The 71,057-nt window shown below is 51.4% G+C and overlaps 1 protein-coding gene across 2 annotated transcripts; it reads right to left on the bottom strand.

Moving 5' to 3' along the window:
• Positions 1-15,361: 15,361 nt before the first annotated feature.
• Positions 15,362-59,306, bottom strand: WSCD1 (WSC domain containing 1). Of its 2 annotated transcripts, none has more exons than XM_019743841.2 (9): positions 59,195-59,306; positions 48,075-48,777; positions 41,638-41,752; positions 39,799-39,983; positions 35,465-35,586; positions 22,232-22,391; positions 21,067-21,231; positions 17,893-18,093; positions 15,362-16,468 (listed from the first exon to the last, which is right to left on the bottom strand). In XM_019743841.2, exons 2-9 carry the CDS (start codon positions 48,499-48,501, stop codon positions 16,116-16,118), a joined length of 1,728 nt encoding a protein of 575 aa, XP_019599400.2. In that variant the 5' UTR covers positions 48,502-48,777; positions 59,195-59,306; the 3' UTR covers positions 15,362-16,115. The 2 variants fall into 2 exon arrangements, with proteins under 2 accessions (XP_019599400.2, XP_019599399.2); XM_019743840.2 differs by lacking the exon at positions 59,195-59,306 and adding an exon at positions 57,829-58,116.
• Between the last annotated feature and the right edge of the window lie 11,751 nt (positions 59,307-71,057).

Raw genomic sequence — 71,057 nt, 5'->3', positions numbered from 1 at the left:
GTCCCCATGTCTCCAGAACCCTCCCTATGTGGGGCAGAGGGGGAGAACGGAGGACAGGGACACCCCAGGACTTGCACCCCTGCTTCTGAGCATCAGGCAGGGCTGGCTGGTTGCCAGCAGGCAGGTGGGCCAGGCCTGTGCATTCACTCCTGACTAAGCCCCAGGGGAATGTGGCCTCGCTCTGATCTAAGCATGTCTGCCAGGCACTCACCAGCACCCATGGCTTCTCTGGGACTGAAACATAGGTTATTCCTCCCATATTCCTGTACCAATAACCTCCATTCTGCCAGCACCTATGGTTCCACACAAGCAAAACCACAGCTGCAACTTGGCATAGCCAGCTCCCCATCTGCCCTTACTCTCGTTTCCTATATCCCACTTGGCTTTCTTCTACTCTCCAAACATTCCCTGCCTGTGCTGCTCTGACACGATGTAGCAGCCTTCGGACCAGTGTTCATGTGACGGGGTATGGATGAGCCAGAGCCACCCACGCTGCTGGCCTGGGCGCAGCTCCATGGTCCTGCCCTTCTGGGGCTTGTCAGAGCTTTGTCCTGGACCCAAAAGGAGGAGGTGTTCTTTTCTATTTCCCCTGGGAGAGTACTTGGAATGACACCCACTGGTGTGGTTTCTATAGTAAGCGTGTTGATGGGGTTTTCCTGAGTGGGAGGAGGGCAACCCTAGCATGATGGAAGAGAATGCTCACTGTCGTCGCTTGGATTCTAGAAAATGCCTTGCTTTAGTCAATGGAGTGGATAATTTGTCTATATTTGTGTGACTTTCCCTTGTTATTCATTTGCTCAATACAGTTGTGGGGGCAGAGCCCCAGAGAGAAGTTTCCAGGCTCTCGGCCTCACATAGACAGGTGCCTGGCTCAGGTAGTAAATGGCCAACTGTGATTGCATGGCCATCAGCTGTAGCTAGTTGGCCGTCAGCTGTAACCAGTGAGCCATTGGCCACTAATATAACTGCTGTGGCTACGCTAGGAGAGAAGAAGAGAAGAAAATGGGGGCTAGCAAGAAGATTGTGGCTGGGCTGGCAAGCGCGGATTGCAGTTAGGATGGCTGGTTGCGGACAGTGTGGATCCAGCCTCCAGTGAGAGTGTAGTGCGGCCGGCGAGAATATACTAAGTATGACTCCCCTACCTATGGCTCCGTGGGTGTTCCTTTTTGGCCTCACCATATCCTGCGTTCTTGTATGGGGAGCGGGACCAGAGACCCCGCAGGCCGTCCCGCACGACAACAGTGCATGATTATTCATTTAACAAATGTTTAATAAGTACCTAGTGAAGCCAAGGGTCAGAGTGGTTAACTTGGGAACTGGGCTCCCTGGGATTCAAATCCCAGCTTGGCCATGTCTACACAATGTCTCTGACCCCCATTTCCTTATCTGTTAAATAAGAGTAAATACGGGAACTCTTGTGAGACTGTTCTGAGGGATTCAATAAAATCATATTTTAAACCCTCCATAAATGTTAGCTACTACTGCTGTTGTTGTTATTGTCATTGTTACTATTACTTTGAGCCAGGTGTCAAGTGGGGTGCTGGAGGAGCAGAGATAAAGAGCACAGCCTCTGTTCTACAGACATTCACGGTCCCACTGCAAATGCTGAGATGAAAAGCACCAATGATGGTTAGAAGTGGAATGATGGAAATGGAACTGTGGGGATTCCAGAGGACAGACCCATTAATTCTGCTTCAGGGAACAGAGAAGTGGGTCCATTCAAATTGGGCCTTGAAGGATATTTAAAGCTTTAATAGTCCAAGAGAGGGAAGGAAGACATTCCAGAAGATGGAAGAGCCTGAGCGTGGGCAAAGGACAGAGTGCCTGAGCGTAAATTGAAGATGACAGCCATGAAGAGGATGGTTCCATGGTGAGATTGCAGAAGGCCTTGAATGCCGAGCCAAATGGGGCATTTGGGTTTTAGTCTATTGGCTGTGGGGAGTGATTCCAGCATCTTAAGCAAGGGAGCAACGGGATCTAATTATTGCCAAGGGTACAACTTGCCATTATAAAAATAAATACGTTTACCCGAGACTCTGACAAAATTGGCAGGAATAAACAGCCAGATTTGCAATTCTTTGCCTGTGTGAGTTTGCTTCCTGCCATAGGCAAAGGGGCCAAGAATAATGATGTCATGTGGCTGTGGGATGCCTCACGTCCAGAGCAGGCAGCCAGCTGGCACTTACCAGGGACCATGAGGCAGGGGAGGTGAAGAAGAAGGCATTTAGACCCACGCTGGACTTCCTCCAACCTGCATAGCCTCAGCGGGCTTCTAAAGATCTGACGAACTTATAGATGGGAAACTGAGGCAAAGTGGGACCGATAATAAGGCAAATTGGAGGCAGATGGACCTAAGTCTGAAACCTCATTCCACCATTTAACTAGTTCTGTGGCCTTGGTTGGAGACAAATTGTATAACTTTCCTGAGGCTCAGTTTTCCTCATCTGTATAATGGGTAAATGGTGGCTATTTCACAGGGTTGTGGTGAGGACTCAGGGCAAATGTTGGACGTTTTGGGCATACTGTCAGGCATGCAGTAAGTGCTCATCAAATGGTAGTTAGGAGTGCCTTCAGAGACTTTGAAAAGGCTCAGCACACTGACTTTCCTCCCTCCTACCACCTCTTCCTCCCTCAGTCCTCATCTGCCCTGGCTACGATCCACCCCAGGACTGGCTAGAGAGGAACAGGAATGAAGAAAGCAGCTCCCGGCCTTGGGGAACTTTATAGTCAGAGAAAACCAAACCATATCATGCATTTTTCACCACTTCTCTCCTAAGAGGATAAAATACACATCATACATCTTTTTTTCCAGGACCTTTGAAATTTTTGCTATAAACAGTAAAACACATCAATGAATTTCCCCATGAATATTTATTGAAGTAGCACTTTTAATACAAAGCCATTTGAAAAGTGAAACTCCACGGAAAATGCATTTTGTGCAGCCATTGATCTTAAAATATTTACTATGAATATGCTCATCCTAGAAATATTACACACTATTTTTTATTATTTGTTCTGGATGAAATTGCAGGGATTTGGCCTAGGTGATTTTTACAAGCTAAACAGTATTGGCAAGATGATCTTCTGGACTCCATTCAGCTTTTTTCTTCCAGCCCCTGATTTGTCAGTTTCTGGAAACTGTTCCATAGAGGTCTCTGAGATTCACAACAGCTAGTGAAGGCGGACTAGACACAGCTGTACCAGGTGAGCTCTGAAAACAGATAATCAGAGAATCATGGACACAAGATAGAAGGAGCTTAGAGGTCACCTTGGCCAATGCCCTCACTTACACATGAAGCTGCTGTTAAAGATTTCTCAGCCCACACACTGGATTGGCGCAAGTTGAAGAGTGGTAATTCCAAGGTCCGTGAAGATGCAGGGGAAAAAGCATTTCACACATTGCTGGTAGGAATATGAATTGCTACAGACTTTTTGGAGAGCAGGCCACCAATATCGATTCAAATTAAAATGTCACATACCATTTGACTCAGCAATTTTACTTTGGGGACTCTGTCCCATACAACTAACAGCTCTCATATATAAATGTATATGTAGAGTGATGCTTGTTATAGTATAGTTTGTAGTGCCCCTAATTAGAAAGAGATTGGATGGCCATCAAAAGGCAAATGTGGGCACAAATTGCTCCCGGATTCTGTAGATTGGTGGTCTCTGAGTAATTTTGATTGCTCATTTAATGATAGCATGCACCTCCAAAACATGGATATTTATTTTCATGTATGAATATCTTAAGCATAGGATAAACAAACACAAAATAGAAAATTTAAAGAGATTACATAAAAATCAATGGAGATAAAACTTTGAATAGTTTTTCCTTGTGCCAGTGGGGTGTATGCACACTGTTTTGGAGATCCTTACTAGAGAAAATTGTGCTACCTTCCTAAAAGAATGAAAATAGTGCAGGATTTAGTGGAAAATAGAAAGTCGGAAAGGTCTGTGCTTTGTCTGATTACATTTAGGCAAAAACAAATGATGGCCCTCCAAATTCTTGTATCTACATCCATAGACATGGGTGACGTAGATATGAAAATAGGTATAACTGTAGATACAGACAGACAGGCACGCTTTATGTATTTACAAGAGTATAGAGAATGGGGTGAATGACTAATACCAGGCTGTCTCTACTGGTCCTAGATCAGGGAGCTGGACTGGAAAGTGGGAAAAGGAGGCGGGGGAAGATACAAGACAATACCCAAATGGGAAACTATTCATGATATAACGCTAAATTAAAAAAAAAATCTACATATTACATTAGTTCTCATAGGCAAAAAGTAAATGAGCATATGGAAAGGAACTAGAAAACAACCCAGACAAATAAAAGTGTACAGTTGATTCGGCGCACATTTTCTGTCTTGAGAATTGAGTTGTCATCTTCACATTATTATGAACAGCTACCATCTCGGTCTCCCTCTGGAGTCTTTACTTGTAGGTTCTTCTTCTCTCAACACAATGATGGCGCTCTTTGGTCTCTGCAGAGGCCTTCTGTGTGCCCATGTCCATGCTCCATGGCCTCCACGTGTCCTCATTTCACACACCAAGCAGACAAGCTGCTGTCTCTCAGGCCCAAGTCCAAGGGACTAAAAGAGAGAAGCTGCTTGTCCCAGCTCAAGGCAAGGGGCCTCAGTGAACTCTGGCCCGGAAGGCAAGGTCATGAGGTCAAACCCACGTCCAGCTCCACTGCGATGCTTGAGTGATGGAGAAGAGGACTGTCTCCCACAGATGCACGGACAATTAGGGGCAGAGTCAGTTCTGGAGCCTCCCAGGACCCCAGGTCTGGTGAATTCCCCACTCCTCAGAGTTGTTTCCTTCTCTGCATCCATGGACTGGTGGCCTTGGGCAAGATGGGATCAGGGGAGGCAAGAGGTATCAAAATGGGGTGTTTCTGTGGGACAATGGCAGAGTAACGCACCAAGCAGAATGTGGCTTTTTAAAGGAGTGAGAAGAGATGAGGGTGTCTCTAGATTATTTCCATCTGTTGTTCTTCTGCAATCAACAATATTCATTAAACAGTTCACTGTCCAGATCTGAAGGTTTGCTGACATCCTGCTCTTCAAACATTCTCTTTCTGGCCGCATGACTTGGTCTGACCCTGAGCAGTATAACAAATCTCAGCTCACTGAGGGGAGGGGGGGGGGAGGGATGGAAGGAGAGAGGGGAGGGAGGGAGGGAGGGAGGGAGGAGGAGGGAGGGGGAGGGAGGGAGGGAGGGAGGGAGGGGGGAGAGAGAGAGAGAGAGAGAGAGAGAGAGAGAGAGAGAGAGAGAGAGAGAGAGAGAGAGAGAGACCTGGCAGAAGGTCCTGCTGGCACCTGTAGAGCTGTGGTTGGGGTAAGCCCTGCTCAGTGCTCTGAGAGTCAGGAGACCGAACCAGGTCCAGGATACTTCATTGATCAGAACTCGATGGTGTCAGAAACAGTTCCACTGCCCTTGGCTACTGGGCCGTTTGAGGGGAAAATTAAATTATAACCCTAACATCCTTTGAACAGCTAGAAATTTGTCATAGTAATTAAATGCTAATAAGGCGAGGGAGACTAAATGGATAGTTTCCTTAAAGATTACACTCAACCACCCAAGGTCAGGTGGAAATTATAAGTAATATAGTGGTATAGTCAGATCACTCCTGCTGAATAAATGTCACGGCGAAAGGAAGGAGTCATTCAGTTTTCTATATTTGAACATCTCATTAGAGTCTTTGTCATTCAAAGACGTATTGGGTGGCAGGAAGGTGACATTTAAGGTCTCTCACAGAAAGCCAAGCCTTTAATTATCTGATGGAGGTTAATGTGGCTGAGGAACAGGGGAAGCCTCGGCGTCACAGGGAATAATGCAGTATGCTAAAAGCACGTTTCACAGTGAGCCGTGGGGTGAGCCATCCCACCAAGATGTCTTGCCAGACTTTCCCTGCCTGCTAGTTCCATGCCAGACAGAATGTGGGCACCAGAACAGTTCTCCTCGGTATAAAGAAGTGATGGCCATAGTTATAAGGGATGAAACTGCAGGAAACGAACCCCCACCCTCAACAGTAATGCAGGCAGGAGTCCAGCCAGCCCACAGGTCCGCAGAAACGTTGCTGAGGGCGCTGAAGGCTGTGACGCAGCTCCATGCAGGGGAGAGGCCAAGTGGAAGCAGCATCAGGGTGGGCTGGGAGGGGCTGGTTCAACTGTAGGAGGTCCTCAGCTGGAGGATGGGAGGCAGCTACGACACTGGCTCCCCGTGACCCCACCTTCTGGTGTGATCCCCTCCCCTGGATGTGGGCTGGACCTAGTGCCTTGCTTCTTACACATATAATACAGGAAAGTGATGGGATATGACTTCTAAGATTAGGTTATAAAAAATGGACTTCTATCTTGCTCACACTCTCTTTAGCTCATCTCACTTTCTCCCTCTGGTGTGACAAGCTGTCATGTTGTGACAAGCTGTCATGTTGTGAGATGCCTTATGGAGAGGCCCACATGGCAAAGAACTGAGGTCCTCAATCCAGCAGTCCGTGAGGAACTGAATCTTGCCAATGACACTGGGAGCAAACTTGGAAGTTGAGTCCCTCCCCGTTGAACCTTCAGATGAGACTACAGCCCAGTCAACTTCTTGATTGCAGCCTCATGAGAGTCCTTGAGCCAGAATCCAGTTAAGGCTGTGCCTTTAACTTATGCCAAAGTTTTGGGATGATTTCTTACATGGTGACAGATAACTATTATATTGAGCTTTAGATTCTATGATGCTGCTGGGGTGGGAGGTTCCAGGCTGCCTAGTAGACAGGCCCTCCTTACTCTGTCTCTGTATTTCTCACCCTTGCTCCATCCCATGGAAAGAAAAGGTCCAACTGCTCCTAAACCTCAGGAGTGGGGCTGGGCAAGAAACCTTTATTATTTTCTGCCTAAGTCGGAGTGTGGGAGTGGGTCCAGGGGAAGACATCCTCCAACCTTCCCTCTCCTTACACTTACCCAAACATCTATCCCTCCTCTATTGTTCTTAAGGGGAAAGGGTGGGGGGGTGTTCTGTGTGAGACCTTGGGACCTAAAATAGAAAGGAGGTTTTTACTTAGAAGAAAAAACCTTTGGCTATAGTAATGATTGTCTTTAGGGAATCAGCGGCAGGACTGGAGGAGGTAGAGAAGCCCTTCTGCCCCAAGGTAAATGAGAAGGGTGCCATCTGCAGTGGAGGCTGCTGTGTGGAGCACCGGTGGGGCTCACACCATTAGACTATCTTCCTGAACATCCATGAAGAGGGCTTTGGATGAAAATTCTGCCAATTTGTCTCTTGTTCTTCTCCAAGAGTCAGGAACAGACGGTTGAACAAGAACTTGTAAAGTAGCTCAAAACACGTCTCCAGGGGAATTTGGTGGCTGCCATATTTGTTCGTTTTTTTTGTTTTTTGTTTTTTGTTGCTGTTTTTTTACCTGTAGCACTGAACTGTTACAGGTCAACTCAGTCCCCAAGTTTCTTAATAAGCGGCTGATAGAAAAATTCAACCAAGTTGTCTTCAGCAATATCCCCTTAACTCACAGATAAGAAAAGCAAGGTATTATTTTTGAGGAAGATGTTATTTTCCTGGAAAACTTTAAAAGCCAGGTGATTCAGGATTTTCATGCATTCCTCTTTCCAGGCTAGTAATATTTCCTGTGCCTCCTATATATCAGGTCCTGTGGTAGGAGCTGAGGTTACAAAGATAAATACAAAACATGATATTGTCTCTGCCTCCACTGGCTTCAAAGCTGGTAAATACGTAAATATAGCTTTTTAAGTGACTAAAACATGTTAGCAAATTATTTATCAATTTTTTTAAAAAAATGAAGAATGGAAGGAATAAACAAAAATTATATTAAGGGTATTTTATTTTTCCCAGGGCACCATTCGTTTTGGGGGAGCCCTGATAAAGATTGGCTTCTCAAATGAAGTTCCATCTGTCATGAATGTGTTTTGGGGTGGTCTGATTAGCAGGTCATTAGTTGAGGTGTCAAACCTTCCAGGATGGTTGACCCCTGTACAATTCTCCTCTCATTTTATGAAGGCACAATCGCCAAAATTTTGATGGAAACCAAAACCATGAAAAAGACAGCAAAATCAACAAATGCAAAACTCACATCCAAGGCAATATAATTAATAAAGCAATCAGTAGAGAACATTTGCATATGTATATTTAATATCCCAGAGAGATATGAAAAGGTATCATCTGTGAAACAAGTTCTAATCACTTGGAGGTCTCAGATAGAAAAAAAACATAATTGTAGAAATCAACAGGTTGGTTGAACAGAAGAATGTACACATGAAGAGCAAATTGTAATTTTTGACTATGAAAGTGAAGAATTCTCCCAGAACCCAGCACAATAGGATTTAGAGGTGGACAGTATGGAAAAAGAGCTGAGATGTGGAAACTGGATTCTTTTTTTTGGTTGTGGGGGGAAGGGAACAGGACTTTATTGGGGAACAGTATGTACTTTATTGGGGAACAGTGTGTACAGGACTTTTTTCCAAGTCAAGTTGTTGTCCTTTCAATCTGTTGTGGAGGGCGCAGCTCAGCTCCAGGTCCAGTTGCCGTTGTTAGTTGCAGGGGACGCAGCCCACCATCCCTTGCGGGAATCAAGGAGTCGAACCGGCAACCTTGTGGTTGAGAACCCGACCTCCAACCAGCTGAGCCATCTGGCACTGGCCCATGTGGGAATCGAATTGGCAGCGTTAGGAGCACGGAGCTTCAACTGCCTGAGCCACGGGCCGGCCCAGAAACCAGATTCTTGAGTTTCAATGTCAGTGTAAAGGAATGCGAGAATGAAGGATTAGAGAAGGAAAGAGATGGCAATAGTCAACAAATCCAGGCATTGAAAGGCCCACTATGTCCTGAGCAGGATAATAAAAAATGAGTATAGACGTGGCCACTATGCATTAGGGATGTTCCTAATGATTCTGTTAATGTCAAGGCAGTGGATTGGGGACCTAAACTCATTATTATAACATGGATATAGCCTGGTCCTTCTGGATGATTCTTCAAAATATCCACTACATTCAGTGCAATCCAGTGGTCAGCAGTGCTGTATAGACCATAAGGAATGTACTGATTTCTGAATTTCTCCCATACTGGTGTTGTGAGGGACAGACCCAAAGGTGGTCCCCAGTGATCCCCATGTCGTGGCGTTCATGGTCTTATGTCATCATCTACCCTTGAGTGTGGGTGGGATCTGTGATTTGCTTCTGTCTAGACTATGGCAAAGGTGAGGGGATGGCATTCCTGTGATGATGTAATGCATGTCAGACTCTCTAGCTCTGCAGCCAGCCTTGAAGAAGCCGACAGCCTTGTTGTGAACGGCCTATGAGAGGCCCATTCATCAAGAACTCTGGGTGGGCTGGAGGGACAGAGAGCCTCAGTCCTATAACCACAAGTGACAATTGTGCCAACCATCTGAGTGAGCTGGGACATGGACACTTCCCCAGTCAAACCTCCAGATGAGAATGCAGCCTGGTTAACACCTTGATTGCAGCCCAGTAATATCCTGAAGCAGAGGACCCACCGAGGCTATGCCCAAACTCCTGACCTACAGAAGCTGCAGAATGACGAATCCAGGTGATTTTGGTGAACTGTGAGCTCAACGTTTGGTATGTCCCATGTTACAATTTGAATGGCTGAAGGCTGCGTCAAAAGGGAAGTACCTATGCCTGGTACCACTGCTCTGCTCTGCTCTCTCAGGCTTCCTCCCAGACACACTAAGTGTGTGCCCTGCCTTCCAAAGTAGGAACGGATTACTGTCATCTGAGTGTAGTAGCTCTGACTGTGGGAGGAAGAGTTAGCCAAGTGAGTTGACACCAAAGTCAGGTGATAAGGCTCTTGTCACTTGTAATGCTCAGGTAGGCTGGCATGGAACTTACGGGGGCAGTTGTCTGTCAGCAGCTGCAGCTCACACCTGCATGCACACGTACTCCTAAACGCATGCACACTGATGGTCTCAGGCCCCCCAAAGATGCTTATCTATTAATATCTTGGGGCAACAGGGCCTTTCTGCTGCCTGGCATGCTTGTGACTTGATGAAAACTCTGGGCTTCCATCTTATGGCAGGCTATGGTCCATCTCTAACCTCACTCCTGTGGAAAGGTCTGTACCCTCTGAGCAAGTTTTCGAGTACTGAGGGTGCCTGGTAAGTGGTCCTTAAAATTGAACCCAGCTGCCCATCAAAAAGTATTCTGGCAAAGAATTAGCAGTGAAATTAATGGAGTCGCTTCCAAATGAGCTGAATGAGTCCACCTGCCTCGCTTCCAGCAATGTCTTAAAGTGTTATAGGGATGCAGTACAGGGGCGACCTGGTGGTTTCATGGAAGGGCTCTCATTCTCGTCCCAGCTCCACCCTCATTCTTATTCCTGCAGCAGGACCTCGTGGGAAACCCTTCCCTGTTCTGAGTCTCATTTTTCTCGTCTGTAAAGGGTTTGAACTTCGGGCAAATATTTTCAGAAAATACATTTCTCTTCCCTCTACATGAAAATCCTCATGTCTACACCCTTGAGGCACAAGTGGGATGATGTCTGTGGAACCTGTCAGAACACTATTTACTGTCATGGATCCTCACTGGCCACACCATCAAAGCCATGTACCTGTCACTGCTGATGTCTGAACCTGAAAAACAAATGTCTCAAGTACTGAAGATGCCCTGGGAAGTTAATTCATTCAGCTCACGCTTATGAGTACAGCATCAACTGGAATTGTTTTCATTTTTGTTTGATATCAAGATTCCTCATTTTATAGAAGCAATTATGCCTATTACTCAGGGTGGATCTGCTCATATTTCCCATGTCAGAAACCCAGATGTCTGCAAAGTTTTTGCACGGAAGAGTTCTCAGGAGAGGCCCCAAATCTATCTTCAGTCACAAAATGGAGCACTAGAGACAAATATACTCACATTGATTTCCTGGGATCTGGCTTCCTCTACGTATTGCATAGACTCCATCCAGGCATGCGGTATTAGAGTCAGATATTCCAAGGAGAGTTTGAAGGTAGGGGTCACATATAACCCTCTCTTTCCTTCTAATTTCTAGCACCCAGCAGGGTTACATAGGGGAGGATAGAAGAAGGAAACTCTCAGTGGCATCACCCCACCTCTCTGCCAATGGCAGCAATTCTGCTCTGCCCCAAGCTTGCATGTCCCATTCAGCAAAACTAAAGCTGTGTGACTAACTATAGCTAGCCTTCTCAGAAGGCAGTTTAGTGCTCAACAGCTGTTATCAAACATGTCCCTCAAAGGAGGTCCCACCCCCAATTCAAATAGCTTCTCAAAGCATTCCTTCCAAGACTACATAGTATTATTCTTCATGAAAGGAGTATGGTAAATACAACAGGGTCATACTTTTACAATCATTAAAGATTGATATCCTGGTCCTCTCACCTATCAAGTGGACATAATAACAAAGCACTGGTTAAGGATTAAATGAGATAACTGACGGTTTGGGCTGGGCAATAAAGAGGAACGATTTTCTAAAGCTACATAGGTGACCTCATTGTGTACTGATTAAAAATGCTTCTTGTCCTGGCTGACTGAGTACAGCTTCCTATTGAGCACCTCACACCCAGCCCCATTCCTGTAAAAAAGCAACTTTCTAATCCTGTCGGCTCATCCGGATCTGAGTTTCAGTCTTCATGTACATCAGGACCTCAGGACCTCAAGGCCTTCTAATCCAAGCCCTTTGTGCCCTGCTGTGGGCTCTAAGTAACAAAAACCCAACTCAACCCAACTTAAACAATAAAGGGAATTTATTGGCTCATGTAACAAAACCATCCAGAGGTAGGGCCAATCACAGGCAAAGCTTGATCCTGTACTTAAACAATGTCACCAAGGACCTGACTTCTTTCTGTCTCTTGACTCTCCCTTTAGTAGTGTCAGCTTCAGGGTGAGAGTACTTCCCCTCCATGGTCCCCAGACGGCCACCACCAAAATCCAAGATTATCTACTTCCTCTTTTATATCTAGCGGAGTGGATAGAGTCTCTACCAAACATTTCCAGAGAAAGTTTTGAAATTTCCTCTGGCTGCATTGCCTTAGCTCACATGACCATACCTGAACCCATCACTGTAGCCAGAGAGATAGAATGTGTTGTTGGCTTAGTCCGGGTCTTGGGTTCACCCCTGGAAGTAGTGATAACTCAGTTAGATCATAAAATCCCCAAACAGTAATCAGGGGCTGCTGGGAAAGAAAATCGGGGGATGGGCTTTGGGGATGCAACCAACAATATCTACCACATTCCTCATTTTATGGGTGGAAAATTTGAGGCCAGAGAGGGAAAAGGCCTTCCCAAAATCACAGCAGAAAAACTGGGACCACAACCCAGCCCTTTATTCTGCAGACTCTGTATTATTTCCACTCTACTTTTGCTTGTTCAGGCCAACTCGCCTAGTACTGAGTGGTCATTAATGTGGGTTCGGACCAATCAATTTCTCCCTAAACCTGAATGCACCGGAGGTATCACATTTCAAACACATCCAACATGTTTCCAGTCAAAAGAAAACAAACCTATGCCCCAAGAATTCTTGCAGCCACAAAATCAACCCCAGCACTTCCATCTCCTCTCTTAGGGCCCCCTAAGAACCACGTAGCTCCTGCTACTTTTAAGGGGGAAAATGCATTCTGGTGTGCAAACATTATTGCATATTCATGCATTCAAAATCTAATTTTAGCTGCAAGAGACTTCATCATAAGATACATAATTAAGCTTTCTTCCCAGGGTTTGGAAGCCTGTCTATTCTCTCTCATTTACACATCACTGGCATTACCAGAATGTGTTTTGGCTTCTTAAAATTTTATATTTTCGGCTTTCCAAATTGATCCACAACAGGAGATGAAATCCATGGAAATTACATGTTTTAACACACAGGTTTGTGTAACTCTATAGCCTTGCTTTTGAAGTTGGAATCTGTACAGTTTCGCTGTTCTAATGGCTTTCTGAGGCATGTGTCACATTTCTTCCCTAAATGCAGATCCACTTTTCCTCCTTGGCTGGTTGGGACAGTGTCCTCTTTATGGAGAAGCTGTGAGCTATAGACAAGACCTAACTTGGAAAGAGAAAAAAGGACTTTCCCAAAAGGACAGATGGATCCCCCTTCCTGCATTCTGCTCTCCTGCAGGGGCAGGCCCAGGTGACGGCTGCTGACAGCCGCAGCAGGTAGGGCCTTTCCATCTCCCTGCTCATCCAACATCCGGGAGCAGCTGCCAAGTACCAGGTGCCTTCCCATGGGCACTGATTCAACGCCCACTGGATACACCCAGACCCCTTCATTCTTTTCATTTGCATGCCTGGCTAAGGTGCACAGGAAACTGAAAGGCCACTGGATCAGGCGGCACTCCACCTGGAAAAGGAGGTCTCTAGGTACCTGGCAGCAGGGGATGTACCCGCCCATCTCCCAGGAGAAACAGCCTGTGCTGTTGCTCTCCTGACTCTCAGGGTTGGTGGGGGAAGCTCAGGAGGCCATGCCCCAGCTGGGGTTCTGGTCAGTCCTCCAGCCACCTCTGCCCTGCTCCTCCTCCACGGCTTCTTAGTCTTCTACCTGAAGATTGTCTGGGTGGCTAGGGACTGAGGGCCACAGCCAGGGAGCCAATCTCTGGTGGCAGCCAGCTTCCATCATCTCCATGGGTTGGTGCTGCTGTCTCCCTTGAGACCCTAGGTTTGCTCTGGAATGCAGGTGTCCCCTGGCCCCCTTCCAAGGCAGTGTGGAAACTCCTCGTGGGTCTCAACTATTCCTACAGCTCAAGAGACACAGCCTCATTGGAGGCCTTCGCAGACTTGACCTTGGAGCCTCACTGAGCCAATGCACGTTTATAAAGACCCTGGTGTTTCCAGCTCTGAGCTGAGCCAGGTGATGCTTTGGGAGGGTCTAGAACAGCCTCAGCATCAGTGTGGGTTTGGGGGAACCTCAGGAAGGACTTGGAGGCCACCAGGAGTGCAGCTGCTCAAGCCCACTTATTGGCAAAACTGAACGCTGGGGAGGCTTCCCTCTGAGGAAGGGCAGTTCCACTGGGACCTCTAGCCCTGCCTGCCCTCACTGGGGGATGGCTCTCAGCTCCCCATTGCCAGCCAGGGAACAGAGGTCAGGGCATCCCTATAGCCAGATTTCCCAAATCCCCACCCATTTCGTCCTTGTGATGGACCTTGGATCAGACTAAGGGGAGGTCAGACAAAGGGGCCCCACTGGGATTACCCCAGTTCTGGAGCTCAGGGGTTACCTGAGGTCAGGCCCACCAATCTTCCTCCCCCTCACAAAGCTTGGTGTGCAACTGATGTCTCCGTAACCCTCCCTATGTCTTGGCCGCCCTGGGCCATGCTCCCTGGTCCATTCCCACTTCTAGACCTGAGCCCCCAGGTCTCCATACGACATGCAGTAAAGGGTGAACCAGGAAGGTAATTAACATCAGCGCCTCTGCCCCTCCCAGGCTGGGCACTGAGTCGATGTAAGGACAGAGTCCTTTTCTGTGTCCCCACCTTTGTCCTCACCCACCCACTCCCTTCCTCTTGCTACACAGACCGGAAGAGAGACACACACATGCTCCACACTCCATTCACCTGTTTTGTCAAACACACCAGGGTTTTCCAAGCCTCTGAGCCTTTGCACATGCTGTTCCCTTTGGCTTCACTATCCTTTCCCTCTGCTTTGCTGGGCTATTCCTACAGACTCCTCAAGACCAGGTAAAAGCCGGAAGGCCCAGGCACACGGGCTCACCACTGTGGGCCGGCACAGCACACATGCTCCTGTTTCTGGGTTTCTCGCTCCTATCTGTGACCACCCTGGGCTGGCTTCACTAGAGCTGGGGGTGGGGGAAGGGGGCCTTCCGTATATAGGACTTCTCCTTCTTCTGGAGGCCACACAGCAGGAGTCAGCAGCTGTGAGTGCCCTGCCCTTCTTGTTCAGGAAACGGATGAACAAGTGGGACAGATGACAGCCCCGCAGAAACAGAGACAGAGGGTATGACAGAGAGGCCCAGGGACAGGAAGTGGTGGGGTGAACAACAGAGAGGGCTCGGCCACCGCCACCTGGGGTCAGGCAGAAGCTGCAGCCATTGCCGTTGGTCCAAGGGAGGAGTTGAGGGGCCATGTAGCTCCCCTTCCTCGTGACCTGAGGGTGGGACCCCATGGAGAGCAGGAGCTTGTCAAGGTAAGTAGGACAACCAGTTGCAGTGAGCCCCAAGACCTGTCCTTCCTGGGTTTCCCAACGTCCCACACACAGCCCTTCCTGCTGACGTATGGGACCCTCGGGTCTAGGACTCCCTGTGACCCAGCTCCCTCCCTGCCCCACTGGGCCCTTGCCCTCACACCCTGTATCTGAGGAACGGCATGAAAGCCCAGCTTTCCCGGGACAGTTGGAGGAAGCAGCCAGGCAAGGAGGCTCCACTCCAAAAAGCATTCATGTTAGAAGGGGTGCCAGGGGGTGAACAGAACTTTCGATGGGTCCTGAGGTTGGTGTGTGTTTTAGGGGCGCTCCACTCTGCCCACAGTGCGGCCCGCCCATCCTCAGAGAAGGGGAGGCAGGGCTGCAGAGCTCATGGCGCCCGGTTGTCACACCACACACATTTATGGGATGTCAGACGGGTGGTCGGGGCCGCATGGCCCACAGCGACAGGGCAGAACCCACCTCCATGCCCAGAGCAGGAAGGCCGCCCCGCCAGTATCCTGCAGTCAAGGGCCCTGGCCAGTAAGTCCATGGCTGGGGCTGGAAACAGGGAGCCCGGGCCCTTTGAGAGCCCTGGTGCATGTGTGTGTCTGTGTGTGACAGACAGACAGACAGACGGACAGCCTCTGGGAACGCATAACCTGGGATCTGTGTGTGACGGTGTTTGCAAGTCTGAGTATCCAGCACACCCTGCGTGGTGGCTTAGGCGTGAAGTGGTGTGTCTAAGTGTCTGGCTAGGAGTGTGAGTCCGTTTGAGTCTGTCCTGTGACATCATGTCTGCCTGGGTGGACTAAGTAAGGGCTTGTGTCAGGTCTCCCTGCACGTGTGGGAGGCAGCACCTGGGCAGCCCTCCCTGCTGGCAGCACTGGAAGCCTTGTGTCCCAGGGAGGCTGCCACCTCGTGTCCCAGCAGGTGCTACCCCGGGGGTGGGGGGCAGGCTCTCGGTGGGGCAGGCAGAGCAGCCGGGCCTATCATCTGGGCACGTACTCCCTGGGCAGCCCCGCCCAGTTGTGGTCACGCAGGGCCTTGTCCACCGTCCGGATGTAGCCATTGATCAAGTCCTTCATCTCCGGGGTGAAGGGCTCGGGGTCGTGAGGGCGCCCGCCACGCCGCCGGAAGCTGCCTTCCTTGTTGTTCTCCACGCAGAGCAGCCGCTCCTCGCTCACCGACACGTTGAGAAAGGCCACCATCTCCCGCAGCGTGGGCACCAGGCTGTGCCGCAGCTCCTCATAGTGCACGACCAGCAGCCGCTTGCCGTACTTGAGCCAGTCCAGCACGTGCGAGGACCACCACGACGAGTAGCTGTTGACGAAGTCCGGCCACTCTGTGAGGGGAGAGAAGGGGCGCCCTGTCAGCGCCCGGCCTGGCAGGGCTGCTGGCCCTTCTGGATGCCTGGGAAGCGGCCAGGATTTCCCATTGCCCACTGCCCAGGGCCAACCTGCCCAATCCCCCGCGGAGGAAGACCCTCTTGGTGACCTCGTGTGACTTCAGGCCAGGCACTGAAGAGACCTAAGCCAGCCAGAGATGTGAGCTTGAGTCTGCCTGCCCCCAGCCGTTACCTGGCAAACACACCACCTTAAGACAAATGTGGAGTGCGTGTACCAAGAACTGCTCCTCTCTCGTGTGCTGTGAATTCCTCGACCTTAGGTAGGGACAGCACCTGGCTAGGGAGAGCTGGGGCTGGGCCGCAAGGCATGATACAATGGTATTAAAGACAGGTGGGAAACCGAGGCAGGACATCTGTCAAGATGACCCTCATTCACCTTCATACGGTCTCTGGCAACTATGCACATCTGCTGTGGGTGACGAGGGCTGAACAGTGTGTGGGGGCAGCCGCTGGGTCTGCCGGTGAGAGGAAGACACTGTGCAGGCCCGACTCCTGTCCCGGCCCCTCCGGTAAAGCTAAGTGAGTGTGGTGCCTGATACATGCTCATTGTCTGATAAGTGTGATGCCAGTTTAGTTTGTGGCACAGCTGGGCAGTAGGGCATACAACGAAGGCATGGACGAGGCAGCTGAAAACGTCTGCAGATGACCTGCTTCATGAGATTTATTTTCTAGCAAATTAAGTAATCAGGGGTTTTCTTGGGGGAGGGGAAGGGAGCGTGCAAATGTCAAGAATCATTCCAACAAAAACAGTTTCCATAACTAGGCTATTAATCTACCTCAATGCTTTGGGCAGCATCTGCTTTCTCTCATCTTCACCACGACCCTATGAGATAGGGACCGCCTTGTTTTCCAGATAAGAAAACCGAGGCTCAGAAGACAAGGCATGCCATTTGCCTGGGGTTACTGGGCTGGGAAGAGGCCGAGGAGGGGTCAGAGCTCAGCTGGCCTGCATCCTAAAGGGCAGTCAGCAAGGGGGACAGGGATGGCTGGGAGTGGGGAGGCTGGTCTAGTGGAGGGTGATGGGGGAAGGGGAGGACAGGGGCAGCCTCAGCTGATCGCAGGAGACAGGAGCACAGCCTGCCAGGCTTACAGCCTCACATCTCATCATGCCATCCACCCTTCTGGACAGTTTTATTTCTGATGGCTTCATTTTATATCATTCACCACCCTGGACTTGTATCTCTGTAATTCATTTCCCAAAGGCTAGACTATGCTTGTCTTGAGGGTGGAGACCATGACCCCTTTCCCTGGGCCCCGATGCACTGCCCAGTGCCTGGCACACAGTAGGACTTCAGGAAGGACGTGTCAGCAGACCGAGTCCATGAATCAGGTTGCCCCCTGACTGCTGACTCCCTCTGTACCTTTGCTCTTCCAGTTGCGGTCAGCGGCATAGCCCAGGTGCCCAGCACACTTCCTGTTGAATTCGGCCACCAGGGACCTGTATGGGTTCCGGATGAGCAGAATGGCTGAGTCAAACATCTCAATCTCCCGCCTGCCACTCTCATGGGTCTTCACACAGATGGTGCGCCGGCTCCGCCAGTGGTCCTTCTCGCCCTTAAACCCTGCCCGGGACAAAGGAGAGGGCCACTTTGGAGGCAGGCATAGAGGAGCCCCCACTGCCACGGCCGCGGACGGGTCTGAATGCTAACCCGCATCCCTGAGGGAAAGCTGACAACAGGGGCATAAGAGAGGCCTGTGGATGGCATAGCAGGGGGCACTGGGAGGGCCTATGGATGGTTGACAGGAGCGGCCTCCAAACGAGTGACCCTACCCAAGAGAAAGTGAGAGCAGGAGGTGTCAGAGAGTAGGGAAAGATGGCGTCTCTACAAGAGAACGGAGATAAGGCACCTCCTGCAGAACCCCAGGAGTAAGGAGGCAAAGGCCCTGATCTCACCCGGTCTCTAGACATTGAAGACGCATACACTGGGGCATTTTCTTGGCAATTTCACACGAACATCACAAATACCCCTGTGAGTCAACTATAGCTACAGGCATAGCTAGATGAAGCGACTGAGGCTCAGAGTGGGTGTGTGACTTGCCCAAGATCACATAGCACCATGGCAACAGAGTCAGGGCTCTCGCCACATGGCCGTGTGTGTCCCTATGAGGACACAGTGGAGGTAGGATCTCCATCATCAGGCTCAAGGCTGTAAGCAGCTGTTGTCCCTCCCTCTGACTTTATGCCTTGGTCCTATAACAGGGCCCCAGCCTTGCATCTATGGGGATTCTCCACCTGGGGCCCTAGAACGGGTCTGGCCAAAGTCTTATCCACAGTGTTGGAGCCAAACCCTGCGAAACCCAGGGACCAGTTTCTATGAACAGAGCCTTGCTCCCATTGGCCCACCTTTCCAGGCGGGGGCCCTGCCTTCTTCCTGGGCCTCTTGGGCCACATTGGGGACTACAGTCCAAAGGATTTCTGGCTGAGAAGGCCAGATTCTACCAATCCTTACACAGTCACATATTTATCAACAGTGATGATTGTGTGCTCATTCTGGGTTGGACTTTTTATGTCAGGGTTCCAGAACTCAGACCCTGTCTTTACGCTAATAGTCTAGTAGGGAAATAGCCCAAGTATACTACAGAGCATAGGAACTTACGGGAACAAGGAGTAGGGGGCACTGGCTAGAGGGTGTAGTAGGATATCACCGAAGGCTTCCTGGAAAGATGTCCCCTGAACCTAATCTCCTGCAGGCCCGTGCCAGCCAGCTCTGGGGACATGCTCCATTAATGTGCGTGAGCTTATCTTGGGCTCTTCAAAACATAAACGAGGCCCCTCACCCCTCTTTCATGAATGGCTGTGAAGCATTGGTATCTACAAATGCCTGGAAATGTGCAAGTCTTCTTTGAATCTGGACGTCTGGGTTCACTTGCTGAAACTCAACACGTTTCAAACTCATCTCTGCATGGCCAAACACCAAAACTCTTTGCTTTGATTCATTCTGTCCAATAGCTGGGAGTTTCCAGGAAAGGAGGAGTCACACCATGGGATGAAGAAACGTGAGATCCAATCTTTGACACCCTGAAACTCAGGGCGACTGTCATACAGCCTCAGCCTATTTCACCAGCAGCCACTTTTCTGTGTAACTTCGGCCACATTCACCCATGACAGGTTTGGCGTATTGGCATTGGAGCTGCATTGCGAATTTCACACCTGCGTGCCTCATGGCTCTGTAAGTGCACTGAGGCCAGTGGCTACATCTAACCAGCCCTGTAAGGCTCAAAGATGCACTGGGATCTCTAAAGCCATTTTGAGGCAGTGTCAATCCAACCCTCGTAGATGGCTATTTGAGCCACTGGGCCACTTAGCCATTTGTAGACCAAAACGCCCAGCTGTGTGATAAGGTAAAGGGCTTCTAGATGACCAACGGAGGTAAATGGAGTCTGAGCACAGTGGTGGTTTCTCAGGGGACTAGGCCACAGTGGGCGGGACCATGTGCTTCCTCTGGCCACTTTACCTGTAGGTGCCTACAATGCTCCAGACTCTCAAGGACAATGGGGCTGGGTTATATGGACAATCTTGGCTTTTTCCCAACCAGACCAAGATGGCTGTGGGTGATTCCAGAACTCACTGCCAACCTCTGAAATTTTCCGTTTTCTCTAGGATGTTACTGATAGTAACTTCTTTTCCTAAACCAAATGCTAGTTAAGAAACCCAGAGAAACTGCTGTAGCACTTGACAACAGAGAAATATACCGGGGGTGCCAAAAAAATACATACAAGTGGCCACTTTGGTCAGCGTTGCTCAAGCAGTGGTTCGCCGTAATCAGAAGTGTCTGGACGCTGATGGTAAAACTTATAGCACCTCTTGTAATTGCAGAAGTCAAACGTGACTTCTATTCGTCTTTTGCTATCGGTATATATTGAGTATTACAATTTTAATAGATTTTTCCTTTCTTAAAATGCGTATATATATTTTTGGCACTCTCTGTATTACACCAAATTTAGATCCCACTTGACTTGTCTGAGGTTCTTAGTTCCTAAACAGTGCACAGGCTCGAGCCATTTAAGTTCATTTACTTGGCATAACGAGGTCTCTTATTTCTACAAGGGCGAGATAAAAAAAAAAATCACAAAACTTTTGAAGATTTTTGGATCTATTTCTTTAAAAATAGCACTTTGATAAGCGACCCCTTGCTTAAAGAAAAAAAAAAGGAATGAGTAGATGAAGTCGGTCTCACCTAATTATCGAGGGTTCTGAAAATTAAGAAAAATTCAAGAACAGTTTCTAGAGAGGGAATCCAAGCTCCTAAGCTTTCCCTTTGAATCCAGCACAAACCTCACAAATTCTCACTCCAAGTGTGGCCCTAGGGCTGGCTGCTCAGCACCACCTAGGAGCTTGTTAGAAATGGCAATTCCTAATCCCCACCTCAGAGCAAATGAATCAGACTCTCAGGGGGTTTAGCCCAGGAATCTGTTGAATTTAACAAGCCCTCTGGGAGATTCAAGCGTGAGAGGCTGCTCCATTGCTCCGAGGAAAGTCTGGCCACGGGAGGTGCCTCCCCCCCCGCCCCCCCCCCCTTGCAGCCTTCACTTACCTTTGTTGTACAGAGTTCCATCAAAGTAGTAGCTCCCCGTATAGAAGCCGGTGGCGTGCTCAATGAGGTGTCGCGCCCAGGTGTTCCCGGCTCCGGGGAAGCTCGACAAAGCCACAAACACTTTGGATTTGGTGGGCAGGAACCTCCTGTCTGTGCACCGAGTGTCTGAAAGTCCAGAAGTAGTCTCAGGGTCACTCACCCTCACCGTGACTCAGACTCGCCGCTGTACCCCTTAGACAGGAACTCTTGATCCAAGACTCCCACTTAATAGAAGGGCAAACTGAGGCCCCAAAAGGGGAAGGGGCTTACTACCTGCACTGTGGCCGCACAGCTCTGTGGCTGGTCAGAGAAAGCCCCAATGATGACGAGGCCCCAAAGACCCGTGCCAAGAGTGGGGTGCGAATCGGCACCCTGCCAACCCGCAGCCCCCACTTTGTTTCCATGGCCAGAGCCAAACCCCACTCCCAGCACAGCACAGGTAACTCCAGATTCTGCAGAGAAGGTGGCAGGGGGGTCGTGGCTGGGACAACCAATGCCACACACCCCGGTACAGCCAACACCGAACCAGGGCTGGACTAATTTCAGGCCAGTAACCTCTGCCTCCTCTTCCTTCCCCCTAGGGCGGCAAGGAGCACATGGAATCATCAGGTGAAGAACCCCTAAGTTCCTGGGCTGTGCTGGGTCACGGTAGGTGCTCCGTAAAGGTGCTCACATGAGGAAGATGCCAGCGCCTGTGCACAGCCCAGGATCCTTACTGGGCCCAGGTCCTGGACTGGCTTGGGGGGGGGGCCCTGTGGCCACTGAGCTCAAATGCCACCCAATGCCACCACCTTGGAATTGCTCTCTCTCTGGGCCCTGCCTCTCTGCTCTTGCTTTCTTCCTCAAACCACCTTCATCTCCAGAGAGACGCAGATAAAGGTCAGGTGCTCTCCACAGTGAGCCCTGCATCCTGAGGTCAGTCTCCAGGGATGGCCGAGGCCTCCCCCTTCCCATTATCCCAAGAAGGGACCACCCACCACAATGCCAGGGTTTTTACCCAGATGCCCTTCCCACCTGAGCCAGCCATGGCTGGCATCTCCAAAGCCCCAGAGCAAAAGCCACAACAAGTGGCAGGCACAGGGAGGAGGGGCCTGCACGCTCTGTCCAGCTCTGGCCCGGGGCTCACCTTGCATGGGCGTCTGGTAGACCTTGCAGTACTCCGCCAGCCTCTGTGCCTCCGGGTCCTGGCCACACAGCGAGCTGTCCACAGCATCCTGCAGGCTGAACTGGGGGGTGGGGTACGCACAGTAGCACTCCCAGCCCCTGAGGACGGCCAAGGGGAACTCCTGCCAGGCAAGGAAAGGAAGAGAAGCACCTGAGGTGAGTGCAAGGGCCACGCCTCCAGCAGCTCAGGTGCTGGGATGAGCGGAGGATGTGCTGCCTCTGCAGGGGATCAACAGAGATGCCCATCCATCCTTCCCGTGTCGGCTTCTGTGCCCAACCCAAGGAGACAAAGCTCAGTGAGACGTGACTGCTGCCCTCCAGTAGCTCACAGCTGGCTGGTGACAAGTCAACAGTCACAGCACAGTGAGAGCAGTGCTATGACAGGGGCGAGCCAAGGGTGGAAGGCCGGGAGCGGGGTCTGGAACTGAACTTTCCAGACGTCTAGGAGGTTGTTAGGAGAGCTGGGGTGGGACTAATTTCCCACAGGCCCTCCAGATGGTGGCAGCTGCAGGAGCAAACGTGCGCACGGGTCAGAAAGGCACAGAGAGCCCACCCAGGGCAGCTTGGGGCTCAACGTGTCAGACTGCGAGCCTCAAGTGACGTCTGGGAGTCACACTGGCCCTCCCTGGAAAGAGACCCAACCCAAGCCATATATTCGAAGTCCACTGCAGGATGGAGTTCAGTGCCAAGGACAGATTCCCACACAATCATCTCTACAAGACGGGAGGAAGATGAGAACAGACATCCATCTACCACGGTACCCGCCCAATGGGGGCTTCCTGAGAATGCAGGGACCTTGCGAGGGACCGCTCCTGGGCTCTCTTACACGGTTTCTTTTTCCCGCTGGGGAGGCTGCACCATATGGTGGACAGAGCTGGGGCACTGGTATCTGGAAGGCCTGGGTGTGAATTCGGGGTCACAGGCTGGGTAACCTTGGGCATCATGCAGAGCCTCTCTGAATGTCACCATTGAACACAGGTAATAAGATCCACCTTGTATGCTTGTTACAAGAATTAGATGAGAAGGATCCCAACCGCCCAGTGCTGGGCCCGGCGCATGGTGGGGGCTGTCACAGAGGAGCGGGCCATCCTCGGCCGCCTTACCCTCTGGGCATCAGCCACACTGGCTTAAGAATTCCTCCACATGCCTCGGCACACAGGAGAGATGAGCCTCTTGGAGGACGGAGAGAGGAGAGGAGTATAGGAGTGTGTGCAGGAGGGAGGCCGTGGGTGGAGAAAACTCCTCACTGCCAAGGGGAAACACTGCACAAACCTCTTTATTCTTTGCCCACAGCGAAATCTCATAAATAAATAAATAAATAGATAAATAAATAAATAAATAAATATCAAAAAAAAGAAAATCAATGGCATTTTCTGAGTGTGGCTTGGCAAAGAGAGAATCTCTGGAAAGACAACAGAGGTGGTGTCCCAGTCAAGGGAGGGTGATGCAGTGCCTGGGGGAGGGGGAGCCTTTAGGAGGGCGGGAAGGAGATGCTGCTGGATGCTGCCCCCGGGTAGGGCTGTTCTTGTAAGCACAGGCTGGAGTCTCTCCTACATGCCCAGCAGCCTCATGAAAGCCTCCCTGCCTCCCTCGTCCTTCTTCAAGGCTGATGGGCAGCTTTGCCTCTGCCAGGACTTTACCAGGGTTCAGGCCCACGTCACTCTCACAGAGCTGAGCTGCCACGTGGGGACAGGAGGGAGGATGCTTGCACTACTGACACAGTACACACACCTACACACACACACACACACAATGTTGCTGCACTCTGCTTCTAGAGCTCAGAGCTCCCTTTGCATTGGAAAGACTTAAATATTCTAAGGGGCATAAGCAAGTCGCTTCTCCTTTTGGAACCTTAGTTTTTCCATCTGTAAAATGGACACATTCCATGAGCCAGCCTGCCTGGAACAGTCAGAGGATCTCGCTTCTCTGCAGCCCTCTCACTAGCTTCCCCTGGTCCAGCCTGAGGGCAGTGTCACAAGGACATCCATCCCCACGCCTTTTGTGGGAGAGGTTGGAGATGGGGATGGAGGATGCAGATGGGCAGTCACTCTGGGTGTCTATGGACTTTGTCAGAGCGACCAGGGAGGAAGCACCATGTAGTAGGTAAAGCACTAGGTTTACGATCCCAAAGACCTGGACTCAAGTTGCAGTGTCATATTTCAATATCTGTGTGACCTTGGGGAAGTAACTGCCCTCTCCGAGCCTCAATTTTCTCATCTGTAACATGGCAGTAATAATATCCACCCCACAGAGTGTTGGGAGAATAAAGGGAGGTGAATACATAAGACGGACTCAGCCAGTGCCTAGCACATAGTAGGTGCTCCCCTATTCTTAATTGTATTAGAGGTGGGCCCCGGACCACCCTCTTGAAACTCAGAGTACCCAGAGTTTGTTTCCTAAAATTCCTCACTTTGGCTCCCCCTCCAAGGCCCCAAAAGCTCAGGATCAAACAAAGATCAGAAAACCCTCCCCCAGTTAGCACTTGTGGTCCTTCAGTCTTGATCCTACACATTAAGAAAATAATTGTTTTGAAGAGTCAGTGGCCTCAATAGGGCTCTGATCCTGGAACCAGCCCCTGCCCGCCCCCCCCCCCCCCCCCGCATCCCCCAGCCACAGCTGCCCTCAATGTCAGCTGCAGTGATGATCCAGCACTAATAGCCAGGGCCACCATCACAGTGCAGAGCTGAGGCGACTAGACATGGGAGTGAGAAGACAAAGGCTGACAAACCCCATCAGTTTGTCTGGCTAGACTCCACCCACCTGGGGCCCCCAGGCCATTTCTCAACAGAGGGCAAAATCTGTGTTCTGACCCTCAATCAGAACACCACTGGCTTTCTGGAAGCAAGCTCTGTTGATGTGAGTTGGCGAAAAGCCATCCCAGGAATCGCAACCTCCGGCCTTTACCATCACCATCCACCCTTTCCCACAAAGCCCTCATCCCACCTCATCCCAGATCAACACCTTCTTCACAGCAAGCACTGGCAACAAACAGCCTGGGCACCCAGGGTGGCAACAGGGAGAGCCTGTGGCATTCTAGCTGTTCACACAGGCTGTCATGGACTGAGCTGTATCCTCCAAATTTCATATGCTGAAATCCTTAACCCCTGTACCTCTGCATGTGACTGCATTTGGAGACAGGGTCTTTAAAGAGGTAATTAAGTTAAGAGGGGGCCATTCGGGTGGACCCCAATCTAATCTGATTGGTGTCGTTATTAGAAGAAAGGATTAGAACACAGACACGCACAGACTAATGGGCGATCACGTGAAGACTGGGGGAGAAGGTGGCCATATTCAAGCCAAAGAGACAGACCTCAGAAGAAACCAAACCTGTCAACACCTTGACCTTGAACTTCTGGCCTCCAGAACTGTAAGAAAACTAATTTGTGTTAAGCTCCCCAGCAGTCTGTAGTACTTGGTCACAGCAGCCCTCGTAAACTAATCCACTAGCTTTCTTACTGGTTCTTGGCCAGTGTAGTCACATATCCACCGCAGGGCCTTTGCACTTGCTGTTGTCTGTGCCTGGAATGTTCTTCCCCCAGACACCCACAAGGCTTTTTCCCTCCCTTTGTTCAAGTCACCTTCTCCGTGAGACCTTCTCTGGCTACCCCATTTCAAGTTGTAGCACCCTTGCCACCGTCACTGATACACCTTATTCCCATGTCGTGCTTTCTAATTTTGTTTCACTGAGGTGTGACTTACCGTGATGAAATGCTCTGGTCCTAAGTGTACCGTTCAGTCAGTCTTGATGAATGCAAATCAAGATACACAGCATTTCCCTCACACCAGCGTTTCCTCCATCCCTCCCTAGCAGCCCTTCCTCCCTCAAAGCAACTGCTATTCTGACTTCTATCACCACAGATTCGTGTGTCTATTCTAGAATGTCCTGTAAATAGAATCATCCACTGCCTATTTCTGTGTGTCTGCTTTCTTTCATTCAGAAACAAATTTGCTAAATCCACCCATGTTTCATCTGTCACTGGACTGTTCCTTTTTATTGCTGAGTATGATTCCACGCGTGGATGGACCAATTTATTGATTCATCCACTTGATGGACACCTGGGCTGTTTCCGGTTTTCACTTATTACAAAGAAAGCTGCTATGAACATTCTTGTACAAGATTTTCAGTTGATAAATAGTTTCATTTCTCATGGGTAAATACCTAAGCTCCTGCTTTATTTTTCTCCATATAACTTGTCACCATTCAGCATACGACCTGTTTTATCTCCTGACGTGTTTATCGTCTCCCTCTATGAGAATGTAAGCGGGGATTTCTGTATGTCTAGTGAGTTTTGTTGCACTCTCTAGAAATCGGTGGATACTTAATGAATGTTTGATGGACAAACCAATGAATAAATGAATGAATGACTGACTGAATGTCCTTTGCAGATCCCAACTCCCCCCAGAGTTGGTGGTAATGGACTAGGGCATGAGTCCTCTGTTGGTCATTTTTACCCTGGGCATGAGGGAGGGGAAGAAAGCTGCTGCATCTGAGCGAAACCTCCCCAACATCAGGGACCCCAGGGGGCTCTGCTGTCCTGGGATTCCTGTTCAGAGGAGATTTCACCAACATGGTGGGTCTGCTCGAGGAAGCTGGCTCTGTCTCCCTCCCCGGCGGTAGCAGCGCCGCTGACTCAATGCCCCATAGTCAGTCCTACATTCCAGGGCTGGGGCCCGGCTGCCCCTACCAGAGACCCGAACCTTTTTGCTTCTCTGAGTGGATTAAACCATCAAGTTTCCGGGTGTTTGCAGAGCGACAGGAGAGCTGCAGACAATAATGTAGTTTTATTTACAACATAACCGCTTCAGCAACATGACTGCATTCTGAAAACACAGAACAACTTTCAGCCCCTTGGGGATTTCTAGGACATGATTTCCATAAAAATTAAATATTGATGAATCTTATCTCTCTGCCAACTTCCCTGCTCCCCCTCCCCCACCCGAAGCTTCAGTGAGAGAGAGAAAGAGGAGAAAATGATTAGAAAAAGCAAGGCAGGAAAAAGAAGCAAGAACACAGATGTGGGATTATTTCAATCAAATAAATGAGGGGTTAAAGAGGGAGCCGGCACAGCCTCTCGGAGGGCAGGGTGAACACACACCCTAATCCTGACACATCTTCTCCAGCCTGAGTCCGGGAGGGGCTCCGGCTAGGCTGGGGCCAGGCCCACAGTGTGACTGGGGATCCCCCCTGGAGCCAGGCTGTGGTACAGCCAGGGCTGGGCTCTCCGGGTGGCGGGATCCACATGCAAAGGCTTGGTCACGGCCAACAGGTCAAGGAGTGGGCATTCCACCAGGCAAGGGGCAAGGCCCCAAGAAGGACCCCTTCAACCAACTGGCCCATCTGGGTCTCTTCTCCTCCATCTTCATTCCTCTTTGAGCACTTTTCTCAGGATCTCCAGGCTTACATAGAGTTGTAGAAATTTCAGAGATCAGAACTTCAGGTTTCAGAAGGGGAAACTGAGGCTCGGAGGCAGGCAGTGAGCAGCCCGAGACCTCAGCGCTTCAGGGGGAGTGGGAACAGAAGCCAGCCTCTTAGGGCTTTGCCACACCCCACGCTCAACTCCTTGGAGGCAAACACACGAACGTGATGGAGTTTTGATGAAACCTGCAAACTAGCAAGGAGGTCGTTTTGACCAGTCTTTACCTTCTGGGCCATTCCCATCACTCCAGACAGAGGCAGGTCCGACATTCAAGACATAAAAAGGAATGGAAACGCCCACAAAGGTGAGTGCAGGGAGGCTTTCGGGGAAATGTCAGGTTGAATGAAAATCCACCTGCCCACATTGTGACTGAGCGCCTGTTTCCTCCGACCTGATGGCCCTGGGGTCTGACCGCAGAGTGGGGGGCTGTGTGGTTTGGGGAGGCAGCTACGGGGAGGTGGAACCAGACCAAGGCTTGGAGGCACCAGACAGGCTTCGTAGTGTCAACAAGCTACTGAGCATCTTTGAGCCTTGGTTTTATCATCTGTAAAAGGAGCCCAGCTTAATGACTATAGGCTTTGGGGTCAGCAGGTATGAGATGAAGTTAAGATGGATGGAATCTTGATTTCCGCATCTGTACGGGAGGTTTGAGGATGGAATGAAATACTCGTGAGGTGCCCGTCAGAGAGGAGACGCTTAGCAACTTGGTTGGTTCTAGTCCAGGGGAGACTAAGTGCATGTCTAGGGTGGGGTCAGAGGCTTCTCCACGGGAGAGGCTGACTTACAGCCCCCTTGCACGTGTGCAGCCTCAAAGGTGCGGCCTCAAGATTGTGTGGAACAAATGTTAGTCTCCAGGGGCCTCGATGGGATGTCCCTTGTACGATGGCGCTCTGTAGACTTTGAGCCCCCAGACAGCAGACCCACTAACTCTGCTCCACACAACACCCTCCCTGTCAAAGCCAAACAGACATCGGAAAGAAGAGTCCAGTAAACACCGCATGGTTCAGAACCACCAAACCCTCGGGATCCGAAGGTGCCTGCATTTCCGCCGACCTGGGAAAGGACCAGCTGCTCATCTTAGGCAGTTTCTCAAACATCCCACGCACAGCAAAGGAACCAGGGGAAGCTGAATAATAACAATCATCACCATCGTCTGGAATACTCACTACTCAAGAGTCACCCAATCAGAGAACTCTGTCACGTCCACAAACTCACCGAGTCCAGCTCTGACTCACCGTCTGGCGAGGCAGCTCCGCCAACCCCTGCGAGGAGGACACTAGGCTGTGTAACTTGGCCAGGGTCACAAAACGACCAAGTGGCCGAGCAGGGCTATGCACCCAGGTCACTGTGGCTCTAAAGCCACCCATCTTCCTACCGTCTTCAGAATGATGAGGCTACACGACTCACTTCCTAAAGGGTACCAGATGTCTTAAAAGTGCACCCAGGAGATGTACATGTCCTTTGCCCCAGTAATTCCATATCTGATACTATCACCCAAGGAAATAATCATGCACATGCTCAAAGGTTTACCTACAAGGTTTACCTATGTGCCTGGCAGTATTGTTCAAAATAGCAAAAAACAGAACGAAAAACAGCCTAACTGTCCAACAGTGGAGGATTAAATGCCTTGTAGCCATGAAGGGCATAGCAGGGGAAAAGTTCATGACATATTAAATGAGAAAAGGGAACAATGGAAGGAAAGATTCAATTTATTAAAAACAGATATCATACACACACACACACACACACACACACACACACACCCCTAGAATAAACGACCAAATGGGTGCAAAATGTTATCACCAGTTGTTGTTTTCTGATGTGGCAAAGTTACTGTTGAGGTTTCATTTTATTTTTACATTTCCAAATGTTCAAAAATTTCTAAAATAAATCCTGTGTAAACTCCCCCCCACCCCAAAGAAAACAATCAACGTTCTTTAAAGACACCCACAGTATAACGCTGACAGGTTTACTACAGAATTTTTATAAGAGATCCAAAGTCACACCTTGTCAGTTACCTATTGGAACGACTAGAGAGCATTTTGGCAAAAGGAAAAATTCTTACTATCAAGGTAGCAATTCACAAAACCCAGACTGTCACAGACCCATCCCTGGCAGAGATGTGCAATCGCGTGCCCCAGGGAGCCCACGAGTCCACCAGGAGAGACTGGGTCCAATGGGAATCCCGGTGGGTTTAGCCAGGGCGGCTGCCCAGCAGAGAGAAAGCAGGCTCTCCATTAGCGCCTACCTTTCCATTTCACAGGCGGCTGGGTCAGTGCCACCGTCAAATGGCCAAAGAAAAAACCCTGGAAGCAATGTCAGTGGGAAAACATCCAGGAGATTAATATTCCATATGAAGAAGGAAAGAGGGCAAGAAAGATAATACCTCTCTCCCTCTTTGTCCTGTTTCTCCCATTCCTTTCTCAGTACAACCACCAGCAGTGGCTGGCAGAACAAACCTCAGATCACAAGGCGTAATAGCTGGAGAAGCTTCCTGCGTTAGTGACCTATTTGCAGATGGTGTTAGCTCTCACTCACCAGCCCCACGGTGGGAATGAATGCACACGCCCACAAATGGTCTATCTGCTGACGAACAAATACCGGGCTTCGAAATGAATTATCCCAGATCTGAACTGGTAGCCATGCAAATATCTAAGCTCCCCGTCCTGAGTCTCACCTCTGCCCAAATGAAGGAGGTGGTAGGATCTTGAATACTGAGAGTGAGCAGGTTTGCTTCCATCTCCAGCACAATCACAGAAAATTAGACAAGATCATTTTACTGTGTTTAAAAACACATTACACTGGTCAAGTCCCTCTCGCTGGCAGAGTCGGATCATTAAGATGCTGATAGGCCCCAAAACGTTCTTTTTCTGTCAAACTACACTCTTGGACCTCCCCGAATCCATTTCAACTAACTAGCAAAAAACAATAGAGATTTTTATCTGGGGCTACAAACCCCCAGATGGTGCTCTAAATTGGGGCACTGCAAGGAGGGCTCCCCCTCTTTTCCTGTTTCCAAGCCCCACCTCTCCCATCTGCTGCTCCTGGCCCCACTGGCCAGCCAGCCCTAATTAAGCCCCGAGCCCCCTCCCCCAGAAATTTGCTCTGCCCCATTTCACATTCTGTTGTGAGCATTTTCCATCATAAAAGTCTTTGAAAACATTTTTCAATGGCTGTATTATAGTCCACTGTTCGGCCGTGGCTTAGCGTAACCATCCCCACATCATAGAACATCTAAGCTTGTCTTTCAGCCAAATTAGGATGAGATGAAGCTGCCATTGGGATAGCCCTGCAGGCTTGGCGCTACTGGCTTTTCCAGCAAGGAAGTGCCTGGCACTTCAGAAAGGAGTGTATCGCCAGACATCCCTGAATTCACCCCTCTCACCCACGCTCAACATCCACGAGAGGACAGAGAAAACCACTCCTGCAAATAGGTCGCTGGTCACTGCAGGCCTGGCTCAGCTAAACTTCCACCGGATCTCACATCCAGCAGACCTCACCTCCAGAGGCAGACTTGACTTCTCCATCCTCACCAAATAGTTGGAAAAGACAATTGGTCACCAGGAGGCAGACCCACGGAGAACGGGGGCCACGCCTGGGCATTGCTGAGCCAACACATTCAAGCCGGCCCTCTAGGCCAGAGGCAACAATTTTGTCCTGAAGGGGACATATGGCCTTGTTTGGAGACAGTCTGGGTTGTCACGACTGAGGAGGGACAAGCTGTTGGCGTGTTGCGGGCAGAGGGTAGGAATGCTGCAAAATACCCTACAATGCACAGACAGGTCCTAAAACAATGTGACCTGAGCTGAAATGTCAAGTCGTAATACTGAGAAACCCTGCTCTAGAGTGAAATCAGAGTCGCCACAAAGAGTACCCCACCCCCAAAACTGCAGAGCTGAAAGCTGACGGGGACCGTCTAGAAGGTTTCAGTCCAAGTGACACCAATACCCAGAGGGAGAGATGAGGGAGAAGGGGGATGGACAGCTGGGGAGACAAAGGCTCACCCTGTTGGGTAGATGATGGTTTGCCTTGAATGGGTGGCAGCTGGGCCATCGTCCTGGGCCTACCTGGAATCTCTAACTACACAGGTCACAGGCCGATGTCTGTTGCAGCTTTGCCAAGGCACCTCTGAGGGTGGCCCTGAGGACTGCTGCTTCCCAAAGGGATCCCCAGAGAACACCTCCACCCGCCTCCACAGCATTCTACCTATAGCTGTGAAGTGCCATGCCGGGAATACCACCTCCTTCTAGCCTCTTACCCACTGAAAAACGTCTGGACTTTGAAGCAGGTGTCCAAGGCCCGTTGCAATTTGTCGCTACCCCACCTTCCACCCTACACCTGGAGCCCTCCACTCCGGACAAGCTGGGCTGCTGTGCACCACCTCCCACCCTCAGCAGTTGCCCAGTCTTGTGACACACTCCTCACACCCCTCGTCTACCTGTTGACACTGCCCCAGATCCTTCAGCTCCACCCTTTTCCAAGCTGCAGTCTTCCTGCCTAAGCCTGCCTCCAAGGCTCCCTCATTCCCACCCGGCACTGACCTTACTCTCCCTGTGTCAGCGTCCCCTGGCTTCCCGTCTTAGCCCCTCCCCAGCGGTCAATCTCATGAGTAGGGGCCAGGTCTCCCCCATCTCTAGGCTCTGTTGGCAACCCCCTGCCCCCTAAGTGTCAGCCTATGTGTGTCCTGCCAAGACACAGCTTTCAACGTGGAAGCTGGAAATAATGACTGTTCCTCACAGCTGCAAACTTTTGAGCCTCTAAACAAAGGGACCTGAGGAAATACCTACCCTTCCGGCCCCCACCGACAGTACAGTACGGGGGAGGCTGGGCGCAGACGAGCCCTGAGTGCAAAGGCCACTTCAGAGAACTCTGGATGCCTTTTCCTCCCTGTTCTGACCCGAACAATTCACAGCACTAGGGAGAGCTGAACATGCAACTTGTCCTTGAAACGCACAATGACGGGAGGTTACTAAAGGTACAAGGTCACTAAAGGGCAAAATGGCACGAGACCAAGAGCCTGCAGGTATCTTTGGCACATGCTCCAATGCAAAACTGCAGCAATGTGGATTTATGCCAGTAATGAAGAAGGGCTGAAGACAGAAGTGGAAGACTTTTAAATCTTTTGAGTTGTGTCTATAACCACAAGGCAGAATTCTCTGGGCCCTTGTGGGCTGCCCAAGAGGAAGCACCCCCAGAATACCGGGCTATCTACCTAGGATGCTGCTTTGAAGTCACCGTCCCCAAAACAAGAGTCACAGGTTGCCTCGCTTCCCTCTCATGCATCGCTGGTGGGGTGTAAAATGAACATAACCGTGGCCAAGGGCAACGTGGCAAAGTTCACCAACACAAGGACAGGGACACACAGCCTGTGACCCAGCATCTCTTAGGAATTTTATCTCCCAGATCCACCGAAACAAAACGACCCACTCATAAGGAGAGTCATTGCAGCTTGTTTGTAAAAGCAAAAGACGGGAAGCAAGCTAAATGTGGAAGAGCAGGGGATTGGTTAAATAAATGATAGGATGGCCGTGCAATGGAATCAAAGACTGAGAAAGCGCTTGCCGTGCCAATATGGAGCAACGTCTAAGACAGATTGTTGAGGAAAAAGAGTCCGGTGCAGGGTAGGGTGGGTAGCTCAGGACCACCTGTGGGTTTGCACAGGAATAATGACTTGGAAAGGAACAACTGCTTGAATATTCATAGAAATTTCGCTGACAGTAGACACAGGAAGTCAGGCCCATCGGCTGCCTCCAAAGGCAGGACAGACACTAGGTGGGTGAGACGCTGGGGTGAGAGGAAGACTCTCCCCTCTGCACCTTTCGATGTCTTTTCACTGTGTTCCATGCAAGCATAGAACCTGTTAGAAAATAATTTAAACCCCTGAAGACACGCAGCGGTGATGCTGCCTGTTTCTTGTCTTGCCCTCTTGTTTCTTCACTCCCATCTCTTCCTGGCCGCATTCGCCCACCTGTCCCCTCCCCACCAATGTCACATGGAGGGAGGGAGCAGCACAAAAAGCACAAGGGTGTGGTGTCAGGAGTGGCCGGTGTGTGTACCTGCACTGACTCCTGAATCTAGCAGGGAGCAGAGGGCCTCCTGCAGGGAGCGCTGGGAGGAGTAAAGCAGATCACGGGCGGGCAGGCCCCTCGCACACATCCAGCTCACAGGAGGACACCTCCCCGGCTGCTGACCACGGAGGCCTGCCTTCACCCTGGTCTGGCCCGGCTGAGTTCCTCTGATTCCAGTGGGGACTCTCCAGGGACCTGCTCTGAACCGCAGGTGTGAAGGCAGCCCTGGAGAGTGGCTTGTCCCTTTGCATGTACAAGCAGGTGTCCCTGCTGTCGCTGGAGGTGCTCGGCTCCCACGAAGGGGAGAGGGGAAGAAGGGTCCCCAGACCAGATATCTGCAAGTCAACAAACTGTGCTTGGTTCACTGCCCTGTGCCACGTGATTGCCTGACGCCCAGCACGTCTTTGGCAGTGGCTCCGGAAATCCTGGACAGACCAGACAGCCACTTCAGAGGCCGCACATGTGCAAGAGGAAAATGCACCCAAAAGGCTGTGTCTCCATCCACCTCTGAGGGAAGCATCTCAACAGGGCTCAGAACATAGAAGCAGACGGAGGGCAGCTCCCAGGGAGGGTGGGGGCACCGCGGAGGGCAGGCTCCTTTATGTCCAACCACATCTGCCTCCTTTACTGAGGCCCACTTCCTGTGCCCCAAACCACCTGCAGGCTATGGAGCTACACTGAGTTCAAATCCTGATTCCCTCGCCCCCTTCCTGGTTGTGTGACCTCAGGCACCATGCTCAAGTTCTCTCTGCCTCAGTTTCCTCACCTGCAATATGCAGGTAATCACAGCACCTATCCCGTAGGGTTATTAGATGGATTAAATGGACTGACACATGTAAAGGGTTTGGAACAGTAGCTGGCACAAAATAAATGGTCATGTTAGCTACTGTTGACAACTACCATTGTCATCATCACGAACGCCCTCTTCTCTCCTGCCCCATTCTGTTACACTGCCAGGTATCACGGGCCCATCAAGACTACTGAACCCCAGCACATCGGAGCAACCCAAACCCCAGCCTATTGCCACCAAGGGCCATTTCTAGGGCTGCAGCATCCAGACCAACGTGGCAGCTGCTGGAGCCCAGCCCCAGACCTCAGTGCTCTGGGGACAGCCTGGTCTCACCAGCCTCGTTCCATAGCCTTCTCGCTGGTCCTGCCTTTTGCAAGGCCCATATGGCCTGGACCAAATTCTCCCGCCCCCGAGCTAATAGGGGTGCAGAGACAGTGGTCCTTGGTATCTAGCCCAGCTCTTGCACAGTCACGCTCCTTTCCTCAGCCCAAGCAGAGCCGAAGGTACATACATGGGACTATGGCCCCTGGAGTCAAGTTCACGGCCCAACACTGTCATACCAACAACAGAAAATCCATCAGCTCTCCCCAAGTCCCGAGCCAGCATCTTCTTGCTTCCAAACCAAGTCAATTTAACATCTGACACTTGCGCCAGGAGCTCACATTGGGAAAGGCATGATCCTTTCAGATTTCACAACCTTTGCTGACAATTCCCCACCCAGCCTCGGATCATCAGCCGTAGCAACGGGCTCCCTGCGGGCACCCTTGGTGATGTTGGCTGCACCGCCTGCCGCCCTCCCACCCAGGCTCTGAGAGTGGATGGACATCTGCAGCCCAGCCTGGGCACCTGCCCCCTCTCTGAGACCACCACACACATTACACTGTTAAAAGGCAAGGCTGTGGAATTATCATTGGTCTTACTTTCTGGGAACAAAATCCTGAGCATGTCTCCACTGTCACATTGGCCTGTACCAGGGAGTCGGGGAAGGCGTGTGTGATGTTCTCCGGCAGTCGGAAGCACCCTCGGTACGTGACAGTCCTCCCTGGAGGGAAAAATGGATTTCCAGTGAGAAATGGTGCCCACAGAGGTTGGGGCCTGTCACAAGGGAAAATGGTGGCTTTAGATCCTGAAACAGGTGTCACTATTCTCAGGTAGGGCACATTTCAAATCAGAGAGAGAAACCACCCTAGACAGGGTGCAGTCAAGCCAAGATCCTGAGAGAAACCAGGCACAGCGCCCTGGTCACCTCGGGTCGTTGACAAGGGGCCACTTGGCTGAAACTGCTTAATTCAGGTCTCACTTCTCCCACCAGCTCTTCGGAGAGGGGTCCACTCACCTATCCAACCTACCATCCTTCTTTCAACAAATCTGGATTGTGCATCCGTTATGTGCCAGATTCTGCACTAGGTGACCTGAAGAGGGTGATATTCTGGAAAGTTCTATGTCCTCCCGCCCATGTGCAGAAAGATTTGGAAATCTGAAATCCTGCCACATTCTCTCTCACTAGGCAGTCAAGTCACACCACTGTTCCGCTTTCTCCCTGATTTTGAACTCCCACCAAATCCCAGGAATCCTCCTCAAGCCCATGTTACAAAGGCAGCCTCTTGCCACATTGTTCTCCAGACCATCTGGTGGAGAGGTCCAGCTCCCTAGATGGCTGCCTTCGTGCTTCCTTCAAACAAACCTTCTGGAATCTTGCAGTACCAACTGCTCATACTTCTTCCAGACTCAGAGTTTCTGTAAATGGCATCCTGATTCTCAGCCCATGCTCCTTTGGACACCAGATCTCCTGGGGCTCAGCATCTCTCCCTGCTCTCTGCCTGCCACAGCTCTTGGCCAGCAGCAGAAACCCTCTCACCAGCCAGCACCATGGCGGGAGGGCTCTCTTCATGCAAAACTGCAAAGCAGGACCAAACCCTGGGTCTGGAAGCCCATCTGACTGACCACAGCACCAGTGGTCTGGACATTAGGGTACAAATCTATTAGGACACAGATGAAGGAAAGCAGCTGGGTGCCAGGTAAATAGTCTAGGCAGTGTTGTAACGGCCTGGGGTCAAGCCCTGGACTGCCGGTGACTTCTTCTGAAACTTGGGTGTGCCACAGACTCAGAGACTTTCTGTGTCCTCAGCTATGCAATGCCCGGCAGCTAGTTGTTTTGAGGAGCAACCCATGTGCCAGCCCCTAATGGGGCTGCATCTCCCACAACCACATTCCCGCCCTGGCTTTTGGTGCAAGGGCCTGGGTGATGGATTGTTGGTGCTGGGCTCACAGAACTCCTTCCTATCCTGTGGCATGATTGGGCCCCAAAAGAACCAAACAGCTAAATGACCTGGGCTGTGGGCCTCAGACAGCTGCACTGGGGTGGGACAGACACTGGAGAAACAGGCTCCGGGGCACGTGACTGGGAGGGTGAGTGGCACAGGCAGGGCACCAGGTGAGCCAGATGACCAGTGTCTCAGCAAGTCCCGTGCTGCAGGGAGGTACAAAACAGATCTCCTGGAGGAGGCTGCACCTGGTTCACCCCTGTGCTCCCCACACCCAGCCCTGACCCTGACTCACAGTAGGTACCCAAGGAGTGCTGAGTGGATGAATGCAATGAGTATGACAGGGCACGTGAGGGCACAGCACACACCGCCGATTGGTCAGCAATGCATGAGCTGCTGGAGACGGCAGCACCAGCTGCCTCTAGATGTCCCTGAGCGACTTTTGGGGGAGAGGCTACCATCTAGGGCAGTCTGTCCAGACCCTTCTCCATTGCTTCCCAGGTGACAGCCCAAGGGCCACTTAGTGCAGAAGGACACCTCCACGATGAAGCCATTGACAAACTGCTCTGTTCCTGCCTCTGATCCCAACCCAGGGAGCGCGTTCACGGCTCTCATTCCTTGTGAGTGTTCTTAATTAGTGAGAAGCTGAAATTTAAGATGAGTGGTCACTTGGTCACCTCTTGACAGAGATCCTGTCGGCTCGCCCACTTGAGAAGGGAGCAGGCAGGCAAAGGTCAATAGCACGGGCTCCACAGCCTGCCCGATGGGGCAGCTATTACAGTTTTCAACAGTAACCATGACATCAGGTCCAGCCAACTCAAGATCTGAGGCTGGCTGGAGTGACTGGGCCACCGGACCCTTAACCAATGGCAATCTGAAGCAAAACAATGATCTCTAGGAGTCCGTGGCTGAGCAGGCAGGAGGGGCTGGCAGGGCAGCCCAGAGCCCACCACAGTATAGATCTGGCTCTGCTGGGGGCAGGGGGGCAAAGGTTGTTTGAACCCAGGGAAATCAAGATCCAAGAAGCCACGTAGAGCCATGTGGTCCTCAGGAAGCCCATCTGGGTACCCAGGCGACAGTGCAGGACCCGGGTCCAGGACAAGGCCTGACACACAAATGTCAATGCCTGCCTGTTGAGTTAATGGTCTCATTCGGGAATCCACAGAGTATGTTATCAGGGTCACTACCTCTGTCCCTGTGGCCCCGTCGTAGCCCTTGTTCCCAAGTACATCCTATCTGAATACAAGAAGCACCTAAGCAGCCTATTGGCCGGGTTTGAGCACTGAACCACTCTCCCCATCGTGCTGACCCCACCGACAGTGGCCAGGGTTGTCTTTTAACACGTTGTGTATGGATCATAAGAATCTTCACGAGGGATTTAAACCCCGCCGTACGCAACGTGTTAAGCTCACCATAGTTCTCACAGCTGGCCTTCTGTGCTGCTTGGGAAACTCATTCCTTGCTAGGAGAGCTAACCCAGACACAGCCTCTGCTTCTGACCTGACACGTTTTTCCCTGAGCTCTGCCCCGTTCTTGAACTAATCCATCAGCTCTCCCGGAGCCCTGCTTCTAGGAGGTCCACAGCCAGAGGCAGTCGTGTCCATGGACGCCATGGACGCTGGGCTGTGCCTCCATCATCCACTGCCCCACCTTTGCCACTGGTGGGGGGCGGTCTTCCGTGCTCTGACTTCTTCCCCACCCAGACCCTCCCAGTCATGGAAAGGACGGCCTAGCCATCCATATGGCCGTGCAAATCAGCACAACCGTATTTATTTTATAAAGGAAACTTTATAATTAGATTAAGTGGATCTGGGCTTATCATCTTACAATGAGGACAAATCTGAGTTTCGGGCGGCATTTAACGGGGCCCCCTCCGTTGTTAACTCTGTTTGATAGCACTTTCTGTTGAAATTCTTCAGGGTTCAATTTTGCTGTCTGAAGCCTCAGATGACCCTCCCTTATGGTTGATTATTTCCTCCTGATTTGTATATTTGAATTATAAGCTCATCTTCAGTGAGAATTTATCTATGGGAACTCTTTACACTTGAGTGGGTGGCATAGCTCTCAAGAGGTTTTGTATTTGCTTCTGCCAGCACCTCCAGATGGCCCAGAGCCAGTTTTTATGTTTTCAGGATCACGCAGGTTGTATAAATTTGAACCTCAAAACTCATGTAAATGCAGGCTTGCAGTTGTAAATTCTTAGGAAGATTTTTTTTTTTTTTTTTTAACCTGAAGTTCAGGTCAAAACACCTAAAACAAAACACTGTCTCCCTGAGCTGGTAGGTGGTATTTTTCTAATCTAAATTTTATTGATTTATACTTGGGTGAAATTGAATCTCACTTTTTGCAGAGGTTTCAATCTAATTCCCTATCCTGACTGGCTCTAGGCCTCCTTCTCTGTCTTATGTGGACACTAAAACCTCAGCCTGTGGCCACCTAGACCCAGAGCTGCGTAACCTCTTTTTGAACTTTTATTTCACCACTGTGATGTTTAGTTCCCTCTGCATTTCTGGAGCCCGGGATTTCCTTACTTTCTTGCTAGTTCAGCTATGCATTTAAAATAATGTTTGTTCCATTTCATCCTGCATTTGTAGGTGTTTTATAGCTAGGAAACTTTCAAGTTTTCTGGTACACCCCATTGCTAGACATCTACGTCTACCTCTGCGCTTTACCAAATAGACTGGAACCCAGGGAGGGAAAGTGAGCTGCCTGAGGCCACACAGCATATTTGAGACATACCTAGGCCTAGGCCCCAGTCTTCCTCATCAGTTTCTCTCCTGTAGGGGACAAGGAAAGATGTGCCTCAGTTATGAACTCAAGCAACCTTTGGCAGACCCTAACCCCACTCCCCACTGCAACGAGCCTGTCATGGAAGGTAGTAAGGACGGGAGGGCACAGGTTTTGCCCCAACTAGTTTGGACCAGGAGCTGCAGGCGGGGGGCAGTTGGAGAGCAGGGGACAAACAGCTTAGGAGAGGCTGGTACACTCACGCTTCCTGGAGCCTGGCTGCAGCTCCGCCACCCGGTACACAGAGAGCCGGCCAACACCCCCGCACACGGAGCCCTTCTCGCCCTTGCACTCATGGTTACACTCCTCCAGCCCGACGCTCACCGCTGGGAGCCGGTTCCCACAGTAGCACTCTGCCCCGGCCTCCAAGCCGGCGTAGACGTAGGACCTGCAGAGAGAGTGGGGCCTGGCGTAAGTCCCACCCTTGGCCCAGAGCTAAGGCTGGGGTCCTAACAGCACTGAGGTCTGGATCAAGGAATGACAGCTGCGTGTGGGGCCAACATGAGGGCTGGGTTTGAAGCTGAGCTTAGGTCTGAGTGAAGAGCCAGGGCAACAGCCATCAGCATGCAGCTGGCCCTAGGGGTCAGTCTCAGCCAGACTTAAGGGTCAGCTGCCTAGGTTTAGCTAGGAGTCACTCCTCTGTGATACATTAATTGAATCAGCCCAATTGGTCCCTCTTGTCAGCCCTGAGTTTTGTCCCCTTAGGTGCCGTCCATGGTAACAGGTTATAACAGGTCTCAGGCAGTGGGTGATGGGAATTGGTTCTCGGTATGGGAGGGAAGGAGCCCTAATTGGTGGCATTTGCCAATTTTTGTGGTGTAAATACACCCACCCTAGACAGTTTCAAGCTATGAATGGTTTAGTAATGAAATGACAACTTTTCTAAAAATGTAACTGTTTCCCCATGTGAGCCAGCATGAGCTGGCTCCAGCACACCACTGGTGCAGACTGCCCCCCACACGTTACAAACAGGCCCTGCTGCACGCCCCTCTCCCTCAAAGACTGTTCTTTACCCACCTTTACCCAGCTATAATGCTGCAGGTCAAGATTACAAATGGAACCCACATCTTATCACACAGGATTTGAACTATGGAAAGAGGCCAACATTTTCAAACTCCCCTCTCAGAGGACCTGGGTATAAAAACCCAGATGGAAAACCCACACACAAGCTTCTAACCCTTGTCTGGCCCCTTGCTAGCTGTGCAACCCTGAACACCACTTACCATCTCTGAGTCTCAGGTTTCTTAACTGTTAGGAGAATAAAATGAGATTGTGTCAGTCTCGGTTTTAGCTTTATATAGACTGTAAAGCGCACCTGAGTAGGCACCCTGTCCTTTCCTTCTCTGGCCTCAGTTCCTCTGTCTATAAAATGGGCATAATTTGTTGTTACCTAGCAGAACGTGATGATTTGTATGACACAAGAAATGTGAAAGAATCTAGTATGATAGAAATAAATCAGGGTACCATCTGCTGATTCTGTTTTACCCATCTGCTGTGTGTGAGGACGCGCGTGCACACACACACACACAGACACAGTGAGTTGTGAGTGTCTTGATGGTAGAGACCATTCCCTGGCATTTGACTAGTGTATGCTAACTACTGGGTGAGCTGGTAGTATCAGAAAAAGCAAATCCTGTTATAAACACAAGATAGAAATAAACTTTTCCTACAGAGCTGGAAAGGTCCTCAGAGAAAGCTGGGTTAAATCCCTTTATTCTATTTTAAACATAGAACATACATAAGCCTAGAATATATGTAAACTGAGGCCCAGGGAAGGAAAAGGACTCAGAGCTACGTCATAGGGTAAGTTCCTGGCACGGCTGGATTAGAACCCTGGTCTCCTGACACCAGGCCCAGGGCTCTTTCCACACTCCGCTGCCATCTCATCAATAAACTTTCCTTCTGGACATCTGGGACCTGATCACTCGAGCTCTAATTAATGTTACTCTGACAGCCAACTGGCAGCCAAAGTATCCCCTCCTTCTGGAGACTGTCTCTTGACCTTATTGCCAGTGGAGTGGACGGTCCAGGGCCCCACTTACCGCTCACCGCACGCATCCTGACAGTGGGAGATGGTCATCTTTCTCAAGTCAAAAAACACAGCCCCCTTCAGAGTTCTCTCCTGGCCATCGTCACTGAAGCATCCAACATACGTGCCTAGAGGCAGGGAGCACAGCAGAGACTCAGAGGTCCCGGAGAGAGGAACGGGTCCCAATCAGGGGCCCACCCCTCGGCAACGCCAAGGCAATCCCCAGCCCTTCCTGGCCAAGGGTACCTCTCAGAGAAGCCCAGGGGACGAGGCTGCAGGCCAACCTTTCCAGTCCCTTCCCAGACACTTGCATCTTGTTCTCTCCCTGTCCCTTTTCTTAGTAAAGGCCCACTGTACCCCCAGACAAGCTGCCAGGAGTCTGGTGTTAGTCTGGATACCACTTTCTTCCACCGACCCCAACTCAGCAAGTCTGGCTGGTTTAATTATCTCCCCTGGACCCTCTTCCTCCCCATCTTCCTAGGTTCGGAGAGGCAAGTTCTGTCATCTCCTTGTGACCCAGAGGGAAGAAATTAATTGTGGAAACGCTGATCTTAGCTAATACAAAGATCTTGCAAACAGAAAGGGGTATTAAAAAAAAAAATCTGCCATTCCAGGAGAGAGCAAGTCCCCATCACTGGAGGTGTGCAAGCAGCGTCTATTAGCATTTAAAAGAGCTATCTGATGTGGGACTCAGTAGGACCAAGGGACTGCTGAGCCCTCACCAGTACAGGCATCTCTGGCACGTGCCTGGAAGTGGGCACTGGGGGACGTGTCTCCACGAAGCACTGGGGGTGCTGATCCAACCATGCATGTCAGTAGGAGGCAGCAACAGCCCTGCTGTCACCCTGAGAGAAGGCGGTGTCTCCCAAAGATGCACAGACAACACAAGCACAAAGCGAGTGCACTAGGCATGTACATGTCCTGGGCATCACAGCGTTTTGAAGGAACGGCACATTGGGAGTGTGCAAACACACCATCACTCGGTCCTTAGCTGCGATGCACACCTGCCATAGCTGTGCTGAGATCTGGATCGGGGACCCGTGACAAAGACATTGCACAGCTCCCCTAGCAGTCTGCACTCGGCTCCGGGATGTCTGAAATGGCACCTGTGCAGCACACTGAAGCCTTCGGAAATTAGATTGTTTCTGGGAAGTAACACACCCAAGGATTCCCCAAAGCCTGCCAGCTTCCTGATGGCTTTGTGGTAGAGTGACCGTACCTCCTCGTCCACCAGTCTGGGAGCTCCCTGCGGGGGGGTGTGGGGGGGTGAAAGTAGTTTCTATTCCTGACAAGGACTTGGCCAAAGCAGGAGCTCAGGTTGGGAGAAGCGGGTCTGCCAGCCTTTATTCCTGGGGCACAAATGGGGGCGGGAGTCTGTCTGTGAATGCCACACTTAATTCCGCCTCTGACCTTGGCTAAATCACTTCAACATTATGTGCTCGGTTTCAACTGCCAAACAGATACATGCCCACCGCCCCTGCCTCGCCCAGCCCCATCGCGTTGCTCCTGTCTCATGTTTGCACGTGTCCCCGCTCCCTTCCTCATGTCCACTCTTTGCTTCCTACCTGTCCTTGATGGCTTATAATCCTGACCATCCAGCCCACTACAGCCTCTTTTCTCTGGATTCTTGTATTTTGTGTCGGAAAAACTTGTCACCCGAATCCTATCATTAACTGTTACTGTAAGAAATGTTTTATACCTGTTGGTCCTGGCTCTGCAACATGACTACGGCTTGTTAAGGGCAGTGGCCACACCTTCACCTTAGCCGGTCAGGTGCAATGTCGACATCTACACCTACTGGTCAACAGACTCTAAAAACCATACTGATATCCTCTGAGGGTGCAAGAGTAGGATCAGAGAGCCCAGAGGCAAGATGGGGAAGGTCCTCCCGACAACACCGATGTGTGATTGCCATGGCCCAGGTTTAAGAACCGCAACACACAGGAAGGTGACCCAGGTGGCAGATGACTGGACTCTCTGCCATGCCAGGAATGGCTGAAGGATCTGGAGACCTCAGACTAGAGAGCAGCGGGGCTCCAGAGGAAGCAACAGTCACCTTCTTTAGTGTCTAACAAAGAGTCTTGCCCCCTTCCAGGCAATGAACCACTTGAGAGTCCATCAGGCAGGACACAGTGTCTGTCCACAGGCACACACTACACCCCTCCATTCAGGACCCCCAGGTCCCCCAGCCCTGCAAGCTTCTCTCTCTCTTTATGTAAAGTCTCAGGACTACCAAAACCAGAATGGGCCACTACAGCAAGCTTTCAGCCAGGTCAGCGAGTATAAATTGCTCTCCTTAGCCTACCTACTTAGTAAAAGTCACATTTCAGAAATTTCTCATGTGTTGCTCAGCGAAGAAGAAATTCTATTACAGCTTTCAATTAAACAACCAAAACACAAGCTCAGGGGTTGTTAAACATTTGTCACTGTTGGTGGGAAATTAACATAAAGGTTATAAAGGTTCCTGGGCTCAAGACCCCTGAAAACTGAGACTGGCATGTACACATTTCTGGGGGACGTGGGGGTGACCAGCCTTTGGGAATGGGTTTACTTAGATTCAAATCCACCACTATCTGGCTGTGTGACTTGGCACGTGCAGCCTTCCCCCAACCGCCGAGCCTCAGCTTTTCCATCTGTAAAATGGGGCTATGCTCCCATGGAATTCATGAGGTGGTAGTGAGAATTCCATGAGATAACACACAGAAAGTGTCTAATGTAAGGCATGGCACATAGTACATGCTCAGTCATGATTGTTTTTATTGTTAATATATCCTTATTAATAATAAACATTTTAAAATTACTTACTTCCCTGGAACTCAAATTCTTCACCATTAAAATGGTGATAGCACCACGTACATAAAAGGCTGTTTGAAATTAAATGAGATAGCAAATGTACATTTACACAGAACAATGCTTGGCACATAACAGAATGTTCAAACGAGTAACAGCTATTGTTATTCTGACCTCACACTCTACTAACCTGGGGCCTGGTGTGAGGATGGATCAGTAAATATTAGCTGAATAATTAACCATTAATAAAGGAGAGGAAGAAATGGTTTTAAGCTGTCAGGCTTGGGTTCTTCAGAAAACGATGCATGGCTAACCAGTTAGCAGCTGGCCATTTGTTGGAACTGACCAGCCTGGAGGGGAAGCTCACGGCTGGCTGGCCCCATCTCAGTTTGCAGCCAGGGCCAGAGACACAGATGGCCCACCTCTCTGTTTGTGAGGAGGAGGTGAGCCCTTTCTTCTGGAAAAATTAACGAATGGCTTTTCTAACTCCCTGAGAGGCGAGAATGTACAGAAAGAAAAGGACTTCCGAGGGATACGCTGGGACACATTCAGAGGCGGATTTATTACTTTCGGCTGAAATGGAGGCAATGCATTATTGTCTGTGACTCCACATCTGTTCATTTGCACATCAAAATGGACATGCTGCGAGGCTATTAATGATGGCTTTGGAGATATTGGAATGTCTTTGGAAATTACTATCAATAAAAAACAAACTGGCTATGGAGAAGTTACTATTTTTCCCCTAGTAAACTTACTGACATTTTATTCCATTATGGATGTTGTCCAAGGTATAATGAAATGCTCAGTGATTGATGGAGCCTCCCTGCAGCTTCCGCGGCTTGCAGGATCCCCTTTCAGGAGGATGGCGGGCTGCCCGCGCCGCAAAGAGACGCCCTCTTTGTCTGCAGCCCCAGCAGCTGTCCCGAGGGCTGGATTGTAGGTTACTCTCCACCAGTGAGGCCTGCCGGGCTGTGCAGGGCCCCAAGAGGGAAAGGGGGCTCCCAGAGGATTTTCAGGTCAGTGCCTCACCTCTCCTCTCTTTCTCTGAAGATCTCCAGCCATGTGACACCATAGCCTCTCCCAGAGTGCAAATTCTTCCTGAAATCTTGGGTGATATTTAAAATATTGACTAGCCTATGGGGGGCGGGGTACTGACCATTCAGAATTGCCACCATTCGTCACTAGATCTGGATTCTGATGCTCCTGCTGTACCAGGCATTAACCATTCACTTGCTGGGTCATGGAGAGGTTTGGGGGTCAGAGTGGGTCACAGTGGAGGGCAGCCAGAGTGCAGAGGGCAGCCCAAGGTCTCAGGACAGTAACTATTTCAGTATTTTAAGCACCGATAAGACCATACTGGTACGTAACAGGTGGCCATCAGTCCGGTTTATCTAACCACCGTCCTTCACCTTCACTGAAGCCCCTTCCATCACTTTTTTAAGTCACCAGAGATGAGTTCAAGTAAAATGGTACCCACTGGTTCTCCTGGACATACATACTCTACACCCTAGGGCTATCATTAGGTCACCCTGAGCCCTCTGCTTGGCTGGCCAGTCACCCTGAAGTCAGGTTATAAAGAGCGAGTCACTTCTGTCTAAAGAGCCCAAAGTCCTTTGCACCGTGCCTCAGTTGTGCTGTGCGGTAATCACGTGGGTGCACCTCGGATTCTGCCACCAGACTGAGATCCTCAAGTGTACAGTGAACAGCACTCGTGGAGACTCAGACTTGGATCCTCAGTAAGTATGGATTGAGAGAAATAAAGAAAAGCATCGAGGCTCATGTGCCCAAGATCACAGAGCCAATAATTGGCAACACCAAGAGAAGAACGCAGGTCCTGTTTTCAAAACTTGTTCTCTTTCGATGGCTTCTTCTTAAGAAATCCATGTTGACCATATCAGTCATTTACACTTTAGTCTAAATGAGTTGCACAGAGGTCCAGGTTCTGGGCGTGTGGAAGAGCGTTTACAGAAATCATACCTGTATAAAAAGAGCTGCAGAATCAGTTCCTCCTATCTCCCTCATTTCTTCCATGAAAGCCTTGCTGTGGAATCCCATAGCGAGGGCTCTGACCTAGATGATTTTAGAAGAAACTTCCTTCCATGCGGACAAGAATGCACAGTCCTCTAGTTTACCTTTTACTTGGCTACTAGGGTCATCTGCCTAGAGAGAGAGAGAAGCTTGGGCTCCTTTCTCCAGAACCTTCTCATTATCCTCAGAATACAGACAAATTCCTAGGCCTGGCCCTCGTTTCCTTCCCTGACTGAGGCCCGAGACAAGACTTAAGCCAGGATCTGTCTGAACCCAAAGCCCAAGCTCTAAGATGAGCTTCTTGCCACATCTCTTTTGATATCCTGCCACTGAGTGCTCTCTCTGGGCTCCAACCACACTTTTTACAGTTAAGAGAGCAACTCGCCCTGTGATTTAGGCCACAGGACCAAAAGGGTGGTGACAGGGATGCTGAGATGCTTACTGAGCTCGGGCACTACCCAACAACTTCCCGGGTGCTCATCTCACGCAGGCTCTGCTACTGGGCCCTGCACAGAGTCTGTATAACTCAATGAAAGGAGCCCCAACCGGGAGCCAGGCTGTCTGCATGTTGGAATCTCAGCAGTGTGACTACGGTGGGTCTGGTCGGTGGCCCACCCGTGTCCCCCAGGCTTCACTGCTTCCAGGCTGCACCCTGAGAGGCACGTTCCACCCTCGCTCTGAGTTCCCCCTGCTCCATAACATACCTCTCATTGGCTGCCTTCTCTTCCCCGTCTCACTTCCTATTCCCTGCCAGTGTTACTGGGATCGTAGCCCCAATACACCACGTGCACATGAACCCCAGGTTCAGGGTTTGCTTCTAGGAACCCAAACCAAGAGAATAACTTTGGGAATTTACTTAACTTCTCTGTGCCTTAGTTTCTTCATCTGTAAAATTGGAATATAATCATAGTGCCTGTAAATAGCACAGTTATAGCTACATGGTAAACGCCATCTGAGTTAGCTATTTTTATCAAATAATAATAGCTGCCAGTTACTGAATGCCAAATAATATACTCCGGGTTCCTCATCTTAGGTGTGCATCAGAATCGCCTGGAGAGTGTGGCTGCACAGACTGCAGCCTTTTCCCCAGAGTTCAGGATTCAGTCGACTAGCCCAGGAGAACCTGGGAATGTGCGCTTGTAACAAGCTCCCCGGATGTGCGAGGCTGCTGGTCTAGGATCCTGCTTTGCAAGCCACTGCTCTGTATCATCCCATTTAATCCTCACAATAACCCTTGGGTAGGTATCCCTATTTCCATTTCAGAGAGACTCGGAGAAATTTAACGACACGTCCAAGGTCACCCAACAAGTTTGTGGCCCAGCCAAGGTTTAAGACCAGGACAGGCTGAACCCAAAGCCTAAGCTCTAGGTGACCTGCTCACGCATTCTGGCTTTGAGCCATATGGACGTCCAGCTGGTGAGTGAGCAAAACTCCAAAGGGCTTCACATCGCAGGCCCTAGCTTTGCCCTGCAGAGCAGGAGGGAAGGAACCACCTGAAGGCCATGGCCCTGCAGTGCCTACTTCTCAGGCTGCAGCAAGGGCCAGAGAAAGGGGCCACTATCCTGGGACCCCAGCAGGGCTCCTGGGAGCAGCTCCCAAATACGCCAGGAGGAACCAGGGCTGAGTACCTACCTCGGCTGCTGGCAGCTGGCCGGGGAGCCTCGGGGCCCAGGGCGGGCGGCCCCTGGGGGTCACCCATGAAGTGGTGGAACCAGCGGCGCCGCAGCTGGCGCAGCTCCGAGTTGCGGCTCCGGAGCCAGCGGGGTCCTGGCCGGGGCCGGGCCAGGGGGCTCCGCAGCACGTCCACATCGAGCAGCAGCTCCGGGCTGACACGGGGGTCCTGCAGGGCTCTGCTATCCAGCAGACCCACGCCCAGTGCCATGGCGGCCACGGGTAAGGCCTGCAGGGGACCAGCTGCCCGGGGACCCTGTGGCAGGGCCACTCGGGCCCGCTGCAGCAGCAGCAGGCTGCCGGTCATCAAGTAGGCGGCCGTGAGGAAGAACAGCAGGAACTGCGTTCGGCGGAGAAACTTCTGGAGTCGGAAGAAAGGTTTGGCCATGCCCCTGGGCGGCAGGGCTCCTAGCTGGAGCCTGGCGACGGCTCCTAGCACCCGGGCAGGAAGGAGGCCGGGGCCTCCGGAGGCGTCATCTCCACATGCTGGCACCAGCCTGTAGTCCCTGGGGTTACTGTTCCTCCTGCCCCGTTTCCAGCAAGTGCTCAAATGGCACCATCACTTATTTCCAGCCACCGAGCTCTGCAGCTGCAGCTTCTGCCCAAGTGTCACGACCTTTGCCATCCCTGAGCTCTACTGACCCTCATCTCCAGGCTCAGAAATCTGGAAAAGCAGAGAAAGAGCACTTAGATGCAATAGGAGGGTCCACCATTCCCACTGCTCCAGGGTCAGGAGCCCCCACTGCTGGGCTCTATTTACCAAAGGGGCCGGCCGTGTTACAAGAACACTGGACAGAGCTGGGTTCAAATCTCAGCTCTGCTACTGGCCAGCTGTGTGACAGCAGGCAAGTTATTTAACTTCACTGGGCCTCACCTTCCTCAACTATACGATGGGAATAACTCTGTCCCCTGAGCAGCAGTAAAGATCCAATAACAATAGCAGCAGCTGTGTACTGAATCCTTACTATGCGTCAGGCACGCAGCTAAACGCTTTATGCATTATCTCATTTAATCTTCACACCAATCTAGTGAGGTAGATGCTGTAATATCCCATTTGACAGATGGAGAAAGTGAGGTAAAAGGAGGCAAAGAAACTTTCCCAAAGTCACACAGTTGGTAAGCAGAGGAGCCAAGGATTGAATCAGTCTGTATTCAGAGGCTATACTCTGAACTACTACATAGCCCAGCCTGCAATGAAAGACCACCACGTACAAGTGCACCCAGCCCAAGGCAGGTGCACACAGTAGGTGCTCAATACATGCGTGCAATCTGCTGACTCCCAGGGGTGCACTGGGATGACAAGCTGTGCTTTGGAAGTTGCTTCTGCAGAGGTGGGTGGGCTTTAACACAGAAGGTGTGGGGGAGGGGAAGGGCTTGCAAGGTCTCCCCAGGCTCTCTGAAGGCTACGGGTCAAAGGGACAGGACAGCGCTGAGCCTTGCTCCTGCAGCACCTGCAGAAGGAGGCTGTGGCACCTTGTGTAGAGGACAGCCCTCCACGCTGCAGGGCTCCGCTCTCATGCTGAGCTTTGGTTTCCATCGGCGGTGCCTCTGAAGTGTGCAGTTAGGGGTTGGCAGAGGGTTCTGCAGCTGCCTGGAGCTGGGCTGCTGCATGAGGAAGGCTCTCAGCACAAAGACAGGCTTGTCCCAAGAAGAAAGGCTGCAAGGAGCGTGACTAAGCCGCTGCCCGTAACTAACATGGCCCGGGACCCCCGCCAGGCCTGCGCAGCCCCTCAATGGCTGCTCTGTGCGCTGGGGACAGCCGGCTGGGTGTGAGAGGAAAGACAATGTTTGGGCTCTTGTGCCCTGGCATTCCGGAGGTGAAGATCCAGAGGGGCTCAGACCAGCACGACCCTTTCTGATTAAATGCTGAGAGCTGCCCGGTTCTGAGGCCTCTGGGGAGCGCAGGGATCTGGGAGTATGGGGTGACTGGTCTTTTAGGCCAGAGCGGAGGGGGGTGTGGCAGGCTGAGTAACCAGCAAACCAAGGTGGAATTAGACTCTGAGTCAGGAAGCCATTTCAGACAGGCCTCCAGAGCTTTTATTTTCTCTCTGAGCTGGTGGGTGCCAGGCCCTCCCCAGCCAGCCCTGTCAGATTTGTAAAGCCACAGAGACAATCCCCAGAAATCCTGACTGATCTCCCCGACTGCAGCTTTGGCCCCTCTGAGCCCTCCTCCACAGGGCTGCCAGGGTGAGCCTCCTAACACGCAAATCTGATCACAGCACTCCCCTGCTCGAAACCCCTTTCAATAGGTCCAGGTGGCTTTGGGGATAAACCCCAAGCTCCTTAGCATGACACGCAGGCCCCTTCATGAGCCAGCACACCCAGCACCTCTCCTGCCAGGCCCTTTCCTTTGGCTTTTCCATGATGCCTGTGTGTGTGTGCTTGCACGTGTACGTACACACACACACACACACACACACACACACACACACACCACAAGCACCACAGCACATCGGCCTTGGTGCCTTTACACCACTGCCTTTTATGTCTTTCCATCCCTCCTTGCCTGGGGAATGCCTGTGCTTCCTCCCAGGCTCAGCCCGGGTGTCACTTCCTCTCAGCAGCTTTCCTGGACCAGCACCCACACAGCGGTATAGATTCCTGTCTTCCCACAGCCCTCAGCCCGTGCTGACCCCTATCCCAGCATCACATCCCGGGACGATTTTCATCGTCCCTCTATTTGTCGATTGTCATCGCAGGGCTATGACCAACTCAAGGCTACAGGCCTGACCCTACTCATTTTGGTAACTGTGGCCCCAGCGTGAGGCAGGGCCGGGCAGGTGCTCAGCGGCCTTTGCTTCTGAATACCTTTGTCTAAACGAAGGAGGAGATAAATTGACAGGCGTATCCTTAAAACAGAAACCTGTTCCTGTGGGGCCTTAGGGTACTGAGATCTCAAGTCCCACTTACGCAGAGCTGTGGGAGCGTCGCCTGAAACGAGGAAGACAGGGAGCAGTGCATGAGCACGCAGAGAACGCAGCGTCACACAGCCCAGGTCTTTCAGACACAGGGAAGTTAGCAAGGTGCCTGAGCTTCTGCGTTCTCTTCTCTCTGTTGTAATTCCACAAAGAGGGGTTTCTAGGTCTGCTCACAAAGGGCTTCTGGTTATAAGACGGGGATTCTATCAGTGAAAAGTCCTATCAATTAGAATATAAGGGGAGAAGGAAGGACTCCTGCTATGGAAAAAAAAGGTTCTGATGAGATAGAGCAGAAATGTGGGCAATGGATTAATAGTTCAGAATTCTGAAGGCAAGATGTGGTATGGATCCCATATACATTGTATGTACAGCATTGGGACACGGGCTACAAATACGGGTGGGGTACAGGAGGTGGGGCCTTGTCAGGGCTATAATCAGGATTCTACTGATCACACCCAGGTGCCCGAGGCCTTCCCAAGTCCTCTGTGGAGCTCCTCCTTCCCAGAGGGACGGCCCCTGATCTGTGCGGTGGGCCCTGGGCTTGGAGGCAGGGGACAGCCACTTCCAGGCCAGAGCTCAATGACCCAGGCCTCCTATAAAGCCGGCTGCCACCCCCAAACTTTTACAATCACAAAGCTGATTCCCAGCTCCAAATACTTGCTGTGAGCTGTGTGCGGGGGAAATGGGGGAGGGGGGGCAGTGGGTTGCCTGGCCAAAGCATTAGGAACTTGTCCCCCTGCCCTGGACTTCCCCAGTTCCCCACTGATATTGTATTTGCCCATCATCCCCCCGCCTCTGCCTTGCCCACCTCTCCTCACGGCTGGTAGCCCCTCCAAGGCACAGATCACATACGATGTATTGCCATGTCCCCAGATCCAAGCACACAGCCAGTGAGGCAGTCACAGTAATTGTCTGTTGAGTGACAGAAACTGAAAGAGGCCTGGGGGTGGGCTGGGTGAGGGGGAGCATCTGTACATGGGCTGACAGCCAAGTCACGAGGTCAGTCACACAGGAGAACTCGCCAACACCTGGGGCGGGTATCTAGCCACTGCATGTCTGCCTGGGCCTGGGAGCCAATCAGCTGTGCCCCCTGTAACCCTCCATTAAACCAAATCCACCTCGGGCACATGATTGCACAGGGTACAGCCTCAGGCTCCTCATCTGTTAAATGGGGGTAAATCGACATTGTTGTAGGGTCGAATCAGGGAATACAACTTCTGTTACGTACAGACTGGCAAATATTGGTTACAAACACAAAGAGGCAAACAAGGAAACGCTGGAAGAGAGGCCTGCAGTGGCTGTGCCCTGGGTGAAACGAGTTACCCTCACCTCCTTTGAGCCCCCCACTCCCCCGGGGCTGGGCCTAGTGTCCCATTCTTACTTGATGCCGGTCCCATGCTAAGATGCCGTTAGCAATTGCCTTATCTTCCCATGCCTCCATTTCTTAAACGCTTGCAGTGTTAATAAATAGGCTAGACTGGGTTGGGTACTTTACCTGCACCATCTCATTCACTCCACACATCCCACCAAGGCGGATGCCCTGATGACCCCCACTTGAGAGTCGAGGTCTCTAAAGCTCTGCATTGCTCAAGGTCACGGACACCAGGGCCAGCACTCAGACCGAGGCCACCTGCTCCAGAGCCCACCCGTGCCCACTAGCCTTCCTGCCCTCTCCCCACACCGGCTCAGGCTTCGCACAAGGCAAGATTTATTCTTGAAAGGAGTTTCATGTGCCTCCGTCAGCATCTTTTTGAAAACATGCCAGGCCAAAGCTCCCGGAGATGGTGCTATATAGGGTGCCCCCGAGCCAAACCTCCCAGACACTGCCACGCGTGTCGGAAGTGTTCTGGCCTCCTGGGGCCCTCTCCTTCTGGAAGTCTGGATCATTTTCCCCTAAGCCGTGCCTCCCATGTGGCACCTCACTTTTGGAAACCATGCAAAGTGCTTCAGGGGAACAATGGGGGGGGGCTCCACCCCGCCTGAGGTTCAGGCCTTGTTGAGAGGGCGTGGCCAGGGCTGAGTGGGGAGTCTCAGACTGGACAATGCTGGACACACTCTGCAGGCCTCTGGAGGCTGAAGTGTAACCCCAGAGAAGGGCGGGGCCTGAGGGAGCGAGACCCTGACGTCCCTCTTAGGAATCAGAGGACGAAGGGGCTTCTGGGGTCTCCGGGAGGGGGCTGGGAGGAGTCTAGCCCAAGGTGAGGCTCTTCTGCCACTTTGTTGTCATATGGTCCCCAGGGAGCAGCAGATGCTGAGCAAGAAGGGGCAGGGAGCTGGGCAGACGGCACCTGCCTCTCAGCTACACTGAGGGATACCAGGGACTGAGCAGGTGAGAGGTGGCAGCAGCAGGGACAGGAGAGGAGAAAAGGCAGTCCCAGGGAGGCAGGGGGCTGCAAAAGGAGCTCAGAGCCTGCAGAGGCCTGACCAGTAGCCACTGGTGTGCAGTCACATGACTCTGCCTCACCACCAGCCCCTGGCAAGAGAGGATCAACAGTGGCAGGTGAGGGGAGATGACTCCAGACACCCCCAGAAGCATCTGAGCCACTGTGGCCAGGGCAGTGAAGTCTGCGACCCTCTGGGGATTCAGAGCCATGAGCTCTCAATGGGGTGGGAGCCGTAAAGACAAAGGAACAGGCCCAGCATGCTGCTCTCTAAAACAGGCAGATGGGCACTCAGGGCCCCCGCCTCCAGGACTAGCAGCCAGGGGTGTCTCAGTCTCGGGACCTCGGCAAAGCCACACCAGGGAGACTCCAGGCGGGCTCAGCACTCTGCAGCACCCCTCCCTGCCTTTTCCCACCCACCAATGCCTGCCTCTGCCCCGCTCAGGCTCAGCGCCTGTCATCTGGGCCCTACCAGCCTCCAATAAATAGGCTGGCCCCTCCCAGCAGCCTAAGAAAGTGATTTTTCTAACACAGAGAATGAATGCTACAGGCTGCCATGGCTCCCCAGGACTCAGTCAGCCAAGTTCAAGCTCCTCAGCCTGGCATTCAGTGACCCTTCTTGGATCAGTCTCCCAGCCCTTCCTTCTATTACTCCTTCCAGAAGGCAATCTCCCAACCACAGTATCCCCTGGCCACCATGAGGTGCTTTGTGCTCCCTCACACATGCGCTTTCCTGCCTGTGCCCCATCTCATGGCTCAGACATGCTTTGTGGCCATCACCAGTGTGACATCAGCTCTAATGCCACTTCCTCCATGATGCCTTCCTGGTCCCTGGAACATAGCCCCTTCCCCAGCGCTAGGCGGCAAGGTTGGATGCTCTACGAACTGCACCTGGGTGATGAACTGTGTCCTGGTCCTGCCTTGAGTCAGAACTCCCCACTGCTCTGCTTATTTCTCCTCCTCGCCTGCGAGCCCCTTGCAGACACAGTCAGCACCTCTGCCCACCTCTGGGTGGAGCACAGGACAGGCACCCAGAAAATCTGTGCCTGCGGGCCACCCTCCAACACTCAGCACCATGCCGCCCTCCCTCATCCTGGTGTCCCACGCCTCCGGGTCTTCGGGGCTCAGAAAGAGAGCAAGGGACCCACTAAATATAAATCTGCTGAGCCCTTGGGTGGGACAAGGTCTGGGAAATGGGAATGGGGTGGGGTGAGGGGGTCCCTGACTTTGAAGAGGGAGGGACTTCAGAACTTTTAACATCAGAACTTAAGTGAAAAGGTCCAAAGTAAGAAAGGTTGCTAAAAGTATAAAACCTAATAGTAAGGTCAAAACTCCATTCAATGCAAGAGAAAGGGGGGAATTCCTCCACCAAACCCACTGCTGAAGTTGATATAAATAAGAATAAATTGTTCTGTGCCACATTAGAGATTGCAAGGTACTTTCACACACTATCAAGTAATTTGAATGAACAGATCAAGAAACGAATATGTGATCTTCCCATAAACTTGTGAAGTCAAAATCATTACTATCCTCATTTTATAGATGCAGAATTTGAGACAGAAACGAGGGCCAACTAACTTGACCAATGACAAAAAGCTATTGCTAGACTTAAGTCAAGTTTTCTGATTCTGAGTTTGTAGTGTCATCTACCGTATTACACGGCCTTCATCTGTTCAACACCAGTGCTGTAGGTTCTTCCAAGTACCATGCCAGGGGCGGGGCCTGCAAAGAAAGACAGGACACCACCGTGGGGGCTGGTGTTTTCCCTTTTTAGTCTGTAGATGTGGAGCCCAACCCACCTTTCAAACAGCAGATCACAGCTACCTCTGGGCTATCTCTGGGCCACCTCTTCTATAGAACCCTATTACGTTCATTTGTTCCTGTTTCTCCCAGCCAGTGACGCATTCTTGAGGGTTGCCTAGATCCCACTAAGCGATTTGGATAAAGCTGGGCAAGAGAGTGGACTACCCTGCGGAAGTCAGCCTGGCCCTCCTCTGATGCTCTGCCTGCTGTCCTGCAGTCACTGCGACGAGGGACTCATGCTGTGGGAGGGGACCCAAGGCACCTGTGGCATTCCTCATCAGAACCCTTTTGGCCCCCTGATACCAAGACAGCCACTCTCTAGGAGGGGGCTCACATCCCCAAACAGTTTCCAGCAGCAAGAGAAGAGAAGCAAAGTGGAGGGGAGAGGCCTTAACAGCCTCCAATAGATTCACTGCATTTTACAGCTCACAAAATTAATCTAGCCCATTCTCCCCTCCACTTCTCACATCCACACTGGGAGGCAGAGGTTCTCCCTCACCACGTTCTCCAAAAGCGGCACACTTCAGATAATTTTGCAGACACTATGTCAACATGGATTATTAAAGCCACAGCGAGGAGGAATTAGAAGACACAGTGTGAAAACGACATTGAGACCCAAGGAGAAGGTAGTGAAAGGCCGCATGCACGCACTCACTCCCCAGATGAGCAGGGCCTGCCTCGGGCCCAGCTCTGCCTCTGCTGGTGGGTTTGATTATCTTATACGGAAACACTCTGGAGGCCTAAACCCTGAGCGGCCCCAAAGTCTTTGGCCTGGACCTCAGTACAGCTCGAGAGAGGCAGGGGAGCTGGTCTCACCAAGGCTGACCGGATCTGACCCAGGTGGGAGCAGAAGCCAGGAGCGTCTACAGAGAGAAGCACCCCTTCCCTAAATGCCCTGCTCGGACATGATTCAATCTGGCCTGGAGGCTCTGTGTTGCCTCTTCTGGTGACTCTACAGGGAACCAGCTCTGCTGCTCACTCTCCAGGGCTAGGCCTTAGCTCACCCAGCTGGAGGCTCAGGTGTTCAGCCAACCAACTGGTGGCCCAAAATACCCACTTCTGCCTAGTTAGGCAGACAGAAGGAAAGGGATGGTGGTCTGGCCTGTCTACTCCAGACAAGCTGGAGGTCACAGGACAGCACCCCACAGGGCTCCAACGCCCACTGAAACCACCAAATAAGTCAGTCTTCCTTCCAGAGAAGCTGTGGAAATGGCCCTGCTAAGGGTAGGAGGATGCAGCGGGCTCCTTTGGAGAAGATGAAGCTGCCAGGCTCAGCCCACCAGCCCAGCTACCCTGCTCACTAAGCTTCTTTTAGTGAGCGTGCTTGAGAGACAAACACCCTCCCGCAGACAACGAAGCTGCTGCCCCTCCTCATAGAACCCTTGGGCTCTGGTGACCCATGGATGCACATTCTCCCCAGGACTTCTGAGGGCCAAGCTAAGTGTCTGAGAGGCATACTTGAGAGAACCTCCCTATTGTCCTCTCTCCAGCACCTGCAAGCCTCAGGTAGGGGCTGCCACAGACAGGGCAGGGTGTGCCAGCTTTCCACCTCTTCTGTGCCACTCCCCAACAGCCCTTATTTCCTGTGCCTGATAACCTAGGCAATTCGGAGAAGAAAAGAAAAACCCCCATCCACTGATCCCAACCATGGCACGGCATCCCAACCTGGGACAACTGAAGTGCTTCCATAAACTGAAGCATGCTCCTTCCAGCGACAAGAGGGACCACATGCTATCCACTGTTAGAAAAGTACAGTGGAGTTCCCAGTCTGTCCATCTTGGGAGCAGCTGGGGACCAGGTGAGTGTGGGCAGCAGCTGGATCCCAGGGCAGGGCTGTTGGGGCTGGACCCTTTACATCCAGCCTTCCCACGGCTCAGCGAGGGGACAGAGGTACCCTCTCTGTCCCCACGTCCCCAGGAGCGAGCCAGAACCCAGCAGGCATCATCCGAGGACACAGATGCTCAGGAAAAGCCAACTGCGAGGTTACCCAGAGGCAGGGGACTCCCGGAGGCGTCTCGCTATAACAGAAAAACGCAATTAGCAGCCTCCAGTCCTGAGCTTCCGTCCACACCTGGGAAGATGCAAAGCTCTACTTGGGGTAGATTTCCAGACAAAATACATAACGTTTCTCTTTTGCCTCTGCCTCTGTTCAAGTTCACTAAGAGCCGGAGAAAACCCTCCGCTGACCGGAAGCCTGGCTTGATAGCGGAACGAGAGGGAGCTGCTGCTGGGTAAACGTCTCCTGGTAGGAGAGGCAGTGCGCACCCCAAATCATATTCTCGCCCCCATCTCCAGTACTCGATCCGGGGCTCCCTCCGGGGAAACGGACGGTTTCTCAGGATTCGTGGAGGGGGATGCAGCTTTGGCAACTGCCGCGCGTACCCCGCCCCAGCCCGATCATTCCAGAGCGCTCCCCGCCACGCGCACATACTCACACTCCTTGCCCCGCGAAAGGCGCCCCCCGCCAGCGCGCCCGGAAGCCAGGGCAGGTGCAGCCCCGCCGCGCTCCCGGCCGCGTCTACACAAACTTGTTTGCCTGCGGCCCGCCGGGGAAAACCCTGCCCGCAGCCCGCGCGGAGGTCCCGGCAGAGGAACCTGGGAGGCAGGACTCACCTGCGATTACGGCCGGCCGGGGCGCCCGCCTACCACGGGCGCCAAGCCCGCAGCCCCGCAGTGCCCGGAGCCGAGCGCCCCTGGCGCCTTCACGCCCCCGGGCGGCCCGCGGCGAGCGGTCCGAGGCGGCCCGGGCACAGGACGCCGCCGCAGGGCTCCCCGGGGCTGCGGACGTCTGGGCTGAGCCGCGGCGGCAGAGCGAGCGGGCGCCGAGCGGGTGCGGAGCGGGCAGCCGGCAGCGGGCGGGCGAGCGGGCGAGCGGGCGCCGGGCTCTGCACATGCTCACTCGCGCGGCCCGAGGACAGCGGCCGGCCGCCGCCGGGTCCTAGAGGCGCCCGCGCCGCCGCCCGCCCGCCGCCCGCCGCCCGCCGCCCGAGGGAGGGGTCGGGGCTTGCGGAGCGGGGACCCACACCCTGCCCTGGCCCTCCAGACCAGCCCACTGCGTGCAGTCACACGCCGCCGAGCAAGGACGCTGACACCCACTCTCATACACACACACACACGCACACGCACAGCCTCACTAGCTGTAATACACACCAGGAGAATGCACTGGTGCTCACACCCAGACACACGTAGACACAAACGTTGGGCATTGACACACAGGGGAGCACGCCACCACACTCACGCAAACACAAACACACAGGGACAGACTCACACTGTCTGATAACAAACACCCTGAATCACTGCATCACAGCCACACTGACACCCACACTCTTGCACACACTGGATTCTGTCCCAGTCACTCAGAAACAACCTGGGACACTGTGACAGGCACACATACACACACTGCCACACAGTTTGTAGCACTCTGATAACAACACACAAAGTCAAACACACTTGGATTACTGTCCCATGCAGAGCTAGCCACTGACACCCCCATATCCTTATACACACACACTGTCTGAGATGGTCACACATGGTACCACTATCCCACAGATGAAGATGCCGACACTGTCTCCCATGCCTACACACTCAGGGCTCTGCCACCAGCTACTACATTCCCCCGCACCAACACACAGTGACAGACTCATGCCATGATATAGTCTCCCACAGAAGCAGTGTCACCCACCAGAGTCCACTAACAGACTCATAGGGAGTCCTACTGGGCATGGTGCACGGGCATGCCTGCGTGTGCACTTGCACACACACACACACACACACACACACACACACACACAGAGACAGACAAGTGCTGATAAAAGACACACAGGTATACAACCACACTGCTATACACCATTCCCTTCTTTAAATTATAGCTGGATCCAACCCTAAGGATTTCCCCTCCACGCCCCACGCCTACTCAGAAATCCCCAAGCCATAGTGCCACCCCTGCCCAGCCAGGTGCTTCAGTGGACCCCATCCTCACCCCAGGCTGGCTGCGAAGATGCTCCTGGAGGCTGAGGACCAGCAGAGAGGCTGCAGGAACAGGTGGTGGTGGCGTGGCTCTAACACCATCTTCCTGAAAGGGAGTTTCATGCCTGTGACTCCCACTAGGGGCAGAGCTGCTTGGCAAGGCTCACATGAGCCTTTCAACAGGTGCAGGGTGGCAAGGAGAGGATTAGCCTGGGGACCAGTTGGAGTCCAGCTTTCCGTAGGTCAGTCGAGTGGCTCCCAGAGAGGAAAGGGACTTGCTTAAGTTCCCACAGCGAGTCAGACTAAGCACCAAAATTAGATCAGCCGACTCCCTCAGGATGAAGGTTGGGAGCTCTGGAGTAAGACACATTCTGTGCTGTCCCCGCATTCCTGGCTTGCAGAAAATCCCCCATTACTCATCCTTTACAGAATGTGAATGTGTGTATTCTCTTATACCAACGACAATAATCTACTGCACATTTTTACAGTGCATTTGGATTTTCAAAGCCCTCAGGACCAGCTGCATAATTTGCAGAGCCCAGTGCAGAATGAAAATGTGGACCCCCTTCTTCAAGAATTATTAAGAATTTCAAGAGACAAGAGCAGAACATTAAACCAAGTGTAGAGCCCTTCGAGCACAGGGCCCTGTGATGCCAGTGAAGCTGGTCCTGGCTCTCATGCCCACTGCCTCACTTCAAATTCACAATTGGTGGTGGGTGCCTTCACGGGCCCATTTTACAGATGAAGCTCTTGAGGCCCAAAGGTGGATGAATGCCTCAGGTTCACAGCAAGTAGAGCCCAGGGGGACTCAAGACCAGCTCCTTTGGGAGGCCTGGCACTGCCCTGCAGCTGCCACTTGGTACAGAGGATTCAAGCTGAGGAGTCGAAGTGGCTGTCAGCAGGGAGGAGAGTTGTCTCAAGGAAAGAAAAGAAAAGGTTGCAGGACATCTGTGCCATTTCTGTGCCTGATGCTACACTGTGCCTGCTTTGTAAAGCCTTTCAGGGGTACAGCACATGGCTTCTTAGTGGAGACAGGTAGGAGCATGTCCTGACTCTGGGGAGAGATGTTGAGAAAAAAGGCATATAAAAGAATCCAGGAAGTAGTCGAGAAGGACTTGGGACAGGAGTATTTCAGTTGGGGTGAGGCCCTGCTCTGTAGCAGTAGTGGCAGATAAGAGAGTATGAGGAGGCCACCTGATCTAGGCCTGATAACAGAGTCACTCCCAACCCCAGTCCAACTCTGCCTCTCTAAACAGCTGAGACTATTTGATAGGCATTTGCATATTGTCTCTGTCTATATCCCTGAAGAAATTGTGAGAAGATATCCTAATATCACAGTGTCTTCCGTGGTGGTTCCACAGTGGTGCTGACACATGCCCAGTTACTGCTCAGTTGTGTACTCCCTCCTACCTACCTCCCTGCATGTCTGGAACTAGGGATCAGAATAGTCTGATCCCACTTCAATTCCATCTCTCTGTGTTTGGCTTTTGACTCCACTGCTCCTCTCTTTGTGGCTACCAATGACTGGATCCCAATTATTTACATTGCCCCCTAACTTCATGTCATATGCTGGCTTATCCATCCATCCATCCATCCATCCATCCATCCATCCATCCATCCATCCTTTCACTGATTCACTGAGCAAGGCACCCATAGATTTTGTGTTCAACGCTGGAGACCCTTTGAAAAGAAGAATGAGTCCCCTCAAGGAGTTTCCAATGTGGAGAACTGCACAAGGAAACAACCCAAAGTGATAAGGTACCACGAAGGAGGAGCTTAGCTATATCAGTCGGGGTGCTTGCAGCTTCAAGTACATGACCACTTGGTCAAATTGTTCATCTATGAGCAAAGAACAAGCAGTGTGATGGCTGTTGGGAAGGCAACAGCTGTGTGTGCCATACATGTGCACGGCGCATTGGAAACCAAAAGATCCGCGACAACAGTTTGGAGGAATTCAGTGAGGGCTTCATGGAGGAGGTGGCATTTTAACTGACTCTTGAAGGAGAAGCAGGCATCGTCTGGGTCACAGGGAGCAGGGGCCATTCCAGACAAGGGAGGTATCCTGTATAAAGGCAGGGAAGCTTGAAATACATTGTATGTTAGAGGAACTGCAGTAAATTGACATAGCTGGTGCAAGGTCAGTGGTAGGTGGAGAGGAGGCTGGACTGTGGCCACCTGGACTGTCATTCAGATCATTGACACCAATGGATATGGCAGGGCTGTAGAGCAAGCCTGTGCTTCCACCACAGCGATCTCCCTCCAGAGGGTGCTCGCTTAGTCGTCAGTCTTTGAAAATAGTCATTTAACAAGTTACTAATTGTCAATCCCACATTTCTGCATGGTGTTGTCAAAGGCGGCCTGAGTAGTCATAGGCATCAGGATGACGAGCCCGGGCGGGGATCCTGTCCCCACTCCACTCCTCTCTCGCACTTTGAGCAAGTCACAATCTCTCTGAGCCTCAACATCTTCATCTGCAAACAGGAGAAAATGCACCCATTATTGGGTTCTTGCAGGAGGATCAAATAAAATGCCTCTTGAGTTTTTAGCAAGCTGTTTGCCACAGAATAAGCACATAACACGTTTTAGTATATACTATATGAACTGTGTTCTCCCAAGGCTTTGCTCTAATTTAGAAATGCCACAGTACAACGCTGTCTTGATTTACCAGGCTGTGGTGCTTTCTTGTCCTTCAAATGCCACCTCCCAAGAAGGGCCTGCCGTGACATCTCAACTAAAGCACCCACCTGGCTGCAGAAAACACATTACCCCATCATTACTTTGTGCATTCATGTTTACTGTCTGTCTTCTCCTCCGTAACCCTCACGGCCCCCACGGCTAGAATTTTAGCCCCCACAAAGCCAAGAAACTTTCTGTCTCATTCTTGGTGTGCAGCAAGAATTCTTAATTCTTGACACATAGACGTGATCCCTAAATATTTATTAAATAATAATTAACTGACTTTTACAAATGCAATGTGTCTAGCATGACATATTTTAATGAACCCAAGCAGGTTCCCAATGGTCACCATGTTTCTTTCCAAGAATTCAGAGACTGCTTCTCCCTGTTAGTGCCCAAGTATCTTATAATAATTGTCCATCAGATTCTACTGACTATCAAGGAGACTCAAGGGAGAGTGTGGATGGCTCCCTGCACTTCGTCCCCTTGCCAGGGGCCTGTGGTAGGATGAGGAAGCAGGTGCCCCAACACCCGGGCACCCTCCTCCTTTGACCAGGTAGCTCTTAGCTGCTGCTCCATCAGTACCCTGACCTGCAGGGCAAGTGGGCTTGCCCATCCTGGAAGAGCCTGCAAAGGTTGCCTTTCGCTCCTGTGGAGCAATGCATCATTGGAAAAGCAATGTTCAGAGACCAAGAACCTTTGACCACATCTCTAAAGGGGGATGAAGGGATGCAGGTCTTTCCTCCTTTGCTTTTTCAGTAGTGCTGTGAATTATTTGTGCCCTCTCCATGCACGCAGACCTGAGGCTGGGTTCAACACTTTGCTGGGCTGCCTATTTACTTGTTTCTCCTGTGAGTGCTGCAGCTACTTAAATATTCCTCTGAAAAGATGCCAGGGATACAGATGGTAATTGTACCTCCTGCTGAGCTGTGCCTGCAGACACTGGGAGGGGTCGAGAAGGGAGGGAGGACAGCAATCTGTACCTGCCTGGAAAGAGAGGAGCCCCTCTGTGGACTGGTCTGCTCTGGGAACAGCTGGACTCCCTAAGCCAGGCCGGAGGTGTTCCAAAAGTTTCAGGAATTCAGAGGCAGCAGAGAGAGCACTGGGCTTAGAGTAAGGAGGAAGCCTGAGATGCTTTCCTGGCTTGACCTGAAGAGGCTGTGTGGCCTCATGCAAAACTTACCTTCCTGGGTCCTAGTTTGCCTTCCTGTAAAATGGGCAGGTTATTTAGTTGATACGGAAGGGCCCTTTTTAAGTGAGACGGGAATAAAGTGAAAGTGCTTTAGGGTCAGTTCTGCTTCTCTAGTTGGGCAAATTAAATCATTTCTCCCAGATGTAGTTTTTTAATGCGCAAAGTGGAGAATGTGTTCAAGGGCACAGTTCTGGAACAGGGTATATATTCAATAAATGATAGCGAGGATGATTCTTCTAACTGGTGGTAGTTATGGTGATAACTAACTGGCCCTGGGGTGGGCTCTGATGCGGCAGGTGCTAGAATAAGTTTGTTGGATTGGGTTTATAATTGCGTTGACCTCGCCACCCCTCCTGCTGGCACGGAGACAGCAACTGGGCAGGGCTGAGGAACAAAAAGCACGGAAGGACCACCACCAAAGTCGGTTGGTTGGGTTTGATTCAGAGCTTATGGGACCAGTCAGCAGCTGGAAGGTGTTGGGCTGCTGGGGTGGCAAGTAGGCCACAGTGCAAAAGGGTAGCAGCGTGGACCCCGTGCTCTGTTCCTCCTGCCCGCCTATGTGCACCAGCGGGCACATGTACGTGCTTAGCAGAGGAAGCACTTCATCTTTGTTCCATTTCTATGAACTGCCCTGGAAGTCGCTCATCAAAGGCCTTGAACTTGCAAGTAGTCTTCTAAGTGAAGCTGAAGCTGCTGGAACACCTCAAGCTTATAGCGCTGATAAAAGAGGAGGTGGGCGCACTTTAACAAACTTATTTTGTAATATTTTTAGATTTACAGTAAAGTTGCAAAGAGAGCAGAGAGTTCTCGTGTACCCCTCACTCAGGTTTCCCTGTTGGGAGCAGGTCGTATTACCTTCGTCAAAGCTGAGAAACTCATACTGACATGTTGCTATTAACCAAACTTCAGACATTATTTGGATTTCATCAGTTTTCCCATTACTGTCCTCTTTCTGCCCCAGGATCCAATCCAGGGTACCACATTGCATTTAGTTGTCACTGCTCTCCAGTCTCTTCTGCCCTGTGGCACTTCCTCCTTCTTTCCTTGCCTTTTGTCACCATGACAGTTTTGAGAAGTACTGGCCAGGTATCTTGTAGAATGTCCAATGGGTTCATTTCAAATAACTAGATGTCTCTGACTGGAGAAGTTTCGGAAGCTGGTGGCATTATGTGACTATTGATGCCATCTTTGCGCATGAGGTCTATTGGCAAAGCTCCATTAAGAGAGACCGAGTCAGCGTCCTGAGGAAAGGAGAGAAGGAGAAGCCACCATGGATGAAATTCCAACAGCATAGGGGCTGGCAGATGGCTAGTGGCTGAAATGAAATTCTGGAAAAAACACAATGTCAAGTTGCAAATGTCCTACTGGCCGATTTCCAGAAGCACACCTGGTACACAGGCCTGCTCGTTCCCGGTGCCCCTGTGCATCCCAGGTGTCCCAGACATACAGGAAGCATCACTGGAAAGGGAGAGCTGTTCCCCCCACCCCAGCCTCCGTTCCAGCCCTGCGCCTGCCCTCCACCCTGTACGGAGCCCCTGATTCATCCCCTTATAGCTGGTCACCTCACGTCCCCTGAGTCGGACAGAAAACAGGACAATGATGGCAAGGGGCACAATAAATGCTCCATAAGCATCTTTGTCAAGGTCAATTAATCCTTTGCTTGGAAATATTTTTAAGAGAAACATTTTCAGTTGTATCCAATCCCTTGCCTCGCTTCCCCTTTGCAGGGGCTTCTGTTAGCGCACCTTCAACACAGCTGTGCTGTTCTTCTTTGTGCCTAAAGTGAAGTGGCCTTTCGAGACCATGAGGTAACAAGCCAACCCTCTAAGAGGGACAGAGCACAAAGACAGAAGAAGCCTGGGTTCTCAGTGGCACCCCTGAGCTGCTGTACCAATGGAGGACCCCTTCTCTTTGGACACAAGTTAGAAAAATAAGATCTATATATCTAGAAAAAAAATAAATCCTGCTCGCTTATGTGCTTTTAGTTGGTTTCTTTCCTCCAAACTGTGAGCTCCAACACCCAGACGGAATCAGTGAAGTCCTAATAAATGTCTGTTAACCAACTGAGTGGAATACTTTAAAATTCATGCTTTCATATTTGGAGTCTTCTGCCTTCTGGAAGGTTGGGTGTACAAGCAATTCAATGAGTGGGAGGTGAGTAAAAGAGCTGGGGTTCTGCAGATGAGCATAAGAAATTGTGGACGGATGGGTAGTGGGTCCTAAGTAGGAAGGTTTGGATGTGTAGACGCTGAGCTCCAAGAGAGCAGGGAGCTTGTCTGTCTTCTCACTTACTGCTGTGTTCCAGCACCTAGAAGAGCATCTGACATGCAGTGGAGTCCCAATAAATACATTTGTTGATTGAATTAACAGCTGTTTAGGTTAATAGTTAAGAAGGCAGACGTGTGGGTGGCTGAGTGGATTAGGGGGTAAATAGTCAAATGTATGGGGCATGGGTAGGTGGATTTGTGGGTGAATGGATGGGTGGTGTATTAGTGTTCTGTTGCTGCATAAGAAATGACCACAATCTTAGCAGCCTAAAACAACACCCCTCTATTACCTCACAGTCTCTGTACATCAGAATTCTGGGCACCACTCAGGATCTCATTAAGTTGCAATCAAGCAAGTATCAGCTGTGCTGTGTTCTCACCTGGATGCTTGACTGGGGAAGAGTTTGCTTCCAAGTTCATCAGTATTGTTGGCAGAATTCATTTCCTTGCAGCTGAACGACTGAGGGCCCCAGCTCCTTACAAGCTGTTGGCTGGGGGCCACCTTCAGTTCCTAGAGGTCACCCACAGTTCCCTATAACATGGTTGTTTGCTTCAAGGCCACAGGAGAATCTCCAGTCGGTTAAGACAGAGACTTATGTAACATAACCCGATCACAAGAGTGACATCCCATCACTTTTGTCATAGTCCATTGGTTAGAAGTATGCCACAGGATCCACCTGCACTCGGGTTGGGGCAGGGATTACACATGGGTGGCCTCATTGGGGGCCACCTTAGGATGTGTCTGACACAGGGTTTAAACATCCACACCAGGCTTTGGAAGAAGTGCCAGACCTGACACTGCCAGTTCCACAAAGTCCTGGAACTCACCTGCTGTGGAATCCAGCTCAAGGCAATGGTGTCACCACTTATTCACCTTGGGTACCTACCTCACAGGTGTGAGCAGAATGTATAGGGTTGTCACTATACTCAAAAGGGTGGCAGGGGAATGTCCCTACCCTTCAGCTTGCCTTGGCTTTGAGCCCTAACAGCACTGAGCATCTAGCCTGCCCAGAACGCCTGGGTTCCTCAGCTGAGCATCTGGAATCTACCCTGAGCAGAGTTTTCCTAATGCCCCTAATTGTCATCCAAACCTGATCACGCTCTATCGTGATTCCTCTCAGAGTGCATTCACATATTGGTCCATCCACAGGCCAAGTGCTTTCCTGCACCCTCCCTCTAACCTTTTCCCTGCTCTTCCCTCTCCCATGTCTAAGAGAAAGCTTCACCTGCAAGTCTCCAACTTTATGGAAAATGCCAAGGTGCCCACAGCTTCCCTCTGCCCTCATCTCAGAACGTGTCTGTGTCCTCAGCTCTCCTGTGTCCACCTCTCTCCAAGAAGAATCCCCCCTGTTCTCCAGACCCTGCTCCCTTCCCATCACCCAACTCACCCATCATTTCCTCTGCCCAACGCTTCTGCCTCAATCACCCCTTCCTCGAATGGCCTCACCTCCTCAAACCTCCTTTACGTGAAAGCCCTCACCCACCCCACCTTGCCCAGGTAACCATCCACCACCCCCTCCAGCCTCACCTCGAACTGCTCTCATTGCCTCCATGTCCTCCACCACCCTCGCTGGTCCCTTGCAGTCTGGCCCTCACTCACCTGAAAGAACTCCCCCAAACGTCAGCAACACCCTCCTGATTGCCAAGTCATGGTTACTTCTCCATTCCCACCCTCCCACCCTCTGAATGTACCCGCCCTTCTGCACAACCCTCGAGGCTGTAATATCTTTGCCTCTCTGCCTCTTTGCCTGTCTGTCTCGTTCTCACTCTCCTCCGCAGGCTTCTCTTCTCCTGCTCACCCCTTAAACAAAGATGCTCCCAAAAGTTCTGTCTTCAGGCCTCTTCTCTGCGCATTCTCCTCTAGACCCTGCTCTGCTGTAGTGTCCACCCTCAGCCCCAGAGCTCTGCCCGACACCTCCCCAGAGAGGGCCCGCCAGCCACTGAACACCATTCGTTCCCCACCTGATACCATCTCCTGAGTTTCTTCTACCCCTGGTTCCCCTCCCTTGGGACTTGAACTAAAAATCCGCTTATCAGCTCAGGATTTCCCTCTCTGTCTCGCCCCACCCCACCCCATCTCATTGCTGACCTTCACCTAGTCCACATTCCTAAATCCTGTTTGAATGGCTCTCCTTTGTTCCATCCTGATCACCCTTGTCTGTCCAGACTCACCTGGCAGCCCTGCCTATCTGACCCATCTGACAGCATCTTTACACATTTGATGTTCCTACTGCCTTCAGAGTGAGCTCAAACTCAGGAGCCAGTGTCCAAGGCCCTTCACTGCCTGGCCCATCCTCCTTAGCCCTCTTCTGGCTTTCCCATGTCGTTTGCTATTTCCCCCAATCAGCCCATGTCCTCCCATCTCTGGAGTTTGCCACTCTCTTCCCTCTGCCTGGCACACCTCTCTCCTCACTATCTGTTACCAAAGACTTCCATCTTTCAGAGCTAGGGACAAAGCCTACTTCCTCCCCCAAATCTTCCCAGATTCTACATCTGAATTTAATCTCCCAACCCCATCAGTGTTCCCACAGTCTTATGCTTGGGATAAAAAAAAGTCAGGATGGGAAAACACAGAGGCCAAAGTAGGAGGAAAAAGGTGTTTTTTGTTTGTGTGTTGGGTGTACGCATGTGTGTACATGTGTGTTAATAGGTGTGGGTGTGGTATAGAACCGTTCAGAGCTTAACTGCCTCCAAAATATTTACCTCACCACCCCTCTGTCCCCCTGCCCCAGCTGAGCATGGCAGGAGACAGGGGTCTTACTTAGGAAGGATCCATGGCTTGGTGGCTCCTATGCTACGAACTTTACATGTGTGGCTTTCTGTAATCCTCCTCACAATCCTATGTAATATGTACTGTTTTAGGTCCATTTCACAGATGAGCAAACTGAAGCTCACAGAAGTTAAGTGACTAAGCAAACATCATACAACTAGAAAGTGTCAAAGCTGGGCTGAAGCTCGGGTCTGTTTGACTTCAAAGGGCCCCATCCTCATGGGCTCTCACCTGGTCACCCATGTCCACCCACCTGTCCATCCCACCCATAGAACACACGGCGAAAGCTGCCACACCTCTGTCCAAGGCAGCTTCTGGCCTCCTTCCCCTGTACAAGCATCTCACGGCCAACACACACGTGCTTGTCTCCCACCTCAGATTATGAAGGAATTTCATGGAAAGGATGCTGCTGAGTCATTACTGACAGGGGACATAGCTAGTGTCACTGCCAGAGCCCAGGCGATTGGGCTGGAGAGGAAGGCAGGGGGGTCGCAAGGAGGGAGGCGGTAAGGAGTGAGGGAGAGCTGCTACTCTCTGAGAGGTCCTTGAAATGGATCAAGGGGTCCTCTGGGGAAAGAAAAGAGCTTTGGAAGAAAGAAATTCCCACACATGACCTGCCTACACCCCAGTGCCAGATGCCGACATGTGGGCATGTAAGGGTGCCCAGGAGGAAACTACTCTATAACAGGATATACATACGGGTGGAGGAGGGCAAAGTTACTTGGATAAACAAAGTTTTCCTCCATGGTTCTTCTGGTGTCTTCTGCTTCCTTTTTTTGTGTGTGTGTCCCACGGGGAACATAGTGAAGGGAGTGCTAAGAAACAGCAGAGATGCAGTGAATCCAGAAACTCACCAGTCTCTGGCAGCTCCCAGAGGAGAGTGACTGCCACCCACTAACGATGTGACCATGTGTCCTTCACCTGTCACAGCCTCAGATTCCTCATCAGAAAAACGGAGGTAATGAGAATGACAGGAGACGGGGCCCAAGGGGTCCCCAGGCCTGCGCCTCACATTTTACATGCACGACTTTCTTTCTTTCTTTTCCTTCAGATATGTGATCACAATTTGTACTTATATTTTCATTTGGGTACCAGGTGGGTGAATGTCTGCCTCAGACACTAGACTCTGAAACCCACAGGCAGGGGCCATGCTCAAGTTCATGAACACTGCTTCTCCACAACCATTGAGTGGGGCTCTGGAAAGATGTGTGCAATGAATGGTGTTCAAGCCCCCTCTTGCTTTGTCCCCCACCACCCAGGATTGTGTGTCAGGCAGGGGCACACACCTGGTGTCTGGGACGATGGAGAACTGGAGGACAGTGGGTGAGGGCTGGGAGCTGGTGGGGACCTGGGAACCAGGAGGGTGTCTGTGTAATTTAGATAGGTCCTTCAGACCCAGCTTTCACCAGCTTGGGCAGCTCAGAAGAGCAAGGAATATGTTTTGGAGGAAAAGGAGTAGAGACTGAGGAGGATGCTTCAAAGAAGAAATGGGTTGATGGAGTAGGTGCATGGAGGAGAACATTATTCTAGAACCAGGAGGCGACAGTGCAAGTTGGTCGAGACTGAGGCAGCAAACACGCTTGGAATGCTCAGGAAAGGTGAGAAATTCTCTGGGGTTGGCAAGCAGGTAGGGACACAAGTGCACCACTGTGTTGGGAAAACCTGAGAAATGGGGCCTTCATCCTGGACAGCTACCAAAACTTTTTCACCAATGGGGGAAACACTGATATGGTCCTGACCACCAGTTCCAGGCCTGCCTGTTACCATGGCAACCAGTCTTGGGGCAAGTATTGAGGGATCTTTTTGTTTCTATATGTATGAGTTTGACCCTCAGAATCTTGGGCTGAGTTTAAGACAAAGAGCTGGAGCCACCTACCCCCTTGAGAGTCCCCAGCTGAGTGAGCAGTTTCAGCACCACCCCAGCAAGCAAAGGCCTGGCTTGTGGGCCCAGGGCCCCTCCTGGCCCCACCCCCTGAGGGATGACAGGTCTCAGCTGTGTGTCAGGCAGTCTGAGCATCCTCCACCCAGTTCCCACCAAGCTCCCTGGAGCAGGAAAATGGGAAGTGACAGCAAGTTCCCGGAGTCACTAAGTCTCTGTCACCTCGATTTCCAGGCAGATGGAGCTGGCTGCTAGTGACTGTGGCTCTTCAGAGATGCTCTTGCCCCTGTAGAAGCCACCTGAGACATGCTGAGGCCTCGTCCCAAGTCACACGTCCACCTCCACCTCCGGGGGCCTGTGCCACCCCGACCCTCCCTCAGCCTCTTTCCTCCCAGATCAGGTTCCGGGACCCCTGTGTCCAGCCATAGCCACAACCTGCCTCCCAGAACCATCCTTTATAAAGACAGATCTGGCTCCTCTCAGCCCCAGACACAGGCACCTCTTTACCCATCATTAGGACCATCTCCTCAAAAGAAATAATCTTCTGTGCTTTTTAAAGACAACCGTGTAAAGGTTTGCTTACAACAACCCCCAACAATTCTGGTGCCAGTCTCCCCGGAATAACTTATTATTCTATTTGCATTCGATTTCTTTGTCTCCTTTTATTTTTACTGACAGATTGCAGAGTTTCAGGCCACCCTGTCATCAACCAAACAGTCCTGCTCTTCGAAACAATCTAGACAGCATCCTGTTTGTTACACGACAGGCTTTGGAAGGACTCTTTTCTGAGGGAAAAATTGGAGAAAAAGAAGCTCACCTTATATGGAGGCATTAACAGTCTCCCAAATTCAGCCCAAGTCACACCCTCTCTATGATCCTTCTAAGGAGGTTCTAACTTCTTAACCAGTCCAGGCCTGATCTAACAAAACTCGCCAAGTTTTGCTATACTTGTCCAAAACGTGACCCTCAGCCCCTGGATTAAATTGTCTGACTCCGCCAGGCTGGGTTAGGCACCCCAATCCCAACACAGACACACACATACATGAGTGCATGCACACACATGTGAGCCCACACCCATGCACAATGTACACA

This window comes from Rhinolophus sinicus, linkage group LG15, assembly GCF_036562045.2.
Source record: "Rhinolophus sinicus isolate RSC01 linkage group LG15, ASM3656204v1, whole genome shotgun sequence".
NCBI lineage: Eukaryota > Metazoa > Chordata > Mammalia > Chiroptera > Rhinolophidae > Rhinolophus > Rhinolophus sinicus.
The sequence above is the reverse complement of the archived record's forward strand: the minus strand, read 5'-3'. Positions and strand labels throughout refer to the sequence as shown.

What these genes read in the sequence shown, in the direction of transcription:
- WSCD1 (XM_019743841.2), bottom strand. Translation starts at nt 48,501, where the DNA reads ATGGCCAAACCTTTCTTCCGACTCCAGAAGTTTCTCCGCCGAACGCAG. An exon ending in GCCAGCTGCCAGCAGCCGAG is followed by an intron (nt 41,753 to 48,074) that starts GTAGGTACTCAG and finishes CCCTGCCTCTAG; the next exon opens with GCACGTATGTTGGATGCTTC. An exon ending in CTACCAGACGCCCATGCAAG is followed by an intron (nt 21,232 to 22,231) that starts GTGAGCCCCGGG and finishes CTGGACTTTCAG; the next exon opens with ACACTCGGTGCACAGACAGG.